The 60948-nt window shown below is 32.9% G+C and overlaps 6 protein-coding genes across 33 annotated transcripts; 4 read left to right on the top strand and 2 right to left on the bottom strand.

Annotated features, from left to right (window-relative positions):
- Window positions 1-334: 334 nt before the first annotated feature.
- On the bottom strand, window positions 335-12370 carry LOC137822733 (uncharacterized). 21 transcript variants are annotated; one of them, XR_011082973.2, is made up of 28 exons: window positions 12111-12367; window positions 11848-12022; window positions 11641-11768; window positions 11420-11536; window positions 11026-11172; window positions 10477-10854; window positions 10223-10377; window positions 8596-8717; window positions 8389-8480; window positions 8006-8252; window positions 7855-7924; window positions 6992-7140; window positions 6727-6797; window positions 6451-6621; window positions 5999-6070; window positions 5761-5862; window positions 5449-5538; window positions 3235-3310; window positions 3065-3158; window positions 2915-2984; window positions 2574-2753; window positions 2046-2168; window positions 1870-1953; window positions 1596-1797; window positions 1341-1479; window positions 1201-1260; window positions 985-1089; window positions 335-904 (listed from the first exon to the last, which is right to left on the bottom strand). XR_011082973.2 is itself a non-coding variant. In XM_068627708.2 (28 exons), the coding sequence occupies exons 1-28, from the start codon at window positions 12213-12215 to the stop codon at window positions 791-793; spliced, it is 3651 nt and encodes a 1216-aa protein (XP_068483809.1). In that variant the 5' UTR covers window positions 12216-12367; the 3' UTR covers window positions 335-790. The 21 variants fall into 21 exon arrangements, 16 of the variants coding, with proteins under 16 accessions (XP_068483809.1, XP_068483811.1, XP_068483810.1 ...); XR_011082972.2 differs by having other exon boundaries at window positions 6992-7155; window positions 7861-7924; XR_011082974.2 differs by having other exon boundaries at window positions 7861-7924.
- A 6831-nt stretch (window positions 12371-19201) lies between these two features.
- On the top strand, window positions 19202-21217 carry LOC137821362 (elongation factor 1-delta). The gene is made up of 8 exons (XM_068625918.2): window positions 19202-19276; window positions 19535-19643; window positions 19746-19862; window positions 19956-20043; window positions 20164-20287; window positions 20396-20509; window positions 20735-20896; window positions 21023-21217. Coding segments are annotated over exons 2-8 (693 nt in total). The 5' UTR covers window positions 19202-19276; window positions 19535-19557; the 3' UTR covers window positions 21025-21217.
- A 3281-nt stretch (window positions 21218-24498) lies between these two features.
- On the top strand, window positions 24499-27278 carry LOC137822556 (SWI/SNF complex component SNF12 homolog). 2 transcript variants are annotated; one of them, XM_068627460.2, is made up of 3 exons: window positions 24499-24634; window positions 24948-26522; window positions 26896-27278. In XM_068627460.2, exons 2-3 carry the CDS (start codon window positions 25006-25008, stop codon window positions 26963-26965), a joined length of 1587 nt encoding a protein of 528 aa, XP_068483561.1. In that variant the 5' UTR covers window positions 24499-24634; window positions 24948-25005; the 3' UTR covers window positions 26966-27278. The 2 variants fall into 2 exon arrangements, with proteins under 2 accessions (XP_068483561.1, XP_090152058.1); XM_090295932.1 differs by having other exon boundaries at window positions 24576-24634; window positions 24973-26522.
- Window positions 27279-36129: 8851 nt separating this feature from the next.
- On the top strand, window positions 36130-39431 carry LOC137820102 (SNF1-related protein kinase regulatory subunit gamma-1). The gene is made up of 6 exons (XM_068623917.1): window positions 36130-36678; window positions 37183-37355; window positions 37712-37882; window positions 37981-38256; window positions 38689-38852; window positions 38959-39431. Exons 1-6 carry the CDS (start codon window positions 36513-36515, stop codon window positions 39254-39256), a joined length of 1248 nt encoding a protein of 415 aa, XP_068480018.1. The 5' UTR covers window positions 36130-36512; the 3' UTR covers window positions 39257-39431.
- Window positions 38745-45383, bottom strand: LOC137820103 (uncharacterized). Of its 6 annotated transcripts, XR_016515389.1 has the most exons (7): window positions 45054-45298; window positions 44659-44829; window positions 44481-44570; window positions 44148-44267; window positions 43983-44053; window positions 39638-40018; window positions 38745-39551 (listed from the first exon to the last, which is right to left on the bottom strand). XR_016515389.1 is itself a non-coding variant. In XM_068623919.2 (6 exons), exons 1-5 carry the CDS (start codon window positions 45268-45270, stop codon window positions 44030-44032), a joined length of 588 nt encoding a protein of 195 aa, XP_068480020.1. In that variant the 5' UTR covers window positions 45271-45359; the 3' UTR covers window positions 39849-40018; window positions 43983-44029. The 6 variants fall into 6 exon arrangements, 5 of the variants coding, with proteins under 5 accessions (XP_068480020.1, XP_068480022.1, XP_068480021.1 ...); XM_068623919.2 differs by lacking the exon at window positions 38745-39551 and having other exon boundaries at window positions 39849-40018; window positions 44659-44838; window positions 45097-45359; XM_068623921.2 differs by lacking the exon at window positions 38745-39551 and having other exon boundaries at window positions 39849-40018; window positions 45097-45358.
- Window positions 45384-47878: 2495 nt separating this feature from the next.
- On the top strand, window positions 47879-53956 carry LOC137821013 (snurportin-1 protein). 2 transcript variants are annotated; one of them, XR_016515552.1, is made up of 8 exons: window positions 47879-48353; window positions 48441-48624; window positions 48733-48983; window positions 49391-49505; window positions 49610-49757; window positions 51082-51174; window positions 51494-51637; window positions 53395-53956. XR_016515552.1 is itself a non-coding variant. In XM_068625402.2 (7 exons), exons 1-7 carry the CDS (start codon window positions 47959-47961, stop codon window positions 53509-53511), a joined length of 1299 nt encoding a protein of 432 aa, XP_068481503.1. In that variant the 5' UTR covers window positions 47879-47958; the 3' UTR covers window positions 53512-53956. The 2 variants fall into 2 exon arrangements, 1 of the variants encoding a protein (XP_068481503.1); XM_068625402.2 differs by lacking the exon at window positions 49610-49757.
- The last annotated feature ends 6992 nt before the right edge of the window (window positions 53957-60948 follow it).

Here is a 60948-nt window from a genome sequence, read left to right as displayed (position 1 = left end):
AAAATTATAGAAAATAGGGTCTCGAGAAAGATTTTAAGAAAATTCAGGGATTAAAACACCTAATCCATACAATCACAATGGAAATAATTTAGACATGTATTTTGTCAGTTTGTTCAAAGCATGATAATATTTCATACTTTCTTCCGTCAACCAGTAAACTCACTAGTTAAGATACACTCATTATTGATTTTATGTTGAGTGTTCACAAATTTTAACGCGGTGTTAGAAATCATGATCATTAAATAAAAGCTACATGTATGAGATAAATGTATTTGTTGGAATTAATATGCAAAACGGCATTTTTGTGATAAATAGGTGTTCCGAATAATGAAAGTATTGAAAGTTGGATAAAATTGCATTGAGTTGCATTCTCAAGGAGATTGAACTAAGGGGTTTGTATGATATGATGAATATGTACATAAGACAGAATGCAGGGATGATGATCTAAAAGCTTATTGTTTCCATAAGGAGGGACAATAAATGGTTTCACAGGGATTTTGGTAGAGACATTTTCAACACACATCCTTTCAGAGGTGGCGGCCAGGGGATGAGGAACAAAATAGATGCAGCAGAGCCTGGGCACTATTCTGCAAGGCTCCACTCCTTTCAAAACTCAGTATCCCACAGGTTAGGATAAAAAAATACTCGAAAAACCTATATTTCATCTTATAAACGAAATAGCTCGGCATCAAGCCCTGCAAGCGTCATGAGGCCGGCACAAAACTACAAATACTGGAGGCTTCTGGACATGAGGGGCAGCAATTGGAAAACATTTGTACAAAGGGTTTTCTCACATGAAATAGCTTAGTGTTCTTTTTATTCTTGAACCACCTTCACCGTATAGTTCATTCCATTGTTGAAGCTCGGTCATATTTACAGATTCAGACGAAACGCTTGCACAGACCTGTTTCAACATGACAAACTTATATTTCTATTTCAAGAGAGAGGGAGGCTTTTCATATGAAAGAGATCCTTTTCATATACCTGTTGATGTGCATGTTTGAAATCTTCCATGTTTAAAGATCGGATATCTTTGCTTCCACACTTTGCGGGAGCAGCTCTACCTTCTGCTAGAGCAGCAGCCTGTTCCTGTCATGCATCAAATTATAATGTAAGCATAATTGATTGATCAGGCTCAAACCATTCTGACTAACTATCTTTACTATATAAAAAGTAGAACTCCAAAGTAACTAGGCATACCTTTTTTTCCTTCTCTAATATCTCTTTAATGGGCCGCTGTGCAGCAGTTACACACAAATTCTACAATAAAAGCGCAAGCATGAAGGCACCCATAACCTTAAATTTAAAATGAGTACAAGGTAAAAAAGAATGTCCAAAACCTTAAGATCACTTCCGGAATATCCATCAGTCATACTTGCAATTGCATTCAAATCAAGACCAGAAGACAAGTCTTCTTTTGCCAGTATAACTTTCAATATTTTTGCTCTATTTGGAGCATCTGGCAAATTTACCATTAACCTGCAGAACACCAATTTGATTAAGAAAAACCACACATTTATTAGTTCCATTAAGACCCCCACTCTTCCCAAATAAAAACTAGAAGGAATTGAAGTGCAGTTGAACATGGTGTTCACCTCCGAGGCAGCCTCCTTATGACAGCTTCATCTAGGTCAAAAGGCCTATTAGTGGCTGCAAGCACCAGAACCCTCTCTGAATCCTTTGTGCGTAAGCCATCCCAATTTACCATGAATTCATTTTTCATCTTTCGCATGGCCTCATGCTCCCCAGGATTTTCCCTCCTGCCCAACATGCTATCGACCTATACAAGAAGCCATACTAGTTTTCACTGATTTTATTTTTCAGCTGATAAATTAAAACAAACTAAAAACATTTATGCAAAAGGCTTACTTCGTCAACAAATATCACGCTAGGAGCAATTTTACTTGCCAGGGAAAAAACAGCTTTCACATATTTTTCACCCTCACCAAACCACTGAAGCAAAATTGGAAAAGAGCACAGTTAAAAAGAAAAGGTAACTGATAGCATAGCAAACGTTTAAATGAACCCAGTGAAACAAACCCAACCTTAGATGTGATACTTGACATGGAAATGTTGATGAAATTTGCACCAGCTTCAGTAGCAACTGCCTTTGCAAGCATTGTCTTGCCTGTTCCAGGAGGGCCAAATAAAAGGATGCCCTTGCATGGCTGCATGGAAGTCAATCAGAATCACAAAATCCAATGAGTAAAACATTTTGACAAGGAGGGGACTAAAACTCTACATTATTTTAATATTTGTGATTATTATTATTACTTAAGTAAAAAATCATTTCAGTATTCAGGAGACAGCACCAAAATTGCTATCACTGATACTATACTCCCTAAGCTTTCAAGGAAACTTTTAATACCTTGTGGAGAGGCCCCATGCCACACATTTAAAGGACTACTTAGACTAGACATCATGAGCAGGGTCAGATTATTTATTTTCCGTTTCATCTCAAATAGCAAAAAGAAACTAGTGAAAAGCAGGGAAAGAAACTAACTCCAACAGTCAGTAGACAAAGGGGAATGCATGTTAAACAATAGAATGTATTTGAATCTGTAAAGTAAAACCTTGGTTAATTGTCCTTTGCAAAATAACTCGGGCCTCTGTAAAGGAAGCATAACCAATTCCTTCAATGTGTCCTTGACATTTTCAAGAGCACCAATATCATCAAAAGTAACACCAATGTCGTTAGGTGGAATAACATCAGCCAAAAGCCTCTTTTCAAACTCATTTTCTGTTACAATATCCTGATTTCAAAAACATAAGAGGGATATTTCAGAAAACAGCACTAGTGAAATAAAATGGTTAAACCCTATAAACAGAATAGCTTCCAATTAATAAGTTGGGAACAAACTACTGCATGTCACTGTCTCCCACAATCAAAGCAGCAAAAGTTCATAACAATAACCTTAAGAGACTTTTTCAGGCTTTTTGACTCATTCTGGATAGACTGTAAGATCCCAATTCCATACTGGATGCTGGCAGAATACAAAATAGCTAATGATTAATAACAAAACCTTTAGCTGTTTTATATATGTGCATTATATTAAATAATTACCTCTCACAAGACAACACAAGCTTTGCATCAGGATCAGTTTCAGCATTCTGCATGAGATGACGGCTTATAGCCCAACCAACAATCTTTTCTGCATCTGCAATATAGCAAAACTTATATAGAAGAGATTTTAATAGTAAAACCTTAAGCACGTACTTACTGGTAGAACATACTTTCAATACTAAGAGTTTGATCCTTAGTGCACAAGGATTCAAGTCCTTCACATTCCACCCCACAGCGGCTCAAAACCTATAATTATGAGAAACAATTTAGTACATCATAAAAGCAATTACAATCAACATAGCCAACATGGTCAAATATTAAATGTATAAAACATGGTGAATTATTTAAGGAGACTAAAAGAAGAAACAGAATGATAGCTGAAAGAATGTACGAAAGAGTTGTTTGAAAACCAGTAACGGAATATAAGAATAGGAAGCTTCTGTATTTAAGCGATTAATCACAAGGGGGGGCCTTTCTATCATTTGTTCAATTCCCAAATGCCATAATAATATTTTAGAATGCTTCCTCTTCTCTTTGTGCCCTCCTACTTATTTAACTAAGACCCACAAACACCCAAAAATGTACTATTTTATTGAACAATTGAATATGGTAGAATGAATTCTTCTCCAAACCCTTAGAAACATTCTAATTCTCTCGATGCCCCTTCCATCCTTATTCTCATCTATTCTTTAAACTAATATCCCCAACAAACTAACTAATCCCTTCTAACTAACTGCAATAACTTTCCCTATCTAAATCTCGCTTCCCTTGAGTCAGAATCTAGAGCGGGACATTTAACATGAAGTTACTAAATGAAAACTCCCTTATCCATATGTTAAACAGAGTAACATACACATTATACATAAAAAGGGTACTATTTCCTAGGCTGAGTAATGGGATGCAAAGTTCTAAATACAAAACTGTCTTAACTCCTATGAAAAACTAAATGCATGCTATTCCGCTAATTTCTAAAAGAGACAAGGAATTAACTACCGAAAACTATACTGGCATCATTAATACTACACCCAGGTTAAAGTTCCATTAAGAAACTTACATAATTCCTATCTCTTCATACTTCATACTACGTTATTTAATTGTCTTTGTGGGCCATGACTTCACCCCTTAATTTTGAGTCCATAACTTATGCAGCTAGTGATCAAGGGTAGTACACGAGTAACAAAAGGTTCAACTAAAAACAATGGCAGTAATACCAAGAATGTAGTAAATAGTAGCAGCCCCTGTCTCCACTTTGTCACATGAGATCTAAACTTGTACCATAAAGACACAACATTTATAATCATTTACACGGCCATAATTGCTTTTCCAACATCCAAAGACTCCACTACAAACCTAAAATTATTTATAAACAATAACTCTTGGGTGGCAACATAAGAAATGACAAGATATATGGAATGATTTTGTGTATTAGAAAATATTGGTGTAGCATTGATTGAGTAAACGATTACAGTAGATCGGTTATCGTGGATCTGACACATGCATAGAATGCCAGTGAAAGCACCAATGAGAAAAGTAGATTGAACGATTTTCAACCCTGTCAAACTGATGAAAGGAGAGTCTTGAAGAATATTGGAAGGATTCCCTATAGAGGAAACTCACAGTTCGGTAAAGATTTTATCTTTAATCAAGCCTAACGTCAACACGAAATTCATATAACTAACCTCACTTAGTGGCATAAGGCTTTCATTGTTGATAATAACAGCAAAGATTAGTGTGTGTGTATCAGTCAGGACAAACCACATTTAACATTAATTTGGATGTAAATAATATCAAATTTATGATGAGAAATTACATTCAAGCTTTCTTTTCAACAACATAATTGATGTAACCATAAATTTTATGTGCGGATAACACCAAATAAAATTTGGCTCAGACACTTCAGAATAAGAAGTTTAAATATCATATCCAGTCGATTTAGTCCCCCTCAAAGTTGAGTAAGAAAGAGCACAAACAGCAAAGGTGAGAAAGTAAAGGCCATCATTTAAAGTTAGATGCATTTTTTAGGCACTTCAATTAAAACCAACATCAAATGTATCCTTGTTTTCTCACTTTACACACTTGCTCACTTCAGAAGAGCTAGATCCATATTCAATTAAAAGAAGTACTAGCTCAAAAATTATAATAACTGTCTTGTACAAAATTTACTTAGGTCCAGAACAACCAATTTGTTTTTAGCACCCATCCCATGTCACCCATTTAAATATAAAACCCAACATATCACAAAAAATAGCAGATTCATTATCCATAATTAAAAAAACTCAATCCATAAAATTAATGTTTTTGAAAATCAAATATAAGGTGTTAGGTTAAATAATAATTACCATGAAACCAATTGAATTAAAATTACAAGCTCAGCAAGAACTTACAGATCGTAAATTGTGCAAATTTCCTTTAATTTTAAGAGTCTCAACATCTCGATCAAGTTGCTGCTTCCAAGATGCTAGAAGTGCTTCATCCTGTATCAGGAAACATACATTGACTATTGTCAGATATAATGGTGACAAGTTTAGTCCTTGGCATTTTTCTACCTGAAACTGAAATTTACAATTATATGTCAGCATTACTCCAAGCCAAAGGGAATTTGAGTGAGCACTCATAAAATATAAAACCATTTCATATACCTTCACCCAACAACTTAAAAATTTTGGTAGTTGGTTTGAAAAAAATGTTATACAAACCTGTGGCATGTGAATTGTCACTTTATTCGGGAAAAGCTTAGTTAAGGTTTTGTTTGGCTTTGGGACCTCCTTTCCCCTGTCATGCAATCTTCCAAAACTATCCTGAAAGTGGGAGAGAATGAGGGAGGGATGTTATTGTAACAGAGAGCCTAAAGAAGACATATAAAGTATGTACTGGTAATCTAATCCTGTTCTTTCAAATAAAAAGACAATACTCAAAAGGAGATTACGTTCTTACCGGGAAAGCCAAATCAAGAAGAGCAGTCTGATTACTGCCAAACTTTGTAAAAAGTAAACCCCCAGGATGTGACTTCAAGAAAAAATAGTTAAATATCAATAACATAATCACTTATAAACATTCATTAAGACCAAGAATGAAAATATAATACTAAGGACCATTTACATAGGATATCCAATTTGTATCTTACTTTGACAAACAACATCTTTCTCAGTTTCTCAATCAAATATAACCAGATATATAAAGCCCACAGCTACCAAAAATACAGATCATTGGAAACTGATAAATTCAGGTACAAAACCAAATGGTATGGCAAATAGAACTTTGCTCAATTTTCTCCCCATGGCTATTAAAATCTTTTTCTGAATCAGTATACGCATGATGGCTTGAAAAGTTTAAATGACTCAACGGTTATACCATTCTAGCCTTACAAAAAAACACACAATTATTACCTTCTCCTTGCGACTGTCAGTGTGAGTGTGTGAACCTATTACCACCACATTGTCCGGAAGATTTTCAAGCCTACTTTTAAATGAAAACGGATCTCCATTTCCTACTATAGACTTCTCTGCATCTTTCATGAACAAAATGAAGGGTTCATTTCTGCTCTCACTAACCACAACCTGAAAAAACATGTACAACCTCTTATTGTAAGATTAAGAGACGGTATAACATGATTAGAGAGAAATTTTACATTTACTAGATCCAAGTGTGGAGTAAAAGGTAACCTCAAATAATGTATTAATGAGAACTTTGTCAAGTTCTTCAATGCCACTGTTTTCCAACCGAAGATCATTCACTGGAATGAGAAAAAGACAAGTTCAAGATCTAGGACCAAGATAAAGTTTGTAGATAAAAATACGAAATATCTAATATAATTTATAAGACAGATAATGCATTACCATGGAAGAAAAATCCTTGACCACCAAGATAAAGTTTGTAGATAAAAATACAAAATATCTAAGATAATTTATAGGACAGATAAGGCATTACCATGGCAGAAAAATCCTTGACCACCCTCACAGCAACCTCCAAGGTCAACTCCATCAGGTATGGGTTTATCAAATCTTACACCAATTTTTGACAAGGGATTATCATCAAAAAGTAAGACAACCTTCCCCCGACTTCCATTAGCTGGACCCCTGTATATGCGATTGCTGAGCAAAATTATAACCAAAAATAAAAACAATTTCACTTCGTTTGGTAAACTATATATACAAGAAAAAAAAACTACTTTTTATTGTTGTTCACATAATCCGTAAATATCATTTTAAAGAAACTGAAAGTAATCATTAGGTCAATAGAAAAGTGCGTACCTCCACTTTTTTGTCCTACATTTATGACTACCAAAAAAGAAAGAAAAATAATTTCTAATACATCCCTCTCATTTTCGTTTCTCCCTGAGCAAAGTTGAATTTTCAACCTAGAGTGGGTAGAACAGAATACTGTTTATGCAGATACAAAAAATAGTAGCTTTGGCATTGGCAATGACTAAAGTTGAAGTGCCATTTATCTCCTGTAACTGGTATAGTTAGCTAGCTGTCAAACACATTGTATTCACACACAAAATCATATGTTGTGCAATTAATCATTTTAAGTGATTTGGGTTACCATGTTGCAATCATGAATTTGGGTAGTCTGTTATGTGACTGTTAAATTTGGTGAAACACATTACACACCTGCTACAACAGTATACAACTATATCATGTATAAAAAAAAGTGAGATATTCAAAGGTAATCCTGCTGGACAACTTAAGTTCTGTAGTTAATGTGATAAAAGCAAAAGGATGCGCATAACAATTGTATCAATGAGATCGTGAGAAATAGAAACCAGTGGAGAATGATTTAACACAAACCTGTACCTTGCAGAAATTGTCTGAAGCTGATATATTCCCCCAGAAGATGAACTGTATTTTACCCTGTCACCTGAAGGATTATATCTTAAAAACATTAACCTTTGTGATAATAAATTAAGTCTCCTTAAATAGAGAAATGAAGCAAACATACCTAGTTTAAACACACAATTTTTAGCTGTCCCAGACGTAGATGGTACATTATCAGCTTCCAACTTAAGTTGAGACTCAAAGCCATATGGAGTAGGTGCATTTGAGGAGTTAGGTGTATCTGGTTCACTAGCTTGTGGATCCATGCTCCTAGCCATGTCTGTAGTTAAAGGACTTTGGTTAGCACAGCCACAGGACTTATCTGCATTAAATCCATCTTTTAGCAGCTCAGCTTCCTTGGATGTTAAACCCTGTAAAATATGAACACACAAAAATGAAGATTCATTACCAGCATTACAGGTAAAATAACCTTCAATGGCACATTAATGAAAAAGGTGTTCATGGATTAATCCGAACATCAGATCAATAAGAAAACTTTTATCTTACACCCAAAGGCAAATGGCTATCAAATATGAGCAATTTAGCTCCAAAGTGTTTCGCAAGTGCTTTTGCTAACATCTCCTGATATATTTCTGACCCTGCAAAAAAAATGGCAATTGAGAGAAACAGTGAGTTGAAAAGGAAGTCAAAACCAAAACAAAAATCATTAGAAAAGAAAAGATCTAGGAGATCAGTAATGCAATTCGCACACACCTGCAGGTCCTGAAAGTAGAATCCGAGGGTTTATGGTTGTAAGATCGGTGGTGTACTTTGCATGTTCTCTATGCTTCAGGTGTATAAAGCAAGCTGCAATTAGAACATTTTTTGTATTCTCACTGAAAGAAGATATAAATATGATCAGAAACGCAATCAATGACCAAACCAAGATGCTGTAACAAACAATCAAGCAAAATGCATGAAGGACAAGACAAATAAAAAATCATCTTGAACTCTTAAATTTGTTTTGAAAAAGGAAGAACCTATAAAAGATACTTCACAGTCGAGGTTTACGGCTACAACAACTCATTATAGTACCCACATCAAACTGAGGTATTGAAGATCATATTAAACAGAAATGAAACCAAGTCCACAATTTAAAATCTTTTTCAAAATTTACAACCACATGTCATGCCACTGCCAAGTCCTACCAGTACACATTGAAAAAAAAAACATCATCAAAAGATAAAGCTAGATAATGATTTTGGACCATAGTTGATAAAAAAAAAGCAGCACTGAAAATATGGCATCCAACTGCATGCCACAGATTCAAATACAAAACAGTAAAATAAAAGCAAGTATTGAAAAGAAAATAATAAATTATATACAAACGAAGCAACTGCCTCTATAAGCCCTGTGGCATTATCTCGTTTCAATTCACATAAACATTATTCCAGAAAAGTCTCTCTTCTCATATCATAATATTGTACCTGTTTCTTTAACAGACATTTATTTTTAATCCCTGCTTCAGATTTCAGCTATAATGTAAGAGTAACTGAACTTTCAATCAGTATTTAGTACATATATTGCGTGAATAAAAGACTGCAAGGTTTTTTGGGTTGATAAGGGATAAACTAGGTGTTGATTTCAAAATAAAAAAATGGGTTTGTTGGAAGGACCTCTTTGAGAGCACTTCATTACTGACCTAACACGAGAAATACAAGTTTAAGAGGGGGCAAAGGAAATATACGGTTGGGTAAGAATTGAATTTAAAGATTATCATTTGCATATTATCTAATAACAGAATATGATAGTGTCATTTGATTCAAGTACCTAACTTCACATAGAGGGAACAAACTTTAATTGTCATTTTGTCATTATAGCTATTGTCATTGACAGTGTTGTTGTAACAAGTTTAGATAAAATGGTTAGTTGAAATCAGTAAACTACAAAGGATGAAAATCACTTACTAGAGTTGTAAATCAGACAGGCATATTAGTGTCTGATATTGTGTGACTTTGTTCTTGGAATTTTTTTGGCTTGTTGATTCAAATTAGTCACATGGAACCTTTTTTTAGCAACGCAGCTCTAACATGGTAAAGTCCATATATCTATCTAGTATAGGATATAAAAATTTCCATTTATACAAAACAAAATTGTAAATGTTTAAAAATGATTAATTTAATTTTTTTATAAATTTTAAAGAATGCAATTGCATGTTCACTTAATTTGTAGGAAACGTACATGAAATATGCAATGGGGGATTATCTTTAAATAAAAGAGAATGATAAGACACATGAAAGGAACAACAAAGAATAGCATAATTTGAAATTCACCAAACACTTAAGGTGTCAAAACAAAGGCAAAAGGCTGGGGAATTGACTGAGACATCTACTAGTTATACCTTAAGTAGTAAGGGAAGTTGTCAAAGGACACTTCTATTTCTTTCCTATCCAGTATTGCAGCAAGAACATCCTCTTTAAAAACTGCAGTGCGTAAAGAAGTACCCGAAGTCGATGCAGCTTGCGCATCCCTCGTTCCATGTCTTTCTTCGAATACCTGTTTAAAGATACTTTTGCTCAATTTCACTTTACAAGTAGATCCAGCTAGAATCCTGAAGAAAGGCCCTAGGAAAGCATTCACCCCAGAGATTTTTACATTGCCTGCCTCTGTGCCAGCATCATCTGAATCGCAATCCATAGGCAAATCCTTGTCGCTTGCTCCAACATCAGCAGCTTTATCTGTCGCTATATTTGGAGCAGAGTTGCCTTCCAGACCATCGAGCCCAGACTCTGTACCATCAGGGAGAACAGAATGACTAGGAACATCAGTACCCTGATGAGGTTTACTGGTAGTCTGTGAAGGAGACTTCCATCTTGTAAGATCCCGTCTGAGGCTAGAAAGAGAAGCCAGAATAGAAGCTCCAGCCACGGCTGAAGGGTCTCCAGCCCTCCTTTCAATCTGGAAAAACTTGCCAACACCACCCTGAATTTCTGCAGCCTTGACTGCAACTTCAGGATTTATTTGCTGAAAAATCTAGGTCAAAATAAATCAAGGAACCACATGCAGACATAGATAGAAAAGGACATAATAACTTCATACAAGGAAGCAAATAGAAAATTTTGATAACTCTCTTTTAGAAAAAAAGAAAAACAGTAGTAGGAAAGACTGACAACTTATTCGAATGCAAAGAGTGTAAAAGGATACATAAGAATGATTCCCAATCAAACCAAAAACCACCTCGTCCCCCGAGTTAAGCACACAGCTGGTACTCTTCTTGACGAGCGTGCCATTCACTACCACCGATCCTTTGCTACCCGTACTTTCTAGCACGGCCACTGCACTTCCCTCGCGCTGATCATTTCCAGAAACAACAGTAATCAAACTGCATATACATATCCTACGATATTTACCTCAAACAACTGTAAAGAAAAAAAAAAGGAAAGAAGCAAACCAAGCACACACTTTCGCACAAGCATTCACACACATCTCAAACAACAACACAAAAAAAATCATTGGCAAGTGTCAAGGTGTGTGCTCGGAAAAAAAAAACAAACCCTTCGATTCCTCGCACAATCACAAACTCGAGAGATGTATGTACCTGCGTGTGCTTGATCTTGCACAAATTTCCACTTATAGTCTGATCCTTCAACGGGAAATTGCAACCCCGACTAGACCCAATAGTAAAGTTGGGTGTGCAAATTAAAACATTCGGATTCTGCAGCAATAACAAAATTAAACTCCAAGTAAACAAAAGTTACAGTCACCCCCAATTTAACTCAGAAACAAAAATAACAAAAAATTAAAACATTAAAAATTTACCTGCGCAGATTGAGACAAGAGTCTGCACCAGGGAACTGAAGCTTCGAAATTTGGGTTTTGCTTCTGATATATAGCCCAAGAAGAGAACGAACCCCTAGGTTTATCAGCAACCACAGTCGGTGTAGAACCTTCACGCGACAAAACAATAAAATTTTAAAAAAAAATAACAAACGGATGATAAAAAAAGTGTTAGCTGCAAAGAAGAACCATCGGCGATCGGCGGCGTGGGTTCGGCCTTGCCGTCTAGATTGCCGGCGTCGGCGATCTGAGCGTCTCGAGATTCGCATTCTCCGGGATCAGGGGGTGGCTCCGACATGCCCAAATCCTTGGAATTTTCCGGCGGCGGCATCGGTTTCTCCGAGGCGGCAGCAACATTGTCGACCTGAGAAAGCATAGCGGAGCGAATCAGGGAGGTGAATCGAGCGAGAAATAGGGATTACTGAGAGAAGGGGAAAAGAAAAAGGCAAAACCTTTTGTCGCTTGGGGGAAGGAGAGGGAGTTTTGTCTTCAGAAGAAGAAGCCCTCTTGTTGGTGTTGTTAGAGAAAGATCCACTGTTGCGTCTGGTTGAAACCATGCTTCTTCTTCGTTCCTGCTTCCTGTTCTTCTTCTCGTTTACTTCTCGCTTCAACCACAGACACACACACAACAAGAAGAAGAGAGAGAAGAAACAAAGAAAGAAAGAAAAGAGAAGAGATATGAATGAAATGAACGATTTTTGCAGATTTTTTGTTTGTTTTTTATTAGTTATGCTTATATTATATAGATGAGTGTGTCATCATGTTATTATTAATTAATTATTAATTGTTGCTAATTCATTAATTGCTATGTTTTTGTTTCCTTCATCTTTTTCCTAGTATTCTGCTTCTGACTTCGGTGCACCGCACCTACGGTGCACATTAGCGCCCTGTCTGTTTATTGGACAAGTTGGTCGCGCATTTTAGTGTGGCGTCTTATACTGCGCCTCTGCAGGGGATATGCTTTGTTTTTCGAGACTTCGAGCTACCCAAAGTTTTCTTTATACTTACGAGACAAAAAATAACAAAACACCATCACACACTTTTAGGACACTGTGTTTGATTTAAGGATTGGAAAACTTAATAAAAAAATAATTAAGAATTAATATAAAAATTCATTACCTAATAAATATTAAATGTATAAGTTATTTATATCTATTATTCAGATTTAGTTATACTAGTATTAGTGTACATTACGTAGATTTGACTGAAAAAAAAAACTATGAAATATCTAATAATCTTCATACATATAAAATATATAAAAGATTAAATTTATATAGTTAATAATTATTATTTTAGAAATTTTATTATTTTTAATAAAAAGTTAATTGATTTTTTTTTATTTAATAGGTTTATTTTGATTTTTTTGTAATTTATTTATTATTATTATTTTATATTTTTATTACTATAACTACTATTTATAATGTTATTATTTTATAAAATTATTTTTATTAAAATTTTATTATTAATAAGAAAAAAAATATTATTAATTTTTTATTATTATGATATAAATTTATTTATATTGTTATTATATTTTTATTTCTATTATTATTTAAAATATTAATATTATTATTTTATTATTTATACATTTATATTATAAAATTTTAATTGATGTCTTATATATATAGCAGACACGCTGACACGGACACTGATACAATACGGATACGTAAATACGTAAAATCTCTCTAAAATGTAGGACACGGGACACATATCTATATATTATATAATTATTGATCTTGCCTGTTGACCAGAACGTTGGAACCTGCCTCGTCAAAGGATCGACTTGTGCACCGCTTCGAACCTTCGTCCTTCTTCAAGATCCACCTCAAGAACCTGCAAAAGAACAGAGCGGCGCCGCTGCGGCCGATCGCACTCTAACGCCCAAGTCAGTGACCGAACCACCAAATACTAAGAGCAAGAACACTCAAGAAATCTCAAGGAACCGTGCAATGTTCTCTCTCACAGTAAGTTTTAGAACTCGCAAGCGTAAAGAGTGTAATCTGAACGTGCGTACCTCAGAAAGTTCGTTGAGAACTCTTATATACCTAGTTACTTTCTCTCTCCTGGCAGTTACAGACCTGGACACGCGGCTCGCATCCAGTCGTACACGTGCCATCATCTGGAGCCTCCTTGACTTGGGCGCTGCTTCTGACTCTCTTTTTGGCTAAGTTATTTATGCATGGTACTGCCCAGTGCATAGCTAACTTGGGAGTGCAGCCTCTAAAAAATTTATACAATAAAGTTTGATTTTTTAGAAAATTAATGTATTTTTAAAAAAATTGTGTTAGAACCATACTAGAATTGTCAGAAATCTAACAAATACTTTTTAAGTTTGACACTTCACGGATACATATCATACAGGTATCATACGAGTATCGATACATGCCATTTAAGAAGAGTGTCTGAACTTCATAACATACCACATAATCCATCAATTGAGTATCTTCTTTTTTTAAAAAAATAAGGATGTTTATTTTCTTTGCAAAATAGGTTTTTGCTTGATTCATTGAACTTACACTTTTTTTTTTCTTGTTCTCATTTCGTTATACATAATTTAACACGATTCACTCTCTCAAATCCATAAAAAAAATATATACATTAATAAGAATTAATGGAATAAACATTTTTCATATTTCAACATATTCAAAAAATAAATAATATATATATATATGAAATAGCTTGTTGTTTTATAATAATATAAACGACTTATTAAGATATAACTACTTAATAAATTGAGTAATTTACATACTCTCAATTTTATTTCGTGACTCTAGCTTGTATTAATTACCTTATTTATTATATAAAGAAGATATTAAATTCTTAGTCCTACTTCGGAGTCTTACTAATATATCTTTTTCTATTTATTTAGATAAAGAAATAATTGTGATAAAAAAAAGGTTAAGAAATAATTATGATAGAAAAGGTTTAATAAATAATTAAGTGGTTTATTTCCAAAACATTAATGTGTGTTTAATATTTCCAAATGTCAAGTAATTTTAAAACACCGGTCAAGGACTAAAAAGGAAAAAAAAAAACACATTAACAACGCATATTTTTACTTCTTAAACATGTTTATGTGATACTTTTTAGGAGATAGTTATTTTTCTAATTTATATGTTTATGTTAGTTAGATAAAAAAATTTAAAAGAGATTAATTTTTAGAAATTATGAGAATAGTTATAAAATTCTAAATATTACTAAAAAGGAAATTTTTAATTTGTTGGGATGTTAATTTTTTTTAGGTTTAATTATTCTTTTAGTCCCTATAATAAAGACCAAAAGTAAATTTAGTATGAGATTTTTAAAAAGTTTAATATGGTTCCAAATTTTTTTAAAACAATTCAATGTGATTTCTTCGGTTAGATTGTCTCCAATGATTTGGCATATAAAGTGGTACACATGGACAACTATACAATGGTAAAATCATTCGGGTGAAATTTTTCCCTTTTATGTAGTTGCCTTGGTCATCTTTTCTTAATTGATTGTGTTCTTCTTCTCTCGTGGTTGATTGAGGGATTTGCTTCACTGGTAATCAATGTATGGGTATTGGTCTTCGTCATCTTGTAGTTGTAATGGATGAAGTTTGCAAAACTAGTGTAAACTTATTCATGGTGGTCGGAGTATGGTTTCTTCATTGCACTCATTTGTCATTGTGGAGATTTTGTTGTATCAATAACAACAATAATTGTTAAGGATTATGGAAAATAATTTTGGGATTGTCTTAAGTACAAGGTTAGAGGTATGAAACTTTGTTTTTGTTAAACGAATATATCTTCTTTCCAACTTATTGTTTCATTTGATTTTATGATTTTCTTGAAAAAACAAAGTAGCAGTGGTATAATGCTAGATTCCAAATTTTTCAAATGGTGCATTCAAGAGGTTGATGATGAAAAAGATACAATTATTTTGAGACAAAAGAATAAGATATATAGTATAGAGAAATGTATTAAAGGTTTGGAGAACGGATTACATTATTGTTAGTGGTGGTGTGTTTACTTTTTGTAATTAACATTATTATGTTGTCAATATTGTTAAAAATTCCCATGAGATATGCTTGTATTGAGTGTGCTAAAGTTGTGTATCTTTTGGTATTGTAATGTTAAATGGCTTTATGTAATGTTCAGTTCAAGAAATGAGTGTGTATTGTTCAGTTCAAGCAATGAGTATGTGAAGTTGTTGTTAGAATTGTAGGCCTAAAACAAGAGGGGTGAATTGTTTTTAAACATTTTTTTGCAAACTTTGAAGGTGTGGAGAAAGCCAATGAAGAATCAAAGCCAAAAGAATGAAAATGGCAAAGTTACAAAATTGTTTTAGTTGATTTCCATAAAATCAACCAGTTGTTTTTGCGATTCAACCAATTGTTTTTATCAGCAATTAATAAAAATAACTTTAAAACAAATATAACAAAGAGTAGGGAAAGAGAGAATCACACAACCAAATTTATATTGGTTCACTCACACCAAGAGCTACATCCAATCCCCATAAACCACTGAGTATTTCACCATGTAATCAAACCTAAATTACAAAACATAAACACCAAATAGGTGATCCTAAGCCCTTCAAGAACACTCACCCTATTTGATACACAATTCACTACACATCAGAACACCCTCTGAATGTAGACACCAGTACCTTACAAGTTTTACAAATATGAAACGAATACAAGTAAGAACAGGAAGGATCACACTTAATACAAAAGGATTACAACAATTCCCTATTCCACTATTAACCAAAGCAAAGCCTTAAGCAATCTTGAAAAACTTTAATCTTTTTGGTCATCTTATATGTTCTCTTTTTTAGAGATGTAAACACCAGTTATATAGTCTAAAAAATAGTCGTTTAAGACTTTTAATCGAAGGCCAAAACAATTTAGAACAATGGAAAATAAATTTACCAGAATTAACAAATTTTGTTAAGATTTTTCAAAAAAACAATCTATTAAAAACTCGATTCAATCGATTGAATTGGCCTTTACTGTTAGGTCAGCCAATTTTAGCCTTTTCAAATCCTTTTCGAAACTACTAAGTTTAAAACAACCGATTGAAACGACAAATCAAGAGGTTGCCTTTCACTACTTTGAAAAACACTTTTCTTTTTGAAAGAACTTGATTGATCCAATTTTGGATTAAGCTAAAAGTGGATTGACAAATTTTAATCGACCCAGAACCCATGCTCACAAGCAGCAACCCAACCTTCAAGCAATCTTCGTGGATTTGGAGACATCAAAGCTTTAAGTTCAATAATCTCTCCCTATTTGATAAAGACAAATCTCTGGTTTGCTTAGGATGTTCTGTTTGAATTTGACAATACCTGCAAAACACAAAATGTGTAGTACAAGAGAGTGATCATATCCAAATCCCCTTGCACCACCAAACCAGTTTTCACTATGTGATTTTCACAAGGAAAATCACCAAAATCAATGTGAAAAACTAGTAAGAAGATGCATAATCAGAGTTTTTGCACAACTTTAAACCAGCAATTGCAATAGTTATAAACTATCATACACACAACATGTAAACAAAACCAAATAAGAATAAACCAAACTAGAATAATTCTCCCTCTAATTATCTTCACAAATAGAATAATAGGAGGGATAAAAGATAATTATGAAAGAGTTTGAGAGTCAATAATTCCCAACTCATTTCTTAAGAGAAAAAACATGTCCTTTAGCAAAGGCTTAGTGAAAATATTTATCAATTGTTTTGCTGTTTCAATGAACTTCACATCACAAATTCCATTACTGACATGATTCCTTATAAAGTGATGACGAATCTCTATGTGTTTTGTTCTGGAGTGCTGAATTTGGTTTTTGGTAAGATTTATAACACTTGTGTTGTCACACAGCAAAGATACTTTCAACCTAAAATCTTCTATTTGTTGTTTAATCCAAAGAATTTGTGCACAATAGCTTACAGCAACAATGTATTCAACTCAACAGTTGAAAGGGCTACACAAGCTTGTTTTTTTGTTGTGCCAAGATATGAGACTTGAGTCAGGAAGATGACAAGTCCCATTTGTGCTTTTTCTATCCAATTTGCACCCTGCAAAATCAGAATCAAAGTATCCAACTAGATGTAAAGGAGAATGAGAAGGATACCATAAACCAACTGATGTTGTCCCCTTTAGATACTTCAGTATTCTTTTGGCAGCTTTAAAATGAGATTCCTTTGGACTGAATTGAAATCTCGCACAAAGACACACTGCAAACATGATATCCGGCCTACTGGCACTGAGATAAAGCAAGGATCCAAGCAAAATCCTGTATTTGGTTTGATCCACTGCTGTTCTAGCCAAATCAACATCCATGTAGCAGCTTGTGGACATTGGTGTAGTTGCCTCTTTGCACTTCTCAATATTAATGTTATTAATTATAAAAAATAAATTAATAATTTTTTTATTATAAAAGTAAATTTACTAACTTATATTTTACACATTTTAAAAAAATTAAAGAAAAAATCACAACCATCACATTACGCACAAACTTCAATAAACTTTCCACACTAATCCACTCTAATATACCTTAATTCAAACAACCTCACTTTCTTTACACTTTCATCTCAATTCACTCCAAATTCACTCCCTTAAATCCTCTCCCCAATCCAAACACAACCTAAATTAGTTAAATATAGAATTTTTACAAAGCTTAATAAATGTAACAAATATGTATGACTTTTCATATTAATCTATATTTATAAAAAAATTGTTAACTCTAGCTAATATTATAAAACATACTTAATTCTTTTATTATATTTGTTATTGTTAAAAAAAGTTTATCAAATGCATTTTAAAATAGAAGATTTAAATATATATATATATATTTATATTTAGCCTTATAAAAGTATCTTAGTGTAATGATGCCCACCAAGTGCTACTGTTTAGGAGAGGGCTGTTTTTATGCTCTAATAAAACAATGCATAATGTATATAACTAATTATTGAAATTTAATGTTATAGTGTTATTTAAAAAAAATATGTAAGTTTTTTTTTTAAAATCTACATATATTATTACTCTATTATAACAGGTCTACTTCTTTTGCTAATCAGAAGTGTATATTTGAGTGTCCTTTACATGATAAACTCAGAGCTACTTATAAGATGATGTATAACTTTTCAAATGCTCCAACTATGTTTTAATATTATTAGTTAATGCTAGTAAAAAAATATTAATAATTGATAAGAATATCTAACCACCTCTAGCAATTTCTTTTACAAGAGGATACCTTATGAGTGGTAACATGTGTTGTATTACACTAAGATAAAAAATAAAATAATTTGAAAATACAAATTCCAGAGAACATTCATCATGGAATTTAGCAATTTTTTTTGTTAAATTCCAAATTTGTTTACCATCTTCCTTACATGCATAGTATTTTCTTACTTAGGGTTTTTCTGGTCTTTTGTAGACTAATGTCATAATGTGTTATAAGTAGACTTAGGAAAACAAGAGGTGAGAATAGCAAAGTCCATTTCAACAGGAAATGGTAGATAACTCAGTTCGATGACGGCCCATAGCCCGATTGCATATTCGGGTTAGGGTTTTAGTTTGAATCAATTAAAAAGAGATTATCTTTCTCTAACACTCACTATCTCTGTATCTCGTTTGTGCTGCCTTCCTTGCACTGGTAAGAAGCCTTCTTCGATCCATGGTTTTTTCTTCTGGAATTTGTGTTCCCAAAACCTATCCTAAGTGTAGCAATTTTCTCTCCCAATTTCCATTCTCTCTTAATAGAATTACAAGTTTTGGGGTTTAATGCCTTTTTAGTTCACTTCGCAGTTTCAAACATTCTGTTAATGAATTTCAATCAAAGATCTGAATTTTCTTAATCTTTTTTAAAATTCGTATTGCTGATATTGCAATTCATGTTATGTATATTTTGTAGAAGAATTAACATACATAGCAAGCATGGCAGTGACATTCTACGACCTTAGCTCTTCCTCTGGGTTGAAGAAGCTTGATGAGTATCTTCTCCCACGCAGTTACATCACCGGGTATGTCACTCTGCTTTTGTCCATTTTCGTTTGTATTTTTTTTCTTTGTTTTTCTTCTAAACTTTCTTTCTTGTGTATTGTCCAATTTTACGTCCTCTTTAGGTACCAGGCTTCAAAGGATGATCTCACTGTCTATGCAGCTTTGCCTACTGCTCCATCAGCTGAGTATGTCAATGTGTCCAGGTGGTTCAAGCACATTGATGCTTTGTTGAGAATCTCGTAAGTTTGCTACCCTTGACTTGGGCGCCAATTATATGTATAATACTTGGCATGGGATCTGATTATATTTTTATGCCAATTTTGTGTCTGCAGTGGTGTTTCTGGTGAGGGATCTGGTGTCACTGTTGAGGGATCTTTTGTTGCAGAGCCTGTTGCAACTCCCCCAGCTGTTGATACAAATGTAAGTATCTTTCTAATAATAGATATTTCAACTGTGGTGTTGGTTTAATGTCTTTTTTGCATTGTGTGGCTTAACTATAATGGTTTATTGACCTTTGACTGAATGTGCATTGTTTTTCAGGCTGCTGCTGCTGAGGATGATGACGACGACGATGTGGATTTGTTTGGTGAAGAGACAGAGGAAGAGAAGAAGGCTGCCGAGGAACGGGCAGCTGCAGCGAAGGCATCTGGGAAAAAGAAAGAATGTAAGTTTCACTATGTCATTTGCCTGTTATATTTGAACTATATCTTGCCCCCTCCCCGATTATAGCACATTGTGCGGTCATTGATTTTATGCTGATTCCATTTCTCAGCTGGGAAATCATCTGTTCTGTTGGATGTGAAACCATGGGATGATGAAACCGACATGAAGAAGCTTGAGGAAGCAGTGAGATCTGTTAGCATGGAAGGGTTGCTTTGGGGTGCATGTATGTCATTTTTATTTATGTATTTGGCTTTGGTTGTCTTTCTTAACTGTTTTCATCTTGATGTACTTCCTAAAATAGTTGAATTATAATATTCAATTTTCTCTATTTGTAAATGTTATATAAGTTGTTCCTTTATCATCATGTTTGCATTGCGTACTTTTATTTTCTGCTTATCATGTCTGCTCCTCTTTTGTGATTCTGATATGAATTGTTTTCGTGTCTTAGCCAAACTTGTTCCTGTTGGGTACGGCATTAAGAAACTGCAAATTATGCTCACTATCGTGGACGACCTAGTTTCTGTCGATAGTCTCATTGAGGAAAGACTCACAGTTGAGCCCATCAATGAATATGTCCAGAGTTGTGACATTGCGGCCTTCAATAAAATTTGTAAGTATTTTTAAATGGCTTTTTTCTCCCTTGAAATTCCCAAGTAGTTTTGTATTTTGTGATAAGATGCATATTGTTTATGGTTTTGCTGCTTGTTCTAATGCAATTTTGTAACCTTTGTTGCAGAATCTATAATGGTGGAACTTGGAAATGATGGCTACGAGAGGAATTGTGTTATTTAGAAATTATGTTCTAGGGAAAGCCGTCATGTAAGAATTTTTGTTTTTAGAAGCCTGCTTGTTACTGTTTTTTTTATACACTGGTCTATTTTTGTGACGCCATCGAATTATTTGGAGAGTAATATTTTTATTTTAGGCTTTACGCCTTTGATGCGTGTTCTTTATTTTCAAATTTTAGTTTCAGTTGGTCGTGTTTGTTTTGTTGATTTCAAAGTATTTTCTTTAGAAAACACACTACACACTGCAAAACTGTTTGTATCTGGTTAAATCGTCGGAGTATGTATAATTTTTAAACTTAAAGAAAGCTTCTTCAAAGTTTAATGCCGCATGAAATAAGTCTGATATGATAATGGCATATAGAAGGTATAATTTGAAGAAACTAATCCTAAAAGTGAAATTATTTCGTTCCCTGGTTAATTTACCTATTTAAACTTTGCCATCTGCACTGAAGCAGAGTGGTTCACTTATTTAAACTATGGAAGAGGAAAAGAAAGAGTAATTTAGGAAAAGGAAGCTTGAAATACGGCAAGCCCTTGGAAGATCTCTTCCTATTGTTTTACCATTTTATTTATGCTATTGCGTAGTTACATAATGTCAGAGTACCCTGCTTCTTCCTCCAGCATGTGTGGAACCAGACTCCTTTTCATGTTCTGGACTTTTTGATGTTGTATTGAGCGAGGAGTCATACTTGTCTAGGTTTCACTTTTCCAATGACCATTCAATCCATACACTACATCGTCAAACAAAACAATGCACCAATATTCTTCGTTTACTTTCTTTTCTAATTTTTTACAATAATAGAAAAAACATACTACAAAGAAACAAAAATAATTTAAAGTACCTTCCACTACCCGTTATCATGATAAAATGTTCAGTCCTCCATCTTTGAAGGGCATCAACCTTCATTACGGGCAAACAACACATAATATGTCGCCCTCCAAAACTCTTTGATCACACTATTTTGTCAAAGAAACTTTTTTGCTTTTACGGATTCATCAATGCTAATATGTTTGTTTAGTCACATATTCCCAAAAAAGTATCACAAAGGAAATTGTTGGACATGGGCAAATGAGTGGAGTTCCAAACGTATTAGGTATGTTCCTTTGAGCCAAGGACAAAGAAGTCGAAAAGAGGATTTCCATAATAGCTTGTTCAAAAGCACATCCTCCATCCAGGACATACAAAGCGACGCTATCAATTACATGCCTTAAATGTTCATCCTTAGGAGGTGTAACCCTTATATCAGGAACATCAGGAATATTAGGAGCAAGAACAATTACATCAGAAACATTAGGAATGAGAACCATGAAGTAATTCTACATCTAATCTATATGATTGTATCTTACTACCGTCTTGTTTTTAGACACAAGAAAAGGGTTTCTTTTTAGAAAGATACAAAATTTGAAGAAAATAAATACTTTCGGAGAAAAAAGACAACAAAATAAAGCTAAAAAGGATAAAAGATAAAGATCAAAAACCATGCAGCAGAGCAAGTCAGTCACGTTAAAGATACAACAAAAACACTCCCCTAAAACGACCATCAGAACACTATAAAGAAGCTAAAAAGATTAAAATGCTACTCTATCCTGAATGAACTCCAGACTCTTGGCCAGAGAAACTTTTAGCATTTCTATCCAACCATATAAACTAAACTACCTAAATCTGAGCAACATCATAGTTTTTTTTGGTGGATCAGGTCTTGGAAATTGGTTCCTACCACCTGCTACTAAGAATATTTATCCACAGACCCATTGCCTGATTAACCTAGTCACATGAAAATTATAATAAACAATGCTCTGCCTAGTTAAAAGAAAAATAAAGTAAGAAATGGTAATAATTATTCATTCATCTGAATATCCAAGACAAAGGTGTGAATACAATCTCCAACATGACAATTCCAAGTTGATATTTAAATTTTAGCTTTGTGTGGTAAGCCAAAAAACCACAGTGAAACTGTGATAAATCCGAACATCATTAAAAAATGAACGATTTTACATCACCACACAACTAATTCAAGCAGATTAAACTGTTGCATTCTCAAGTGGGGTCAATAAATAAGAAAACCATATTATAACAAAACGATTTTCATGTCATTTTTCATGCATTTATTTGTGAGAGTAATTGATATTTAAAGAGTATTAGTTTCAATTTTTATACTTTTCTCCATTTTTAGCTTTTCTTCTTACTTTAGTAGTTACTCTTATGAAAAGTATTACAGTGAACAAAATTGGAAAATTGTTTACACTTATGTAGAAAAAATCATACAAATTATTTCTATAAAAAATAATTACCCCTTTAAATTAGTGCGCACACTTGTAATGTAACGATTTAGTTTTAATTTTTTTTAAAAAAAAATTCAGCACCACATAAGAATTAATCAATCTTAATTACATTTAGGTCAATTAAATTAAGTATTATATATCACCCAACAAGAAAAATAGAGAAAATAAGACAAAAAAGCAAGAGAATAAAATTTACCAAGACAAGCATGTAAATATTTTTCTGTCTTTGACCATAGTAAATTCCTAGAGAAAAAAAAACAAGTGAACAAAATTAACAACAAAAATAATCCTTTTTTTGTTATCGTTACTTCTTAATAATACTCTTAGTGTGTTTTACGTGATATTTCATTTAAAAATTAGATATTATTTATATTGTTATTTGATAACATTTCATGAATTTAAGTGAAATTTGTTTGGGAATATCCATTTAAAATTTCATGAATCTAATTTAATACAATTTAGTATTAAATTAAATTTAGTGTAATAACAAAAAATTAATTAATATTTTTTTTTATTAAATTTAGTTATACACTTATGATTTGAAAACAATTGTTAAAATATAATCTTAATTAGACCCATAAAAAGAGAAGTTAGAGACAAATTAGTATTAATATTATTTTTAAATGTTAATGATTACTCTATCAAATCTAGAGATAACGTGACAAGATGAGTATAAATTTGATTATTTTATTTTTGTCCTTAAAGTAAAAATTTATGTACATATCCAAAGTAAAAATTTATTCCTATTTCTATCTCAATGTAAAATTTACTATTATCTCCGTCTTTACTTTCAAAATCAATAACTATGAATTTTTTTTTGTCTATTCAAATCCCTCAAAATCTAAACATATTATGTTTTAATATTAATAACTAAACGTAGTAAAAAATATTAATACACCATGACAAGATTTAATCTCTTTTTTATTTTTAATATACACAAATTCTTATAATTTTATCTTTTATATAAATGTTCTTTTAAATTCAATAACTATCTAGAAAAAAAAACTACATGCATAATAAAAGACTACTGACAAAATATTATAATTTTTTTTATAATTTAATAATATTTTTTATTATCTTTTCTTACTGTAAGAAAAAAAAGTAAACACTGGTATTAGTAGACCCAAGATAAAAATAAATTATTTCAAGCAGAAAAGTTGTATTTGAGAAAAAAAAAGTAGAGAGCACATTTTTTGGTAAGATGAAAAAGAAGAACGAACAACATTTATGATTCAACCCAGAAGTTTTTTTGTTGAAATCCTGGGAGTTCGAAACCAGTAAGAATCTCTCTTCCTCTTCTATCTCTTCTATGTTTTCTTTTATCTTTTGTTTTTTTCTGCAAAAAACTATAAATCATGTATATTCCTTAGGTGAACCCAAATTCAATTTTTCCCTGATTCTGTTCAATTCTTCAATCTTCGTTACCTGCATTGTCTTTTCTCAGTGAGGGCTTTGGTTTTTAAAATTTTATAAAGAATTTCACTTAAAAATGTTGTCTTTTTAGAATTCAGGATCCCCAGAGAATGTTATTTGTATCTTCTGACAAAAGCTGTTCTGATTTTTTTTTTAATTTATAATATTTAATTTCAGTTTCATGAATTTGCATGCTGTGAAGATTTCCGATTAGAGCTTAGAAGCAGCAATAAGAATGAATAATCAAGCAAAGAATGTGGCTGCATCTTCTTTGTTTGGTCATTCTGGAATGGCCACACAACCACACCACCCTAACCCCATTCAGCAATGGAACCCTTCAATTCCAACCCCTTTACACTCTCAATCACAATCACAGTCTCAGCCACGTCCTCAGACACAATTCCCTGGTCTCTTTCAGTTTTCAGAGCCCCAATCTCATGTTCTTGCACAAGCTCAGTATGCACAGACACAATTGCAGTCTCAGGCTGCACGAGCTCATCCACAACCTCAAACTCACCCTTTTACCCACTTGCATAGTGTAAATACTAATGCTGCTAATGGCACATCATCCCCGGCCACCGGAAATGCCAAGCGACCAACCCCGAAGCCCCTGTTGAGGACTCATAATTCATCCAATATGAACCAATCCATGCCGGGTGCTCGGCAGCAAAAGAAGCAATCACCAGAGAAGGGGGCTATGTTTTTGCCTGAGTCGGCTCTGTATACTCAATTACTTGATTTTGAGGCTCAGGTGGATACTGCTTTGGCCAGGAGAAAGTTTGATATACAGGAGGCTAGGCTCCTTCCCCATGTTCAGAAAACTCTTCGTGTTTATGTGTTCAATACCTTCTCAAATCATGCCAAAATGGATTCTGAGCATAAGAAGGCCAATGAATCTTCTTGGTCTCTCAAGATAACTGGAAGGATATTGGAAGATGGTATGGATTCCATGTCTGGAATTTCACAGAGATCGAGCCCTCCGAACCCAAAGTTCTCTGCATTTTTCAAGAAAATTACCATACATTTGGATCAAAGCATTTATCCTGATAATCATGTCATTGTATGGGATAGTGCTCGTTCACCTACCCAACAGGATGGTTTTGAGGTGAAGAGGAAAGGAAACAAAGAGTTTACTGCAGTGATTGCAATAGAAATGAATTATACACCTGACAAGTTTATGGTTTCATCACAACTGTCTAAACTCTTAGGTATTGAGGTTGAGACTCGTCCAAGAATAATAGCTTCTCTTTTTAACTACGTGAAGTCCAGGAAGCTACAGAGCCCAAATGACCCTTCGTCTTTCATATGTGATCCTTCTCTACAAAGGGTGTTTGGGGAAGAGAAGATGGATTTCACCATGGTTTTTCAGAAGTTAGCACAGCATTTGTCACAGCCACAACCAATCCATCTGGAGCATAACATCAAGCTTTCTGAATATGCTCCAGCTGTAACTGCATGTTATGATATACAGGTGGATGTGCCTTTTCCATTGGAAAAAGACAAGTCTACATTCTTGTCAAGCCTTGAGAGCCAAAAGGAGATTGAAGCTTATGATGAGGCTATTTGTGTTTCCTTAAAGAAGATCCAAGAGCATCGGAGAAGACGGGCTTTTTTTCTTAGTTTTAGTCAGTCTCCAGTAGAGTTTATTGATACTTTGATTACTTCTCAAAGCAAGGATTTGAAACTTGTTGCTGGAGATGCCAGGCATAACGTTGAAAAGGAACTTCGATCTGAATTCTACAATCAACCATGGTAAGTATTATGATTGACCTTTTTCTCTTTTTGTTGTAAGGTATGCATAATACACTTGCTTAGTAAGTTTGTGACCCGAATGTGAGTATTCATTTGCTAAACTTGTGAGTTTAGTATATTGACAATTATACACAAAAAAAATGCATCTATACTACACTTATGTTAGACACGGCGTGACACTTCATAAAAAACCTGGACATTTCAGATTTTGATGTGTCACGCTTGTCCGTTCTTAAGTGCCAACTGGTAGGAAATAATAATACAGAGAAATAAAAGTTATGAAATATATGAATGTAGGGCTAACAATATTCTTTAATATTTTTTTGTCAAAATATTTTCTAATTTGTTTGTGTTTTGTTTATAATATTTCCAGGGTCGAGGATGCTGCCATTCGTTACTTGAACCGCAAAAATGCAGGAATTGATGTTATTGGACGCAACTAAGAAAACATGAGGTGGAGTTTCTATTTTGTTTAACTACTCAATACACTTTCTTTTCATAGTCCTTGTTAGGGAGTAGAAGAAAGGAAAGAATGTAGGAACAAAGAAAATGACTTTTAGGTAGTGAAAATCAAGGGGAGTGTGATCAGAATTTCTGTACAGAATTTCAGAAAATATGTATCTGATCCATGGATTTGGTTGCCCCTGGCTCATTTTGAGTCCTCCAAGTCATGTTCTGGCTTGTAAGACCAACCTATGTTGAGAAGGTTGGATTAACATTTATAGAAATATAAAAAAACTAGCCTAAAAAGACTCTGATAAGAAATGTTTATCCAATGAAGGATGGCTTAATTAAAGTAATAGAGGAAGACTGAAGACAATATTTAAATATCATCAAAATTATTTGTTTTCCTGAATTTTTATCACCTTTTTATTTTTATTTTTGATCGAGTGATAAATATAATCAATCCCATTAGGTGATATAAAGCTTTGTTGGTATTGTTATTGTAAAAAGATATGGCATAAGCTAAGATTTAAATCTATGTTATAGTCAAACTCTTAGGATATAGTGGAGACGCATCACAATCATGTGATATAAGTTAACGTCTGAGGCTTTGATCTAACAGCCCGAGAATTAAGGTAGAACCATTGGTGGGCTTATTGTTTATCCACGATTGAAGTTTGTTTTTTATTTTCATCTTTTTCTGTCATGTCTATTGTTACTTTTTACTATATATAAGAAAGTGCAATGCAGTAACAAGGATATGAAAAAGAAGCATTACTCAAAGATTTCCCTTCCTATCTCACTCTTAGGAGGTAGCCACTCCTGTCATCAAATACTGGAATAGCTGTGTTTATAATTTACCCTTTATCAACTTGCTGCTTTCATTCCCTCCACTATGACTAACACAAACCAAATCCACACTGACGCCTAGATCCATGCTCTTGCCATCTCAAGGACGTAGTTGCTAAAGTTACCACCTTTTCTCACTGTTGGTTCGAGCTCATTCCAATTAATATCCAAGCCATGTTGGCTTGGTCTACCCCTAATTCCTTAAGATCATTGCCTCCCCTTTAATCATCCTTCTCCACAAGGGCAGTTACATTCGGGGTCCAATGCCTAGTTTGCTTTTGAACATCCCTTCCAAATTTTGAGTCCCCTTTTATCCTTGAAATAGATGCTTCAGGCACTGTTACGGGGGCACTTAACAATAATCCGGCACCTAACAATAATCCCATTGCCTTTTTCAGCAAATAGTTTTGCCAAAACTCTTTTACATTTCAAGAGAACTTTTTGCCATCACCACAGTAGTCAAACATTGGCCTTAATACCCTCTTGGGTTACCCTTTCACCATTCTTACAGACCACCGCAGCCTGAAAAAAATGATTAGCCAAGATCCTCAGTTGACTCTAGGCTAATTTCCAGGGGAAAGGTATGAAACCAAGATGTACATACACCACTTTATTTTTTAATGCTCTTATTGCTTGCACTCCAAATATGTTCCCAAGAGGACTCTGGTCTGTTCCAGCCAAATTCGTTCCCCCTTGGTTACCATGAGAAGATTTGGCCCTTGATTTCATTACAAGACTTCCATCATCACTTGTCCCCATTGCAATCTTAATAGTGGTTGAGCTCTTCTCCAAGGGAGCCCATTTTGGTGCTTTGCCCACTTACCTTAGTGAACACAACGTAGCTCACATTTTCAATGACCTTGTTTGCAAGCATCATGGTCTCCCCAAGAGTCTTCTGTTGGATCACCCCCTCGGTTTTTGTGAGTAATTTCTGGCAACAAATTTTCAAGCTCAATTGTACTAAATTGCACATGAGCATAACCTATCTCCCTCAAAGTGATGGCTAGACTGAGCTACTCAATCTTATCCTGGAGCAATATCTAAGTGCCTGTATTGAAGCCTAGTGGTGCTACAACAGCACTTCAATGACTCATTTCCAGGCCACTTATTCTCCATTACTAACCACTGGTCTAGCTTTCCATTGTTTCCTCCTCCAACTTCACCGTGTCCCATTAGCTATTCATTCCGGAATGAGAGAGACCAAAATCTTCATAGGGGTGCGAGAGGTTTGGCCCTTACAAATTGCTTTTCACACTGCCTTTTTCCTCTTTGAATTCACCTCTTTTTGTCAAAGCATTGTTCACAACAACTAGTTTCTGTTGTATAGACTACTTCTTTGTCAATTAATTAAGCAATTTAATACTCTTTCTAGCCTTTTATATAAGGAGCAAATGAGTTTATTTTTTTGTCCTACTTATAATTGTTAATTTACTCTTATACTCGTAATTTAATGTGAAATATATAAATGGGTGATCAGTATTTTGTAGGTTTTTTCCCAAGCTAGTGTAATTTTTTAATAAATTTCTCAAAGTGAGCAATTTTTTTTTTCGAAAATGGGTAAATTGCCAACCTAGAGTACGTTTTATGAACCTCAAACTCGTCAATCACAAATACGCTTTATTTAAAAAACAAACAAATTTGTATATCTGGTATACGATTTCTTTGAAATTGTAAATAATATACGTTTTCAAATTTTAAAATTTTTATTGTCAGATTTTTTTTTTTTTAAATTTAGAATTCCTATATTTCATATACAATTTCTAATTAAAATCATAAATGAAGTATACGTTATTAATTTTTTAATATATAATAATGTATAATTTAAAAAAAAAATAGAAAGTTTGAAATTCGTATATGATCTATATATCATATACGATTATACATTTTTTAATTTTTAATATATAATAATTCTAATATACATTTTTTAATATTTAAAATAAAAAAATAATATTAGAAAATTAGATAAGTTTAATTTACTATTTATAACTTCTTTTTTTATATATAATTCAAGAAAAATAGTTTTTTATAAAATATTTTTTTTACTGAATAAGTTTTTATAAGATATTTTTTATTTTAATACATTAAAATTATTTTGAATTTTTAATAAATCAGAAATAAACCAAAAAACTATAATCTGAAAGTTAAAATAGAGAACATTAATCGGAAAAGAAATAACATGTTTAAAAAGAAATTGAAGTCTGACACTAAGTGAAAGCACACAAACATGACAACTTGATTTAAAAATCATGTGATTTAACAACTTAAAGATAAACTAACTATCTATGAGATTTTGTCCCACATGGGGAGCCTTATTCGTTGTCTTGGTGGACAGTTCAGTGGAGGTGGGCTATTATCGTCATTGTTTTCTTCTTCGTTGTCATCGGACGGAATATCATACCCATTAAAGGCATTGTGGGCCGATAACAATGCATGGTAGAAACTGGATGAAATGCAGGGGGTGATGTCATTGTTGAAGTACCAAATATCAGTGATGGATCCAGAGAGTAAATATTTCCCAATGATGGAAAATTGGTGTAAGTTAATGGCACTTGCTGGTAGAGAAATTGGACATACATGTTATGGTGGTGATCCATAAAGCTAAATATTTGTGGTGGTTGATTGGGGGCAGATTGAAGTTAGAATAGTTATCCAAATTGTGCAACATTTGAAGAAGAGCCAACATGATGAGGGTGGTCTTCAGAATGGTGGGGCTAACTATCGAGTGACATGACGTACTGTTGTTTAAAAAAATAATTAATGTAGGAATTTAAAAAAAAATAACAATATGAAATGGGGTACAATTGAACTTACATCGTCTTCAGATGTGACCTCTATAGGTGAGACGTAGTGAATGGTATGAGTGATATACCATTGCATGTAAGTAGATTCATTACACAAATGGTCGTTTCCGTGGAAGGGTACTCTCTGAATTAAACGGTTTTGTAGGTCATTCCACATTGTTATTCACCTCTGGTGATATTGTGGCTAGTACCTATCTATTCTGCCACACGTGTTTTCTTTGTGCACTAAATTGAGGTTGCATGGGTCATGTGGAATGTGTTGTCGATAGCCTAATTGTTGCATCACTCAATCTGCTTGATGAAATTCGACAGTTTCAAAATAGATTAAAGGTACAATAATTCGACTTACAACTGTCACATCAATTGTAATTAGACCAATAATTTGAGGTCATCAATATGGAGTCCACAAAAACTGTCAACATCAGGAAAAAACATTATCAATTTGTTCAATTGCTCAGACATAATTCAGTTGTTAGACGATGAAAAGATAACCTGTTTGGGTTGCAACTAATCTAGCATTTTCCAGATTTCACCTACACTTATCAAAACTCATGTTTGATTGATGGAAATTTCGAGACAACCTATGATCAACGTTTGTCATTTCATAATTAATACAAATTTTTTTAATATACAACATTGAAAGGAAGAAAATAAATAGTAACCTCCCTGCAAGCAAAAATCCAACCCCGACAGTGATGTCCTCAGTACTCAATGGGTCAATGGTCGGTGAAAAGCATGTCATTCAATCCCACGCCAACACTGTATTCTTCTTGTCCTAGCTCTGGTGGTTATTCTTGAGGTGAGGCCTCTACCATCACCTTCACCTTAAAGCATTCTTTTGTGTTATGCCCCTAGTTTCAGTGATAGTTGCAGTGTTTGGTGGGGTCTCTTGAAGGATTGTTAGGGTTGGTGATGGCAACTAGATGAGTGCCAAATTGTAGGCCTCTTGAAGAACCACCTATCTCGCTGTGTTGAGGAGGGTGTAGTTCTCGAATTTTCCTCAGCTTTTCTTTTTGAAGGACGAGAGTGTTATGGAGGTTGGGGCTTTCACAACTTTTCACCAGGCATCGACATTCTCCTCGATGCTAATGTATCTTGTTGCCCTTGCCCGCAAATGATCCATATCCTCTAGGGGATCCAAATACAGTGTCCAAGAATTTCCCTGGATGTAAATCTCTTAAAGCCTCGATGTTCGCTAAAGAAAATAGAGATCGAGAGATGTGGCTCTCTTCATAATGATTTAGAAAGACAAGCAATAGTTGTTTTAAAAGGCAAAGGTTGACTTTCATTAGCAGGCGGTCAATTTCTTTTTCCTAGTAAAGGCGATGCAATACTCAGGCGATAAGGAAGAAGCAGTCCCAGGCCTTAGGTCCAGACCAGATCTGAGAACTTTCGAGATGTGAATCATAAAGAGGGCATGCATGGCTACCGCTGGTGCAGGTTCGAAATATTCAACGTGGTTCTGATAAACCGGGCAATGTACTATCTCAAGCCTTCCCCTTCCCCCTGCACGAAATTGTGCAAAGATGTCGAGGTTGTAACTATTGGCTTGCAATCAACGAACTTGGCTAGGAACCGCACATGGTGTTGAAGGAGTCAACCGAGTTTTTGGACAAAGAATAGTAACATTCCAAGGCCACACTCCCACCAGTGTGGTTGGGAAGAGCCTACAATGCACAACCATATTCTCTAAGAACAAATTGGTCTGCGTCATGTATGTTTTGACGTGCGCCTCAGGATCCGAGGTCCCATTGTACTTCTCCTGATTGGGCCATTTCCATTTTCGTGGTAGTTGGGTCCCCATGACGGTGAAGGGGTGGAACTCTTCAAGGTTAGCCTTTTCCGTTTTGTTGAGAAAGGGTTAGACACCGCCTTGAAGGGTTGTTGTTCGTACCCCCGACTCTCCCTCCATGAGGACCTCCTCGGTGTGGGAGTTGTCTATGTTTCCTTCCATGATGATCTGAGTGTGTAGGCATGAGAAGGTGTCCTCTCTCGATGGACTGAGAATTTAGGAGATTTCGGTTGGGACTTCGTCGTGTACTCAGTGAAGTTCCTATCGTCTTGGGTGCAATCATCGTTTGTTTAGGCAATCTGATTTTGCAGTGCCTGCATTTCCGCCTTGTGTTGTTCTTTTAAGGATGTCATGTCCTTTTCCATCTTATCCTGTATCTGGTCGAGGGCGATTTCCATTGTTTTTTGCATGTTTTTCTCATTCGTTCGGAGGATGGCCTCGAGCTAGGCATTCAGGTTATGCTATGAGGAGCTCATTTCGTGAGACGTTCAATGTTATGGTGGTCATAGCATTTTACTAGGTCCCCACAAATGGCGTCAAATGTTCCTACTAGAAAGGTGTTCAGAGATCGTCTTGATGAGGATCTTTGTATTCTTTCACAAGTTTGTCTTTAGCTGGTCTCTAGACAAAGGGGGAGGTCCACCTAAAAAAAGACTTTTCTTTGTTTAAGTAAGAATACAATGATGATAGTATGTGCACAAAATATGTAAATGTAAGAGTATTGAATATGATAGATTCTATTTCCTAGATAGTTTGTATTTATAGATTTTTTATGATGACTATTGGATTGGTCGTATGATAACCATTTATGATTCATAAATAATAGTAAACACTCTTAGAATAGACAATATAACCATTTATGATTCATAAATAGTAGTAAACACTCTTAGAATAGACAATTTTACTCTTAATTTTCATTGATAATAATTAAAATTTAGTTATGGAATATGCACCGTTGCTACGAGTTGTTGTAGGTATTCCTGATTTTATGAAGAGTAACTACCGTACTTATTAAAAAATTTAACATAAGATGATATGAAATCATTCAAAATATAGATGACGATGTTAAGTCAACCCGATAAAAAAAAGTTCTCAATTTGATTCTTAAAAAAAGTTAATTCATCAAGACGGATAAAAGTAGCTAAATGATTTTTTTAGTTAATAATATCATAAAATGAAAACTAATATTTGCCGAATTAAATTACTTAAATAGTGAATATTTAATGACACGATACACAATTCAAGTACAATTTTTTTTTTCAAATGAATGTATTATATTGTTAATAGGTGATTAAATGCATCCACTTGTATTGAGAATGAGTGGACATCTCAAATTAAGACAATGTTTATTATAAATAGGGTAAAAAAATGACCTATTTGTTTATTATATAAAAAAAGGAAATGTATATAATAAAAAAGATGAAGATTAGAGGTGATATGGTTCACATAAGTCTCAAACATAGAAATGTTTTCAAGATCATTGTTTTGAAAAGTGGAACTCCTTAGAAAATCATAACATTATTTTACATTTTAGAATTGGGTGATGATAGACATTTTGCCGATCTGTTTCAGAGTTTTTGTTTTTTGTTTTGTGTTGGGATTTGCCCAAGTTTTTAACTTTTAATTTGGCTTATCCTTCCTAATACCTTTTTTAAGGGTTTCTTAATTCCTCCTTTGAGTTGAGAAAAAAAAAATTATAAATCCTTTGTAACTTTCAAAAACTTCTTTACACTACAAATAAATCACTAAATAAAAATTAATTTTAAAAATAAATAATAAATAATTATTATATTAATTCAATTAAATATTATTTTAAACATTATAAAATTATTCATAGTTAAAGTAGTTTCTATTATTAATAAAATTATTTTAGATTATTTTAAACATTAATTAGTTATCAATTAATTTAGATTTTAAGATTGGAAGCCAAAACCTTTACAGCTAATTAAATACCAATTTAAAAATTAATTTATAAATTTTATTAATAATAAAAACTAGTTTAAATATCAATAATTTTATTATTATTTAAAATAGTATCTAATTTAATTAATATAATAATTTTTTTATTTTATTTTTAAAATTAGTTTTTATTTAATATTTTCTTGTAATATTATGATTATATTGGATAAGGGTAATTACTAATTAGTGATTGTTTTCTCCTACATTTATTGAAGTGTTTTTTAGTAGAATTAACTTTGGATCAAATTTATTTTATTATTATAAAATATCTATGGATTTTAGTGAGAATCAATCTCTGTAAGAAAAATTTGAAATATTCCTTTTTAATTATATTTACTTTTCCATTTATAAGGTTCAAATTTCAGTAAGAGGATTAAATCCTATATCATTTGGATTAGCTATACGTTGGTACTTGTGAATTATTTCATTTTGTGTATTGAATATAAACTGCATGAAAATAGTTTAGACGGATAAAATATATGATTAAACAAACTTTTCCATAAACATTTCTAAAAAAAGAAATAAGATATTCTTTATAAACTAAAATTAACTTATTTACATATTAAAAAATTCTGGTTTTTTCTCCTAAATAGTGTAATTTTATTTAGTATTTTTTGAAATGAAAAATAAAATTCTAGAATTGGACAAGTCATGAAAGTACGATGACTTATGTGAAATTTGATATTGATATACAAAAAAAAAAAGAAAAAAGGAACTTTCCTTTCAACATACAAACTAAACCACTAGTAATTCCTCTTATAGTATCTTTCTCAAAAAAATATTTTGGGATTTGGATAAGAACAACAATAATAATATCACTGAATTGTAGAAGTGAAGAGAAAGAGAAGAATTATAATATATTATCAAAACAGCTTTACAATGTCCCAATCATTATCGGGCTCTCTCAACAATAAATATCCTACTCATCATCCACTTTTAGTGTAAAGAAAGTACAAATCTAACTGCTGACTCATAAATAAGATCAATCATTGTTGTTAGGATAAAAGAAATCAATCATTATTTAACAAAACTAAAGGAGATTTTTTTTTGTCCATTAAAATTGTACAAAAATTATCTATTTTTCAAGGGACCAAAGAGAATTTAATGAAATAAATAAATGGCATTTAAGTAGTCTTTGGTTTTGTATCTATAAATTAGTCAAATTATTTGTATTAACTTGTTTTAGTTCTTATCCTACTAAAATAGATTAAAATGTGTGTAAAATATGTTTGGACAAGTTTCTTACTAAGAATTTCAAGCAAAAAGAAAAAAAAAGGAATGAGTTATTTTAAGTCAAAATTAGTTTATATATAAATTAATTGTAATTTTTTTTTAATTTTTTAAATTGTGCATAAATTAACTTTATTGTTACTTTTCTCTCACAAATACTCTAAGTAAATAAAATATTGTGAATAATGTTTTAAAACATAAGGAAAAGGGTAAGTTAAATAATAAATAACATCACAAAAATATGGTATATGAATAATATGACTCTTTTTTATTAAGAAAAAAATAAATTAATATTTATTTAACAATTATGTTTCATCCTACAAGCCAATAAATATTAATATTTTAATTATTTATAAAAAATTATAATTTTATTAATTTTTTAAAAAAATAATTTTTTACGTTTTGAATTTTCATTAAAGGGTTTTTTTTTCTTTATTTTATTTTATTTTTTTCTGTTTGCAAAATACTAGAACTCAAAAAAATAACAGTAGCTAAAAAGAAAATCAACCATTCCTAGAAAATGAAGTAATGTGAGAAAGCTCCTATGGCGCATGATAGCACCGCACACCATTATTAGCATAAGAGTGGTATGTGGGATGAGGAAAATATAATACAGAGTTTGGATAAGCTCTGTGATTTGTCGCTAGACAACGTAGGACAAGACAATGAGACATTACGTGTACAACAAACACTTCATCGCACAATATCTACTCTCATCGTGTTCCTCCACGTTTTCCCATTTTCCCAAGTCAACGAACTGAGTTCCAAGTTTTCAAATCAAGCGGTGGTGATCTTTGGTGTATAGGAAGTAGCTTGTGAAGTGTTGGATTCTGTGTTCTTCTGTTCAGCTATTTATGGGGATGTGTAAAGATTAGTTTTTTAGCATTGGTGTTAGAGGAAGAAAGAGTGAGAGTTATGGTGACAATGGAAGAGAGTCCACGGAGTCCAGAGGCGAAGGTGGGGTTGAGAGTGGAGGATCTATGGGACGTTCAGGAGCCTCAGCTGAGTCCTGATGAGAAGCTCAATGCTTGCTTTGAGAGCATCCCTGTCTCTGCCTTCCCTCTACCTCCTTCAAATCAAGGTACTCATTCCACTCACATCAGTTCAGTTATCAATTTTCACCAACTTTTTAGAATAGGGTGACTGGGATTTTGCCTGATTAACTTTTTTGAAGTAATTGTGACCACATCAATTGTATTTGTGTGCAGTTTTTTATACAGTACTCGCAGTTATAATTTTTAAAACCTTAATTCTTAGGGATGAAAAAAAAAAGATTTTGATTATACCCACATGAAAATTAATCTCTAGTATTTGATGCCAAACTATACAAATGTTTTGAACTGCTGAACACCAGTGTTTGGATCAACTGACATTAAGAGAAAGATTGTAATTCTGCATGGCCAGAGCAGGAATGGCTTCCGTAGTGAGGGATATCTATGATATTTTGGAATGATTTTGGGCTGCTGATGTGATGTTTCATGTCGTAGTATTTCTTGGTGTCTGATATAGTATGCCCTGTTATATCTCTCTTTCAGTTTCAGCCACAAAATGTAACTATTTTTTGTTCATAACTTTGTGTCTTTAGAAATTGAGATAAAATCAGATACCACTCTAGCAGAAGCAGTGAAAATGCTTGCACAACACAACATTCTCAGTGCACCTGTGGTGGATGTAGATGCACCTGAAGATGCTAGTTGGATCGACAGATATATAGGAATAGTCGAGTTTGCTGGAATTGTTGTATGGATTCTGCATCAGGTTGGTATGTCAATTTGATTAATTAGTTATCTACTTTGATGTCAACCTTCTGCTTCTCCCCTCTCCAACAGAAAAAAGTTGTCATATGAAAAGTGACGTGTATATAACATATTTGTGGATTTAATTTAGTAAAGCTCAGAAGTGAGAAATTTGGTAGAGGAAGCAAGAACATGCTAAAAGGACTGTTTAATTGAGTCTGTGGGGTGATGTGAATTTTGTTTCTCGGTTCTGGGTAGAAGGCTGATGTGATAGTTTCTTCGATGCTAAATGTTCAATTCGATCATGTACTATTTTTAAAATGATGTGTTTCCTTGTTGATATCGAAGTGATTTTTGACAATTCGATATTGTTGACAGTCTGAACCCACATCTCCTAGGAGTCCATCCAGTGGATCTGCTATTGCGGCTGCTGTGGATGGAATAACTTCTGCTTTTGAACATGAAGCCTTAGGCCTTGAATCTGCCATGACAACTTCAGGAAATTTTTTTGAGGATCTGACTTCTTCTCAACTTTATAAGAATACAAAGGTTGTGTGTTGGCCTCATCAATGCAAACTAGTAATAAGCGATTTTGTTTTAATTGGTTATAATTAATTTATATCAGTAGCTAATTGTTTAGCAAACAGGTTCGTGACATTTCAGGGTCATTCCGCTGGGCCCCCTTTCTCGCTTTGGAGAGATCAAACTCATTTTTGACCATGCTTTTGCTGCTTTCCAAGTACAAGATGAAGAGTGTTCCTGTTGTAGACTTAGGTGCTGGTCGAATTCAAAACATTATTACACAGTCTTCTGTAATTCACATGTTGGCAGAATGTGCTGGTCTTCAGTGGTTTGAGAGTTGGGGAACCAAGAAGCTATCTCAAGTTGGTCTTCCCATCGTGGCACCAAATCATATTATAAAGGTGGGTAACTTATGTTTTAATTTCTGCATCGTGGTGGAAAATTATGAATGTCAGCTTAACCAATAAACAAGCTCTCCATGTTGGTATGCGTCTCCTACAACATCACTCTATGATTGCACAAGTGCACCATTCATCTACTTTGTTATAATATATGGTATACATCAAGCTTCTTAATGCATTGAAATGTGTCAAGGTTGACCATGGATTCCCATAATTCTGAATCAAAACCTTATAATTAGTGGAACTATGCTTGTTTGTATAACTTTTTCATAAACATTTTTTACAAGAGAAGAAAATAACAAGATAAAATAAATTGAGATTTTTTGCAGTAGAAGTAGAAGTTCTTTTCGTTTAACTTCAACAAAAGCTGAAGTGGAAATGCTGTTTTATATTTATCAACTTTGTAATAGACAGGTTTAATTTTTTTTTCAGGTTTATGAAGATGAACCAGTGCTTCAAGCATTTAAACTGATGAGGAAAAAGAGGATTGGGGGGTTGCCTGTGATGGAAAGGGGTGGCAGCAGGGCAATTGGTAACATAAGCCTGCAAGATGTTCAATTCCTCCTAACTGCTCCAGAAATCTACCATGACTATAGGTTTGTCATCACATTTGATCTGATAGACAGGAACTTCTTTATTCCCATCTTTCTTTCGCTGTTCTATATCCGTTACATGCTAATTTATAAGTTCTCACTATGACAGATCTATTACAGCAAAAGACTTCCTGACAGCCGTTAGAAGCTACTTAGAGAAGCATGAAGGGACCTTTACAATGTCAAGTGAACTGATTACATGCAATAAGGATTGCACAATCAAAGAACTGATTCAACTGCTTGACCATGAGAAGATTCATAGGGTCTACGTTGTTGACAATGATGGGAATCTGGAAGGACTGATCACGCTGAGAGATATCATCTCAAGGCTAGTGCATGAGCCCCGTGGCTATTTTGGTGATTTCTTTGATGGGGTTCTCCCGATGCCTCCAAACAGCAGGGTTTGACATGCATCAAGGAAGAATGACTTCTAATGCATCAGTAACAAATTGATCTGTTTCCCATCAAAACTGACGACAAGACCTTTGTAACAGCAACACTTTGAAAGTTTCTTGCTCTTTTGAGTTAGGTGAAACTGTGAAATTGTGTAAATTCTGACGTAATAATCGGGAGTTTTGGTCACATTTTTTTCTTCTAAACAAGTTGGTCGTTTTGTTTATCGAAGCAGCAATTACTGATGCCCAAGAAAACCAACAATCAGTAGCCTATCACAAGTCTTCTTGAGTGTTTGTTTGGAACAGCCTAAAGTGAAAGTAAAAACCGACCAACTAGTTACAAAGTCAGGAGAATTCATACTAGAGAGTTTGTTTTGAACATTTGTAACTTACGTTCGAAGTTTCAAACCAGTAACCCTGCCGATTGGGATAACCTGTTTTGGCAGCTGCAAAGTAATTCATAAAGGGTATGCAAAGATCTTGTTCTTGAGAATGCAAAGGGAAAATGAGAAAAAAACTGACTCGCAAGAAGTTATTATGTACGAGGCTGTCACATCCACAACCAAAGGAGTTTCTTATTTGGAAAAGGAAACTGCTCAATCCATTAAACTAAAAATTTAACTAATTGCATTGCAATTTTCTGATCCAAAGAGCGTGACTGTTAACCATTTTTCTTTCTTAGATAAGGAATACTAAACTATGTAAATGATCTCGTCAGTTGAGGTTCTAACCCGAATTTTGATTACATCTGCTGGGTCTGTCATCTATGTCATCCTGTATACCAGAAAAAAGAAAAAACCTAAATCAAATCAAACAGAAATAATCACAATCAGCTTTAAATTTCAACCACAGTATTTGACTGGCATTACATTGTGCTTAAGGCTATCAAATATACAAAAGTGACAAATAAGAGAGCTGTGAACCCAAAATCGTTAAATGGGTGGCACAGTGGTTTAGGTATCCATATGGTACAGAGGGTGGTAGCAGTCTTATCACCAAAAGCAGAGAGACTGTTTCCAATATCAAAGCACAGCTCAGGTCACAAGACAGTAAACCTTCCCATTGCCCCAAGGCTCAGCCTATTGAGAATCTAAATTACATTAAAATTATGTATTCAAAACTCATAAGTTTCCAGTTGAGCTCCTCCATGGAATCAATTTAAACCTCTGAAAGAAGAAAAGGAGACAAAGATTTCAGCGTAACTCAAATTATGCAAAAGCATAGGTACTCCTAAAACCATTTTATCAGATACCTACAAAAATTTACATTAAAAAAATTGGGTACTTCATTTGAAACTAAAAGAATAGTGTTCATAGTGTTGCAATTCCTAGGCTTCGATAAACTGTATTGAAACTCTTTCACAATCATTATTGTCTGCAAGATGAGAGAGCAACTAAAACAAATATCCATATATTAATATTAAAATAAAATATAACTAGATATTATAATTTAAATAATGAATTATTTTGCTTTCTTTGCTGTTAAAATCTGTTCCAACCTCAAATCCATTGAGATCCCTACATCCAAGGTATTATCCACAAGGGAGGAAGGTGTAAATAAACTGACATTGGTCTCGAATCCTATATATGTGGGACTATATTAGACTTACCGGAACAAAATCTATTAATTTATTAATATGTTGTAACTACATATAGCCCTCTCTAAACCATATATTTAATTCAATAAATTATTTTAGGTATTAGAGCATTGTGAAGCTTATTTGATTGAATGATGAATAACATAAGTATCTAAATAGGTTTAATTCTAAAAGAGCTAAAGATTTAACTTTTATATGTACAAATCATCGTATCTTGTAAACAAAAGTTAAAGTTATGAGAAATTGGTGGAGATGAATGAAATCCACTTGAAAGGGCTCAGACTCTTGAAGTTTGCTAGTCTTTCTCTTGATGAACCAGATGTGAAAGAATTCTTTTCAAAGATCATAGAGAAAGAAATGATGAGATTAAAACTCTTAAAGTATGTCACAGTCATGTTTCAGGCAAAGTATTTTTTGTTAAAATTTATATATTCTAGTTTTTTATTATGAGATATATTCTGGTTATGTTGATTTTGTTACATTGCAAATTATGTTATGTTTTTACCATTTATAAAATTTAACCATATTTATAATTAATTATATTCTATGTATATATATATATATATATATATATATATATGTTTGAAAATGCTGAATTTCGTACACATGCAGTAGTACTTTATTCCATGCAACATAAAATATAAAATTGTGCTGAAAACGAATTCAAAATTTCAATTTTTAGTAATCACTTTACAAACTGTACTGTGCCTAAAAGGAATAACCAAGATTTTAATGGTCAATTTTAAATGATTTTCTCACCTCCTCCCAATTCTAGCTATGTATACACAGACTTTTGAAGAAAGCTTTATTATAAAACGTAAGTTAGTAGAGCGCTAATTGGTCTCAATTGTAGGTAAACACCATCAACATAGCAAGAATATGTCATCAATTTTCTTAGTTAACACTCCTAATATAGTCCCCATTCCTGAAAAAATAAAACTCATTTTATCAATCTGAAAGATCCCTATACTGCAAGATCGATAGCACCTTTATTTGCTTAAGAGGTGGTGAACTTCCTGGAATTTCAAGATCTATTCTGCCGACTTTGGGAGGAATTTTAGTACAACACCAATTTTCATGTAACCACAGGTGCTAATCCATTTCAGGAGGTCCATGGAAGAAAGCCTCCATTCCATTCAGTGGCTTGTGTGTTAAAGGAAGAAGGTGAGGCACTAAAACAGCACAAACATCACTTATCCAAGACTTAAGAACAGATGAAAAAGTATTTCAATGAGAAGTATTAGGAATAAAATTTTCCATTGGAGAGTGAGTTTTCCTCAACCTGGGGCTGCATAGTGTTGTAGAAACAGAGTATTGCAAAAAAGACTGCAACTGACTGATATCTTGTACACTTATCTTGATGAAAATTATCCAACAAGTTTTTAGAAGCTATCCGTGCTCCTCATGCAATACATTGGGATAAGGCCATTAGGACTGAAATTGATTCAATTAAGAAAAAAAATACTTAGACTTTAATAGATTTGCCTAAAGGAGAACAACTCATTGGTTAAGTGGATCTTTAAGAAAAAGTACCATCTTTATAGATCCATAGAAAAATATAAGGCAAGATTAGTAGTGAAAGGTTTTACTCAAAAGCCAAATATAGATTACTTTGATATTTTTGCCCTAGTTACTATGATTTCTTCTATTAGACTGTTGTTAGCTCTAGCATCTATCCATAAGTTAGTTATTCCCCAAATAAATGTTAAGACAACTTTTTTGAATGGTGAACTAGAGGAGGAAATTTATATGACTCAACCTGAAGGATGTGTAGTTCCGGATCTAGAGAAAAAATTATGCAAACTTTGTGATGGTTTGAAACAAACACCAAAACAATGGCATGAGAAACTTGACAATATTTTACTTTGTGATGGTTTTCTAATAACGATGCTAATAAATATGTGTACACTAAGTCAAAAAATGGTGAATGTGTCATTATATGTTTATATGGGGATGACATGCTGATTTTTGGTACTTGCGATGATATAGTTTCTAAAGCAAATTTTATCTTGGATCTAAGTTTGAAATGAAAGACATAGGTGAAACTAATGTGATTCTAGGATTAGAGTCATAAGGAAGGGAGATACTATATCACTATCCCAAGAACAATATTCTGAGAAACTTCTTAGGAAGTTTGGCTATTATGACTTTAAATCAGTAGGCACCCCTTATGATGCTAATTCTAAATTAAAGAAAAACAAAGGAGAATCTATTTCTCAGTCTCAATATGCCTAGATAATTGGGAGCTTACTGCATTTAATAAGCTTTTCTAGACCAGACATTGCTTATGCAGTATGTAGATTGAGTAGGTACACTCAATGTCCTAATCAGGATCATTGGGATGCACTTGCAAGACTCACGAAATACTTAAAGAGGTACAAATACAATGGATTATGTCATTGAATATAATTGATTTTCCGTTGTGCTAGAAGGGTATATTGATGGTAACTGGATCTCTGATTCAAATGAGACAAAATTCACTAATGGTTGTGTTTATTACACTTATGGGTAGTGCAGTTACATGGGCATCAGCCGAATCAACAATGGAATTAGAGTTTGTTGCTCTTGAAATGGCTAAAAGTGAAGCTGGATAGTTGAAAAACTTCTTAACAAAAATTGTTAGGAATGAAACCAACCACACTTGTATCAATGCATTGTGAAATTGTGAGAGGGGAGAGTTGTGTTCCTATGTAGTTATACTCTCTTATGTAGGAAAAAGCAATTTTGTCAGATGTGAAAGGGGAGAAGTAATCTCTGCAGGAGGAGCCTTTGTATCTAAAACAGTGTATTGTTGAATTCAATAAAATTCACCTTTTAAATTCAGAATCATTGTGTTCATGCTTTTTCCATCTAGTAAAATAAGACTATTGATACTAGACCAATTAACTTAACCATAATTAGCTCAAGTGTCCTATTCTAAGCAAGAAGCAAAATCAAAATCCTCTCATTCTCTTATAAATGCAGAAAGAGCATTTTATCGTGAAGAAAATGCAATTTGACTAAAGTTTACTGATGATGACCATGCTCAAGTTCAATTCTCAAACACAGGTACTTCAGCATGTTAAATTTCTCCAACTTTTTTCATTAAGAAGCATACTCGGTAAATCTAAAAGCAAAATGCAACAATTTAGTCAAACATACCATTCCTTGTAAAACAACTTCTAAGAATCTCCTTTGGTTTACAGGTGCTAATGCCCATTTACTGCCTCATCCTGACAACATATAACGAGCTCATTAGGAAACAACAGACAATATAAGTATAAAATTCAATCTGGATAAAAGAACTAACTTCAGTATTATGTTTACCATGGTAGAAAACTGGTCTCTAATACAGTGCATGGCTTTCAGCATCATATCCATAGAATCTGTAGCCAACTGGAACTTCACATCTTGCACTCCCGAGTGAAATGGAGTATCATTTTGAAGCTGAAAAGGAAACAGTTAAAACAATAAAATCACGTAAAACAACATTTGATTAGTTTATATACAATACATATGCATATCTACTCCATAATACAGCCAGAACACTTAATTGATACGCACATCTGTTACTTCTCATTTGTCTTTAAAGTCAAGTGCAGCATAAAATTGAAGGAAGGAAAGTCCCTCCTCTACTCAAGTTCAAGAGGTGGCATTTACCTTCAAATCAATAACCGCTGCAGGGTCTGCTGATCCTTTCTCCAGATTTGCCATATTCCATGTCATCGCCTTTAATCTAGGCACAATATTCTTCAAAACAGTACAATTTAAATGTTTAATATCAGATTAAAGCACCCAATTGAGCTCACATTCACAAATTAGACAGTAAAAAACTTACCTGATCTTTCATCACATCTTCTTGCCACTCTCGCTGAAACTTCTGCAACAAAAGTGTCAACAGCTTTTGCAATTCAGGCAGAACTTCACCGGGAAACAGCATGGGAATATCCTCCTTGGAAGTATTCTCATAAACACACCTCCGGATTAACATTCGGAGGCAAACCAGAAGCTGCAGATACTGTTAAAATTATATTCTATACCATAATAAGGATTTCTACAGAAGAACTTCTATAGAAAAAAAAAATTGTCTTTTTCAATAACTTTAAACTATATCATACAAAATAAAAATAAAAAGTCTAAAAAATAAAATAAAAATCTAAAAATTAGCTTATAGATAAACTCTTTTTATTTTTCATTTTTAGTTTCTCCAAACATAACCAAGATCATTACTACCGCTAAGCATCCATAAACATATTCCCTATGGAAGAGAGAGTACTGGGTCGAGATCAGATTCATTGTGTAGTTGAAGCATGTCTTGGATGATGCATCGATCAGAAGTGGCAAGACCACTCTTTCGAGTTCTCCAAAGGGCTTGAAGAATGTATTCTATAGATTCTTTGGAATTTGCCCTCATCAGCACCGGCAAATGGCCCCATATCGTTTGCTCCATCAACCACCACTGTATCACAAAATATGATATACAAAGTTTAGCATCTCCAAGATTTATGAACCCTATGCCAAACTGCTACTCTATTTCTCAATGCAATTTAAGAAGAAAATGTATATATAATTACTTTTAATATTTACATTTTTTATAATATAATTAAAAAAATATGAAAGATATATATTAACAATTTCTTTATGTATTCTTATACATATAGATATTTTATTCTACAATTTCCAAACATTAAAATATAAATATTATATATATATAAATATAATTTCACAAATCTAACTAAATTATATTATAATAAAAAAATAATATATAAAATATTCAATAATTTTTATTTTTTATGGTTCAAATATTGAAATATTATAATAACAAAATACCTAATACCTAAAATCAATTCTTAATAATAACTAAACAAATCAATTTTTTGACAATTTTGAAATAATTTTATGACAATTTTGAAAATTTTATAGGAATTTTTTAGCACAAATTTTTCGAAAGTATCATTGCTATAAAAAAATAAAATGAATACTTTTTAGCCAAAATTATTATCTGTAACTTGTAAAAATACATCGGAACTAATGGTAAAATTATTTTTATTAGAAACTATTCTATAAAATACAAACTATATATATTAAATATTAAATATTAAATTTATATTAGTTTTTTTTCTGTTCCTGTTAGGGAGATGGAACCTAGAAAACTATTGAAGTCTTCGTCTTTCTCCTTCGGTCGAGCAACTTGCTAGGGTTCACTGGGATCCTTCTCGTCTTCGTGCTTCTCCTTCGGCTCTCGGTCCTGGGTGAACACCGAATGGGGTACCAGCAGAAGACGCTTCGACGCTCAAGTCAGTAAAGCGGGTAATCAGCATTCGGGTAGGTGCACAGTAATAAATGACGTACCTTTTTCCTTGAAATGTGTGTTATTTATATTATTTTAATGGACTTACCTTATTAGACCTGATTAGTGGAATAGATCACACTTATGGATGTATTACCTAGTCCTTAATAACAGATTAACTTCACTGACCTTAGTTTGAACGTTAGTGTATTTATGTGTCGGTCGGTCGGACTGTCCGTGGTGGTTTTCCTTGTCTCGGTCAAATTTCCCTCGATCAGGGAGACCAAATCTCGATCAGGAAAATCGAATTTCGTCTCATCCATAACAGTACACTTTCTTTTATCAATATATTTTTTTTTTTACTTTTATTATCAATATATATTTTTTTATCAAAGTAGGAAGAGGGAAATTAAGTCGTTATAAATGAGTTATCTATGTTTTATTAATCTTTTATTTGTTGTAACTTATATATTATTTTATTATTTTTTCAAAGTTGTAAATACACATTTTATTTGTAAATATTATTAATATAAAGTTTTCAAAGACCATCAAAATTTTAAATACTTATCTCGTGATATATAAAAAAAAATTAAGTAGATGTTCTAAGTTGAAATTCTCTACATCCATAATAGTAAAATAATTAGATTTAATACAATCATTCTCAGACTTCAATTTAACTATGTAACTAAGATAGGATGGTGTCCACATAAGGGTGTTAGAAATCTCAAGTGAAATTTTATAACCACTAGTTCTTGAAAGAAGGATGTTAGAAATCTCAAGTGAAATTTTATAACAACTAGTTATTGAAAGAAGAGTTGACCAGAATAGAAGGAGATTGAATAGATAGTTAGTATAATATCTTGTTAATAATTTATCTAATATTGGTTATAAGACCTATTAATTATTAATAGAGTTTTACCAAAAAATTTAGGAAAAATAAAATGATATCTATTAGTAGTATTTGAAATTATTTAAAAAATATATCAATTTTAAATATTAGATAATATTAGTTAAGATTAAAAAATAACTAACAACTAACTCAAGGTTCTAAATACATCTCATAACACCCACCCATTTTCAAAAATTGTAAACACACTATTTTCACAAAATCCTAACTTGTACACATGCCCGCATTCATAATCAAGTTCCAAATATAAATACTTCCCAACCTTAATTGTCTCACCTCTACAACAACAAAAGTAAAGAAAAACATGAAAACAAAATTTTCTTTGCACCTTTTATCTGGTTCCAATTAACAAAATTTTATGTACAAATTCCTTTAATAACATATGCATGACATTAACTCCTCAATACACACTAGAACAAACACTAAAAAAAGTTAAGTTGTTCTTCTTCTTTACTTTCTCGGTTTGTTGGTATGCACTCCTATTTCTCTCCAAACAAGCTCTTTACTTTTCTATCCTTCCTCTGTTTCTCGGTCTCCACAAAGTCCAACCTCGAATATACCTGTAGAAGACATTCCGACGCTCAAGTCAGATTTAGTATTCGACATTAAGTATTCTGAGTACTGCATAATAACGTACATGATTCTTGGATTTTGTTCCTATTTATATGATTGTGACGAGTCTTTCTTATTGGGACAAGTTAAAGAGTTGAGTCATGTTTAAAAAATAAATGGAGATATTTTAGTAAATGTGGAAGGTGTAAATAGTAATTTTGTTTATCTGGATAAAACCCGTAGGATAATCTGCCCGGCCCATTATTGAGTTGTCCATTCAGTCAGAAGTTTCGAAACAACACCTAAAATACATTCAAACACAAACGACTCGTGGGCGCCGAACTGGTACGTCGTTTTTGAATCCCTCAGACTGAAACAGTGACTGTGCCATGGCACCCAGCGATCTCCGCCGTCCGTTCAAGCGACCGCCGATCTCCGATCAAGAGAAGCGCAGGACACAGTCTCTGCTCCGCCAGGCACAGAATCGCCAAGACGCCCAGCGCCACGCGCGTTTCTTAGTCACCACCGTCCTCACTCTCCCTTCCCAATCCTACGTTCCAGAATCCCAACCCGAACCCGAACCCGAACCCGAACCCGAACTTGAACTCGAACTCGACCTCGAACTCACCGAACCCGCTTCCGCTTCCGGCTCCAACTCGCTCGAGAACCTCGACGTCCTCGGAGCCTCGAAGCTAAAGGCCGCGGAAGCTCGCAAGTGGTTCGCGAAGCAGCTCATGCTCCCCGAGTGGATGATCGACGTTCCCAGCAACCTCGGCCAAGACTGGTTCTTCTCCTTACCTAACTTTCCTCCAACCTCTCCTCTTCTCAATTTGTTGCTCCTTAGCCGAAACTCCATTTTCGTTGTTTTCAGGTTCGTATTCGCTCGCCCTTCCGGAAAACGGTGTTTCGTCGTTTCGTGTAACGGAACGACGATTAGCCGTCTGCGTAACGGTTCCATACTGAGTCGTTTTCCCTCCGCGCTGCCGAGCGGCGCCAGGAGAAAAGATTCCGGTTCTTCTCAGTCTTACTCTATATTGGATTGCATCTTTCACGAGGTTACTACTTCCCTAACTGAATGGATGTTTTTGTTTTTAATTTTTAAACTTTTTAATGCTAGTGTTGAGTGTTGACTTGTGTTGTGTGTGGATTTTTGGGGGTGGTAGCTGGATCAGACCTATTACGTTATTGACATGGTTTGTTGGAGGGGTTACTCTCTGTCCGATTGCACTGCCGAGTTTCGGTTCTTCTGGTTGAATTCAAAGCTTGCAGAAAGTGGTGCTTGTGAACCTCCTTCTTATTATCACAAGTATAGGTTCAGTTTGGTTCCGGTGTATGGTTGTGACTCGAATGGTCTTCAAGCTGCTTATTCGGCACCGGTGCCTTTTGTCAAAGATGGTCTTCTTTTTTATAACAAGTAATTAGTACTGTTTCATTATGTGTTTTGTCTTGAAGCAAACCTTTCTGTTAGTGCCCAGTGCCATGGATTGTTTTGCCAAATTGTTAAGAACCATTATGCGATAGCTTCTCCCGTAAGCTACAATTGGCTTCATATAAGTTAAAATCGCCTTTTTGAGAAGCTATAATGAGATAACTTCAAGATTTACTTATACATAGACTACTTTTAACTTATGAAAGAAGTTATTTTATTCTTTCTTCTTATAAAGAAGTTTATCTTTCAGTGGTTATTTCAACTTAAGTCATGGTTCTTTTTGGTCGTATAACTTGTTGTGTGGAATGGGATATTTGTTATTAAACCTGCCTCTATTTTCTCATTTTAGGCAAGTATTTTGGGTTGATTTTTTGCTTTGATGTTATTTTTAGGCATGCTCACTATCAGGCAGGAATTACGCCATTAGCATTAGTTTGGAAGGATGAGAACTGTAGTCAATATGTTATGGACACGGACAGTAAAGGACAGGTTCCGAACCAACAGCAGGTTTTTCCCTTGCTTCCTTTTCATCTTATCATTGTTTTGCTTTCCATGCCTTTTCTTTGCTGCTTATATTTATATTTATATTGTTTGCTTTTGTGGGTTTCTAGACTTCAGATTGAAAATTGTATGTATGGATCACTGGTTCCCCTTGTTGAGCACTTCAAGAAAAAAATTTCTTGCTCCATGTTCATTGCAGCCATCTACCGTCTAAGAAAATTGTTAATCATGATCTGGAAGCAAAACTGTTTACGAAAGGTGATACCAATGCAGACATGCGGTTGCTTTGATACAGTTTTAGGTTGCTTATAGATGTAGAGAAGATACTCTGTGTGAGCATTTGCACTTCTAAATTTTTTAGGCATCTAGTTTGTTGTTTTATCTCCTGATGCTACAGAAATAGGAGAAACTCGCCCGAGTATTTCACAAGTCCCTAGACATCTACTAAGTTCAAGTTTAAGCCGACTTCAATTCCCTCTTTCCTTCTGTTTAGAATGGAAATTATCATTGTGTTATGAACATATGATGGCTTAACATTGGCTATTATACTTTTTTTTTAACTTAGTTGCACTGGTTCTCCCTAATAAATTTATAATGAATGTACCAGAAAGTGGCTTGAATCTTGACAATTTTTTTTGAAGACTTTAAAACTGAGAAAAAGATATAATTACATTCAGTGTTCTAATTTTATTTGACATCAGATACTTAGCTTGCAAAGTCATAGATCGAGATGTTTTTTTGTTGTGCACATTCATGTTACATTTTAGATGGTCAAATATGAGATGAAAAACGCGATTGTATAATTGCTTGGCTTCACGAAATTTAGATTTAATTTTGTGTTAGCCTTGATACAGCAGTAAAGTTGCTTCCTTATGGACTTGGGAGGTCATGGGTTCCAATCCTGGAAACAACCCCTCTCTGTTTGTGGTTTTGTACATCAATCCTCCTTAGATTCCATCAGGGGGAAGCAGTGTGCACTAGGTTGCCCTTTTTGTTAACGAAATATGTGTTTTCTTCATCTGCATCTCTAGAGGTTTAGGCAAGCATAGTTTTGGAGATTATAACAATGGTAAGAAATATTAGTTAAGGAAACATTACGCTTTTAATTCAAAACTGATTGTGGAATGTTGTTATTTTTTAACTGATTATTTAAAACACGAGGCTGACCAGAGTTTAAGACTGTAAATTTCATCCTCCCAAAATCCACTGCCCTATATTTGAGAAAGCCTTATGAACTAGTGCGTATCCCTCTGATCAGTTCATACTTGGTATCAAACCTTTTAGAAAGACACCTTCAACAACTTTATTATGCAAAATAAATTACATAAATCTAACTATTAAATTATGTGATATTATCTTATAAACTTGATCTACTTTATAAGAAATTTAAATCTACCGGTTGAATTGATAAAATTTACCTTTTGTAATAAGTTATTTAAAGACTCTTTATGTATAGCAGGTCTAAAATATAATATTTTTTAAATGCATGTTATCCATTTACTTGAGCATTAAAGATACGTCGTAGTTGACATATGTGATATTTATCATATTGCTTAATCAGTTTACCTGCCTTTACAAACAGGTGGTTTTGGAGCTTCAAGAAGATGGACAACTGACCACTTCGGATGATCCTCCTGTCGTATTTGGCTGTTTAGATGGAAGCTTTATACAACAGGTTTGTTTCAAAGAGGTTTCTATATGACTCTAAAATTGGCATCTCTTGCATAATCTAGTTATGACTTATGTGGCTCAAACAATTGACACTATCTGCCACTTCATAATCTTACATCAGTCCCTGAAATTAGATTTTTTTTACACCACTTAAGTGATACAAGTGATTGACTGTGAAATATTAATTCTGGATGGGATAGTATGTTAGAGTTCGAGTCATGAAAATTATAAATAAAAAAGCTCGAAATTTAGGCATGACACTCACTTTTTAATTTATTGTTTAGTGTTTACTAAATAACTGGTATTTAACTTCAATTTTGCAGTCAGGGCTGCATTCAGGATGCTTTATACGGTTTTCAATTGGGGAGGGAGGATTGATTTTGATGGATGGGAAGCTTGAGAAAGCTGATCTACATTATCTTGGCAAGGCCAACCGAGCTCGTGGTTCTGCTGATAGTTTCTCTAAGGTTGTAAGGAAATATTTCAGCACAACGCCAAAGTTTTTGCAATTTTTCCTTTCATTTAAGGACTAAAATTTTACTCTGGATGGATTATAAATGAATGTGAAAAATGTGACAATGTTAGGAAACAATTTTAAGGGAATATAATTTACTTACCTACCAATTTAGTTGTCCAAAGATTTAATTGACATCAATTTGAAGTTTTTAACATTAATATGTCTTCAAAAGATTAGTAGTCAAGTCAAATTTAACTTTATTACGATGTACAGTAGTTTGCTTGACAGAAGAACTGTGGTGATGTCACTTCTAATCTTTGGAAGACTTATTTAATGTCACAATCTTTGGAGGAATAAATTAGTAGTTTGGTTTAATATAATTATAATAAGAATAGATATACCATTTGATTTTTGGTTAGATTCTACCTACTGCCTTCACTCTAATAATTAGTGCTTAATTATGACTAACAAAAATTCAAGGATTTGGGTTTTTGGTTATTTGAGGATTCAGTTTAAGGGTCTTATATTTATACCTTTATGCTTTTGTTTTTTCTCATTTGTTGCTGACGATTAAGAGGCGCTGATGTGCGATAGTTGAGTGTTTGTTTCTGGTGATGTACGTTGTTTTGAGCTGATTTTTATGTGGGTCCCATGGTGCAAAGTTTATTTGTTGTATTGGTGAGATTTGAATAGAAAGCCAGGTTGACTTCTAACTTATAGGTTAAGAGGTGACATAATTGATTATGGTGAAGACATAATTGATTAGTATTATTTGTTTACATCATCAATTATGAGATTTTTTCTTCGTTTTTTTATTATAATAATAGATAATTACTAATAATAAACAGTTATAAATAAAATTATGACTAATAAAAAATCATCACTTTTCACTTATTTCCACTCTCTTTCACTTCAAATAATCTCCTTTTTCATTTATATCTTTTCTTTTATTTCCTTTTCCATTTATTCACATTCCATCATTCTATCCAAACAAAGTGTTAGTGTTGTTGGATATTTCCCTTGTAAAAATATTAATGTGTCTAGTTTAGATGCTTTATGAGTGGTAAATTATTCACAGGTTTAACTATGTTAAGGTTTATCCTCTCTTTTCCTCTTCTCATTTTTGTTCTATTTTACATAGTGCCTTGCGATTATTCTGTTATTGCTATGATCTGTCAAAAAGTTTATAATTTCTTCAACCGCTTGTTACTTGCGATGATTCCTTTTTTTTTTTTTTATAAAGAAAGAATTTATTAAGAAAGAAAAGAGATGCAAATTCAAGAGGATAAGGTATCTTCAAAAACTAATCCAAGACATTCTTCCTGAAAAGACCTTTAGCTGAATACCACAAGAAAGATAGGCAGGCAAACAATTCTATCCCCAATGAACTCCAAAAGTGTCACTTGACCAGTAGTAGTATTAGCATTTCTTTCCAACCACACACACACTGAACCCATTTCCTTTAATTTATGTTATGGATTACAGAATCTGTTTAGTACTGCATAGTGGTAGTTTAGCTAGAAATTTTTGTAGGTTTTCTCAATTCTTGGCAAAAGAAAATGTCAGTTTCCTGAGAGAAGAATTTATGAAATTGATTTTTTTTGTTGCTTGTGACTTTTTTCTAATATTCGTTTGAGACTGACCCGTAAATGCTCAGCTTGGAAATGCAGGAGTTGAACAATTTTATCTAATTGATTTGCTTATTTTGCTTGTCAATCTGATTTTGGAGGTTCTGCTTACAACAATGCTGCAATTTTACACTTTCAGGTTATGTTCCAATACAGTATTCGACACTCCCCCTTAAAAATGGATGTTTTGTTGGAATCTGTCAGCTCACCAGTTGATCAAGAAAGCAAAGCTTGTGATGTTGAGATGGATGGTTGATTGGGAATGAATGCACTATAGATTGCATCAGTTTTTTATCCTGAGTGCAATGTCACGTTAAATTTTTGGTTCACAAGGAATCTTGTTTCTGTGAAAGCTTGAATAATTTATAGAGGATTCAGAAGATTGACAGGTACCAACGTGCCGAGATACAGGGTTATGATAACCATACCTAAGCTGTGATCTGTAAACGAGATTTCTTCTGCCCAGATGGAAGGAGTTGTGCATACGCAATAAAGTTATCATCTTGTGTCTGGTTCATTTGATACTGGTAGCCTGTCATTGCATTTGATCAAGTTATCCTTGTAGCATATGAATTGTACAGTCTATTATAAATTTAAAGTTGAATTCACTACACCTATGTCAGGTTATTTGCCAGATTTCCTCTGTCTTACACTTCAAAACACTATTACTTTAAATTTATCATCATGATGATATTTGATCTGATTGGGACTTATTGACCACTTTCTCAATTTTTTTCTAATACTTCTAACTTTGAAATTTTAGTAGTTCACATGTTATTATTAGAATTAGTATTAATTCATTATTATGTAAACCTATTCTAGCTTAAAGCGAGTCTAATTTATTTACAAAAATTTGTCTTGTAAGAAGACCAAAAGAAAGAACATATGATGCTTTGGTTTATGCTCAATCTTTCTTCTGTTGAGGTCCTTCTGGCATTTGGTGGAGCCTTGTCTTGAATGCTAAGATGACTGATCAAAGTGTGAAGTGTTTCTTTTGTCTTTGGTCATCTGCTTAGCTATTTGGGTTGTATCACTTTAGTATCATTACCAAGTTGCACGGATGAGTCAACCTCGCAGGGAATCCCAGAACCTATTAGGAGATACCCTTGGCGACTACTTTGGTCCTTTTAGAAGGGTTGAAATCGGATAACACCCCTTTACCTAGAGAAGGAACACCTTTCTCGGATCGAAGCGCCCTGAAGTTAAAACCCTTAACCCATGAGTTTTGCATGCAGAAAATCAAAGTCAGAAAGCATGGATAGAAGGCATGAAAAAAATCTTAAGACTCGGGTCTTACCCTTGGAAGAGGCAATAGGGTCCTTAACCAAAGGCATCTTTAGAAGACCTCGACTATTGATAGGTCGGGGAAAACCCTTAAGGACAGAGATGTCCGACTTCTACTACTCATTAAGAAGGTGTTCAACTTTGAACTTAAACTTGTAGAGTTTTTGCCAATATAAAGGAAATTTAACAAAACCATCAATGTGGTAAAAGATCCTCCTCCTAGGGTCTTGAAACCTTTGAAGGAGGAGTAGATGGTGAAGAGAGAACCGAGTTAGGCACCATTCAAAGACACCCATCGACCTCGGGGTTTTGATTTAACTCATAAAAGTACATAAACTTATTCACAATAGGTTGTATGTGCAAATATTCACAAAGCAGTTGAAATGACTTAAAAAATGCCCAACTGTTAGGGTGAAGTTGGATTGAGGCTATGTTCATCATGGTTAGCATCCAACCTTCGAAGGAGGTTAATGGAAACACAAACATAAGTAAAGCTCAAACCATCTCAGGTAAGACTCAGATAAACCCTATCCTCTGCATTGCAAGCTTTTTTCTTAGCGTACTTCTTCATCCTATCGGTAGAAAAACTATGAACACTAACTAGCTTTTCCACAAGACAAAGAGAGGTAAACTCCGAGGGATACACATGTACCTCACCAGAAACCTAGAGGTAATTTTCATAGGGTATGGGAGTAAATATATCCTTGTGTTTCTTAAAAACCTCATTGGAAATCGCACCTTGTTTGGTCTGCCTCCCTTCCCCACAATCCCTTAGAACAATAGAAGTTGAAGGATGATTTACAAGGCAAAGACTCCCTCCAAGCGGTTAGACAAAGTCTGAATCGACAAAGACTCACTATATAAGGGGTTCTGGTTATGAGGGGACGAAAGGGAACTATCAGAGGAAGCATAAGGTATAAATGAAGAGGCCATGAGAATGTATCTAATGCGAAAAGCAAAGACCTTACAGAGGAAGAAACTGTGTGAAAAAAGATGGTTACATGGGAAGTGCTACGAAGAAGAAATGAAAACAACAAAAGAGAAAGTGAAAACTATAAAAGCGCCAAAAATGTCTATTCAAAAGACGTCAATAAATGATTTGAGAAGAGGAATACTCGTGTCAAATTAAGGAGATGTGATGTTAACTGCCACGACAATGATGCGTTGTCACGAAAAGAAAACTCCTATACATATCTATTATTATTATTTCAAAAATAAATAATATAGGCGGAACAACCTACTCGGCTTGTTAAAACCAAACCACCTCTCCCAACCATCACCAGGCACATTAGGACATGAATCTGAATGCTCAATAACTCGTTCATCCTTTGGTTTCTCATCACCAAATTATCACATCGACTTCTGAGCTGGGGGGACTTGTGTACCTACCTGCCTTAAGATTGGAAATGTCAAAGAGCTCAGGTGATACATCCCCTAATCGAGTCTTCATTGTCATTAATGGCAATTTTGAATAAAATGACCTATTTAATAAGTCTTTACTGATGATCGACTATTTATGAAGTAATAAATAACAATCATATGGACAACCCAAGCGTTGCTACCTAAGAAATCTATAAAAATACCTACTTTTCAGGGAGGGAGTACAATTTATTTTATTTTATACTCTTAACTCTTATACCGTTAAGAACTTATCATCACATTTGTACTTCTACTGACTTAAACATTAAGAGAGTCTTTTCCAAGTGAATTTCTCATTTTTATTGAAAACCAACTGAAAGCTTGCTCCCTGAAAAATACCCAATCTTCACCCTTCGAATTTATTTTCAATAGAAAAATTAAAATTCATAATAAGAAAACAAGTTACAATAAATTAGTAGTCAAGTTTATTTTGTTAGAGTATTTATTGTATGATGTCATTACTTTTATTTTGACTTCTAGGCCCAAAACTTGTAATCTTCCTTTTTATGCGTAATTATTTGTATACATCAAAATAGACTCAATCTAATAAACCGATTTAAATTTTTCATAAAATAAATTACAGACTAAGAAAATTATTACCTAAAGTGAATTTGATGTTTTTTTTTATCTGGTTTGTTTAATCTGTTAGCTTAAATAAATTTATGCCAAGCCTATTCATTTTATAAAATAATTTTTATATTTAAAAAATAAGAATAATATTATTTTTGTAGGACACATATTAAGGAATTTATATTTTTATACCACATAATTATATCTAAAATTAAAATTTGATAATATAACTTAAAATTTAAAATATATTTGATTTTTTATTTTGTTATTTGAAAAAAATAAAAATGAGTAAAAATGATTCCTTGACCCAAAATAGAGTCGAACTAGAAAAAAAAATTACAACCTATTTGGAAAATGAATTAGATCACTTTAAAATAAATATTTTAGTCGAATCAGATCATTTGATAACTCTGCTAATAGTCGATGATATATATTACTCTAATTTAAAAAATTAAGGAGCTAAATTTTTATGGAGAGAAAAAAAGTATTTTTGTAGATAATATAAGGTTTTTTTTTTAAAATAAGTTATATATTCCAGCCTATTTGTTTTAATCACGAATTAATTAACATGGGACAATGAAACGGGTATTTTAATTTAAAATGCACGTTTCAATTTAAAATTGTCATAATTGTTTTTTAAAAAATTGCAATTTGATTTTTATATTTAAAATATGCTTTTAAAAATATTGTTCTTAATGTTTTAACACTTAAGGATTGGATGTCCATATTAAATCTTTTAAAACATTATCAATAAATTGGTATTTAATTAAAAATAGTATTATGTTAATATGTTATAATAAAAACCTTAGTGTAGGCTAAAATAATGCAATGCACTTCACTTTCTTCGTGGTAAATTTATAATAAGGAAACTTGATTTTAGTGGTTACTTGTTTAGTCTTCGTCTGATACAAATATGAGATGAATACTGAAACGAAAATACGTATAGTATCTAAAATAATTATATATTATATAATTATGAATTATATAAATTGACAATAAAGATTTATGTGCATAAGTTGTTTCAGATTATTTTTTGGAGCAGAAAGATATTTTTAATGACTGGTTCAAAAGGATTTGTTTCTTATTTTTATAATTATAATAAAAATTTATGAGTTTTTAGAAAATTAATATATTTTTTTTTAAATTGTATTAGAACCGTACTAGAATTATAAGAAATCCAACAAATAATTTTTGAATTAAACACTTAACATATGCATGTCCTACAAGTCTCATATGGGTGTCGGTGTCTATGACACGCAATTTAAAAGAAGTGTCTAAGCTTCATAGGTCTTGATAGCATTTTGGTATAAAATTTCCTTTCCCAGTAGCACTGTTCTGTATTCTAATCTAAAACATAATTGTGCCTCACACGTTTAAAGACTGATAATTGAGGAAAGTGAGAAAATTAAGAATTGATTAGAGCAGGTTTTGTAACCCGTGACACAAGGAAATTGAAATAATTCAACATTTAGAAAAAAAAAAATAAAACTTTATATAGTTTAATATAAAATAACTACAAGTAAAGTTTATAATTATTTATATATCATTAAAAAAAATTATTAAATAAAAATTAATTTTAGAAATCAAAATAATTAGTTACTATTCGTCTAAATTAGATATTATTAGATATTATTTTATAAATTTAAAAAGAATTATTGGTATCTAAAATAATTTATACTATTAATAAAAATTTATAAAATAGTTTTTAAATTGATATTAAACCATTAGTTGTCTCCCAAAGTTTTACCTACTTACTATTTTATATTCTAAATTAGTCTCTATTAGTCTTCTGGAGACTAACTCTGAATTTAAGCTATTAGTAGTTAAAATCTTGATAATTAATTTAGATATCAATTTATAAATCATTTTATAAATTTTTATTAATCATAAAAACCACTTTAGATATAAATAATTTTTTAGTCTCTAAAATAGTATATAATTTAGTAATATAGTGATTAATTATTGTTGATCTCTAAATTTGGTTGCTATTTAATGAGTTTTTAAGTGTAATTATAATATTATTATGATTTAATTCAGTTTTAATTTTTTATAAATTTGAATATTTCTTAATTGAGTTTCTATTAATTTTTTTTTATCTATTTAGTACTCTAATTTTTCTGTATTTTCAGCTGAGTAATTTTTCTATATTTCCAACTTGAGTAATTTTTTTTATTAATTGAGTGAGTGACATCATTCTTATTTTGCTTAATTGTCTCATCGTGTTAAGAGATATGAGTTTGTGATTAATATAAAATAATATTACGGTTAATATAAAACAATAAATAATTTTTATTAATTTTATTGAAAATATATTGGTTAACAAAAGAATGACGTTGTTGTCATCGGACGATAGATAATTATTTGATTGTTATACGTGATGACATGAAAGTCATAAGAGAATATGACGATTTGATTATCCAACATGTTTCTTTTATTAAAACAATAAAAATTATTTATGGTCATAATATCATTTTTTAATAACCACACAATCTCACATTAAGCAAGAAAGATAATGAAGTAAGATAACAATATCAATGAGAGAAAAAAAAATTCAATTGAAAAATATAATAATTTTAAATACTTAACATGTCAATTTTTTAATAAAACTTCAATTAAAAATACCTAAATTTATTAAAGACTTGAAAACTAGTTAGATCTTTTATAATATTTATAATTAATATAGTATCTTTGACATATTTTTTTATACGGAGAACTAAATGAGTGACTAAATACTTATATATAATCTAATAACATATCGTTAGAAAATGATATAATATATCCCATAAATTTTGTTACTCTAAATTATAATATTATCTTCAAAAAGGTTAATCTAAATCTAACTTAATATTACACAAATTAGTTTTTAAAATGAAATTTACAGTAATTAGTTTGTTATAATTTAGTTGTGTTTTTATTTGTTGATGTGAATATTTGAGATGTAACTGGTGGGATGTGATCACGGGTTATCTTAGTGTCACACTTGTATATTCAAAATTATGTAAATAACCATAAGTTTGAGCATTTAAATTATTTAGTGATGGTAAATAAACTTGTTTTCATTAATATGTGCACCTACCTTCTCCCATTACCAACCTAGGGTTTCTATTGAGTTTGGATCAGCCCAATTTTAAACCCTAGTAAGACTCTTGTAACTATTTACAATCCCATCCTACACTACAAAACCTAAATAACTACTCTATTTTACCCAAATATCTTAGACTACTTGACTAGCCTTTTTATGTCTACTCCGTACAATTTAGATATCATTTTTGATAAATTAATTAAGATTTGTCATTTTTTATATTCTCTAAAATAGTTCTGTATATTCTTGCGTTTTGGCGGCAAACTAATTAATGGATACTTATTGAAAGTGATGCTTAGTACATGAAAGAAAAATATATTTAACACAATATTAATTTAAATCTAAAAAATTATAAATATAGCTTTATTCTTCGCTTTCAATCTCATTCACTAAATTATTATTATGTTTATCTAAGGTATAAGTTCTAACTTACTTGAGCGTAAAAAAATCTTCAAGAGATAGATCTCCCTTCAATACTTTATTCACAAAGTTCAACAAACCTTCAATTAAAATCTCAACTTACATCTCAAAGAGTTCCACCTCAACTTTGATAAGAGGTATACAACTTTCTAACACAAAAGGAACACATTTTGGTTGCGTATTACTTATAGTAAAATTGTTTCTTAGACGAGTTCTTTACATACACATGTTTCTTATGAGACATATTTTTTGTTAGGCCTGATAAACAAAATATGAAATAAATATAGGAAAAACATTGGGGATCCCATCATAAACTTGAAATGACGAAAATCATCTTAGGAGGTTTTAAATAAACCCTAGCGTAGCAGTGCCTCCCTTTGTTGTATATTCCAGTGTGTAAGAATGCATTCTGATGGTTAGTGGTAAGGTTTGGAGTCGCTGTTTGTCGAAGATGAATTAAGTTTTGTTTTATTTTTACTTCCAAAATCTTTAATTCAGAATTTTTGCAGAATCATATATCCGGAAGGCATTGAGAGTGCAGGGCAAATTGAATTCAAGAAATGGAATTCCGAAACATGTTTCAGGAATGGACTTTCTAAGATAGGCTTCTGGATTTGGATTTGGAATTATGGAAAATAGTTTTGGAAAGTCTATTCGAAACATGGTTTTATTTTTCCAATGTTTTTTCTTGAATGAGTGCTTGATTTAGTGTGTAATAAAGTGTTTTGTATTAATTGTAACGATGCATGTGCAAAAAAGGTGAAAACTAGGGAATGAAGTGTACAAGGAAATCGTGTACGACCGATAACATTAGTTAGAAGATGACATGTTATAAACATGACCACATTAAAGATTAGGCTTCTTCCTGCACCTCCATACCTTCTTCTCTCACCTCCATATATTTTCGTATTTCCAAAA

This window comes from Phaseolus vulgaris, chromosome 9, assembly GCF_051622355.1.
Source record: "Phaseolus vulgaris cultivar YP4 chromosome 9, ASM5162235v1, whole genome shotgun sequence".
In the NCBI taxonomy this organism is placed as follows: Eukaryota; Viridiplantae; Streptophyta; class Magnoliopsida; order Fabales; family Fabaceae; genus Phaseolus; species Phaseolus vulgaris.
Note: the sequence above shows the minus strand (reverse complement) of the source record. Positions and strands in the feature narration are given on the sequence as shown.

Excerpts from the sequence above, each read along its gene's own strand:
- LOC137821362 (XM_068625918.2), top strand. The coding sequence starts at position 19,558 with ATGGCAGTGACATTCTACGACCTTAGCTCTTCCTCTGGGTTGAAGAAG. Across the intron at positions 19,644-19,745 it reads CCACGCAGTTACATCACCGG|GTACCAGGCTTCAAAGGATG; the intron begins GTATGTCACTCT and ends CGTCCTCTTTAG. Across the intron at positions 20,510-20,734 it reads AGGGTTGCTTTGGGGTGCAT|CCAAACTTGTTCCTGTTGGG; the intron begins GTATGTCATTTT and ends TTCGTGTCTTAG.
- LOC137821013 (XM_068625402.2), top strand. The coding sequence starts at position 47,959 with ATGGCACCCAGCGATCTCCGCCGTCCGTTCAAGCGACCGCCGATCTCC. Across the intron at positions 48,354-48,440 it reads AGCAACCTCGGCCAAGACTG|GTTCGTATTCGCTCGCCCTT; the intron begins GTTCTTCTCCTT and ends CGTTGTTTTCAG. Across the intron at positions 48,984-49,390 it reads GGTCTTCTTTTTTATAACAA|GCATGCTCACTATCAGGCAG; the intron begins GTAATTAGTACT and ends TGTTATTTTTAG.
- LOC137822733 (XM_068627697.2), bottom strand. The coding sequence starts at position 12,215 with ATGGTTTCAACCAGACGCAACAGTGGATCTTTCTCTAACAACACCAAC. Across the intron at positions 12,023-12,110 it reads CTTCCCCCAAGCGACAAAAG|GTCGACAATGTTGCTGCCGC; the intron begins GTTTTGCCTTTT and ends ATGCTTTCTCAG. Across the intron at positions 3,311-5,448 it reads ATTTGCACAATTTACGATCT|GTTTTGAGCCGCTGTGGGGT; the intron begins GTAAGTTCTTGC and ends TCATAATTATAG.
- LOC137822556 (XM_068627460.2), top strand. The coding sequence starts at position 25,006 with ATGAATAATCAAGCAAAGAATGTGGCTGCATCTTCTTTGTTTGGTCAT. Across the intron at positions 26,523-26,895 it reads GAATTCTACAATCAACCATG|GGTCGAGGATGCTGCCATTC; the intron begins GTAAGTATTATG and ends TAATATTTCCAG.
- LOC137820103 (XM_068623919.2), bottom strand. The coding sequence starts at position 45,270 with ATGGAGCAAACGATATGGGGCCATTTGCCGGTGCTGATGAGGGCAAAT. Across the intron at positions 44,268-44,480 it reads CAGCGGTTATTGATTTGAAG|CTTCAAAATGATACTCCATT; the intron begins GTAAATGCCACC and ends TTTCCTTTTCAG. Across the intron at positions 44,054-44,147 it reads GAGACCAGTTTTCTACCATG|GATGAGGCAGTAAATGGGCA; the intron begins GTAAACATAATA and ends ATATGTTGTCAG.
- LOC137820102 (XM_068623917.1), top strand. The coding sequence starts at position 36,513 with ATGGTGACAATGGAAGAGAGTCCACGGAGTCCAGAGGCGAAGGTGGGG. Across the intron at positions 37,356-37,711 it reads TTGTATGGATTCTGCATCAG|TCTGAACCCACATCTCCTAG; the intron begins GTTGGTATGTCA and ends TATTGTTGACAG. Across the intron at positions 38,257-38,688 it reads CACCAAATCATATTATAAAG|GTTTATGAAGATGAACCAGT; the intron begins GTGGGTAACTTA and ends TTTTTTTTTCAG.